Source organism: Triticum urartu, chromosome 2A (assembly GCF_056163025.1).
Source record: "Triticum urartu cultivar PI428250 chromosome 2A, HENAU_Tu73, whole genome shotgun sequence".
NCBI classification, from domain to species: domain Eukaryota; kingdom Viridiplantae; phylum Streptophyta; class Magnoliopsida; order Poales; family Poaceae; genus Triticum; species Triticum urartu.
The window spans coordinates 31,271,491-31,343,579 of record NC_141874.1 but is presented as its reverse complement, the minus strand read 5'-3'; the positions used below and the strand labels follow the sequence as shown (position 1 = coordinate 31,343,579).

General features: G+C 47.8%; 2 protein-coding genes and 3 pseudogenes across 2 annotated transcripts; 3 read left to right on the top strand and 2 right to left on the bottom strand.

Moving 5' to 3' along the window:
- Positions 1 to 17,173: 17,173 nt before the first annotated feature.
- On the top strand, positions 17,174 to 18,114 carry LOC125527564 (dirigent protein 5 pseudogene; annotated as a pseudogene).
- Positions 18,115 to 19,649: 1,535 nt separating this feature from the next.
- Positions 19,650 to 21,889, top strand: LOC147983228 (protein FAR1-RELATED SEQUENCE 5-like). The gene is made up of 2 exons (XM_087540673.1): positions 19,650 to 20,247; positions 21,270 to 21,889. Exons 1-2 carry the CDS (start codon positions 19,650 to 19,652, stop codon positions 21,887 to 21,889), a joined length of 1,218 nt encoding a protein of 405 aa, XP_087396799.1.
- A 3,815-nt stretch (positions 21,890 to 25,704) lies between these two features.
- Positions 25,705 to 31,230, bottom strand: LOC125540754 (uncharacterized; annotated as a pseudogene).
- Positions 31,231 to 38,902: 7,672 nt separating this feature from the next.
- On the top strand, positions 38,903 to 40,129 carry LOC147983227 (F-box protein At5g49610-like). The gene has a single exon (XM_087540671.1). The coding sequence runs from the start codon at positions 38,915 to 38,917 to the stop codon at positions 40,127 to 40,129; it is 1,215 nt and encodes a 404-aa protein (XP_087396797.1). The 5' UTR covers positions 38,903 to 38,914.
- Positions 40,130 to 45,196: 5,067 nt separating this feature from the next.
- LOC125534799 (receptor-like serine/threonine-protein kinase SD1-8) lies at positions 45,197 to 48,628 on the bottom strand (annotated as a pseudogene).
- Positions 48,629 to 72,089: the final 23,461 nt, after the last annotated feature.

Here is a 72,089-nt window from a genome sequence, read left to right as displayed (position 1 = left end):
TGCAACAAAACCTTAGTTGCAAAAAAAATGCAACAAGACTTTGTTGCAGATAATTTCTGCAACAATACTTATGTTGCAATGATGGAGGGCGCTGATGCACCAGATCAGATGGCCCACGAGTCGGTCGATCTTTTGATCAGCTGGCAGACACGTAGCAATCCCAATGATTGGGATCATCCGACAGTAGCGATTCGTTCGTCTGTCGCCTCCGTGGATGTTGGATCTGATTTTAATCAACGCATTATTACCTAGACCAGGTTTCAAAACTGAGCCGTTGTTGCAATTTCCCCCACCTGAACAACTGGTGTGTTCCGGGATCTGGATCCCCACAACAGCAGTGGCCACTCGTGCACCTCCCGAGCTCCCCGTCAAGGTGGGAGCGGAGTCCTTCCCCGACAGGTGGACGTTGGTCAGATCGGTCGATGGTTTTCCTTGGCAGTTTGGGTAGCGGGGTCCGGTGGACGACGATCGTGGCATGAGATGGTTCCCCGTGGATCTCTTGTCAGATCTGAAAGCGGACCATCCTAGTGTGTTGTTCTCCCCATCGGCTGTCTAGATCTCCGGCATCCGTGCTCAAAGGTATTGATGGCTGGCCTGGTGGGTGCTGGGGTGATACCTTGTCCAAGGGAGACCTTTGGCCGACGGCGGTAGCCACATAGTCGATGGTGCTTCAGGCGTCATTCCTCTCCTTGGGGTGATGGCGAGGTCAACTCCCCTACTCCCTCCGTCCTCTATGCCCGGGTGAAATCCCTAGTACCTCATGAATGGGCAGCGGTGCCGCCATGGCGTCGTCACCTCCTTGCAGGCCCCGTCTTGGGCATTGAGATGGAGGGTCTGCACAGCGGGCGTGGATGGTTCTTTGTGCCGGAGGTGGTGCGGTGTGGAATTGAAAGTGCAACTATTCCGGGGTGGTTTGGTAATTCCTAACAACATATAGCTCATTGAGTTAATACTATTTCAAGATAAATATTTCAGGAAAGCTCAATGATTGGCATGACATGGATTAGAAATTTGGACCCCTCAAAATGTTAAGGACAAAAGATTGGCTCAAACTCTAAAGATCAAGACTCTATATTTTACCTTTTAGTGATCAAAGATCACATTGAGTCCATAGGAAAAGTCAATACTATTAAAAGGGGATGAGGTGTTGCTTAATGGGTTACTTGCTCAAAATGCTTAGTGATATGCTCCAAAACCCTCAACCACTTTCTCATATCCATATTTGTCCCAAACCAAAAGTCAAACTCGGCCCAACCGAAACTTTCCATCCGGCGCCACCGAGTTCAGTTGACATAGCCACTGCCACAAAACCCTAGTCACATCGGTCTCACCGACCGGGATTTCCGTCTCACCGAGATGGGATTGCAAACTCTCTGTTTCCCTTCGTAACGTTTCGGTCTAGCCGAGATGAGCGATCGTTCCCACCGAGTTCGCAATGCAAACTCTCTGTTTCCCCTTTGTAACTTTTCGGTCCAACCGAGATGGGCGAATCGGTCCCACCAAGTTTGCCTGACCAACTCTCTGGTTAGCTTATTACCAAAATCGGCCCCACCGAGTTTGTGTAATCGGCCTCACCGAGATTACGTTATGCCCTAACCCTAATGAAATCGGTCCCACCGAGTTGACGTGTCGGTCCCACCGAAAATTCTAACGTTCACATTTTGAACTGAATCGGTCCGATCGAGTTTCAGGATTCGGTCTCACCGAGTTTGGTAATTTGTGTGTAACGGTTAGATTTTGTGTGGAGTCTATATATACCCCTCCATCCACTCTTCATTCATGGAGAGAGCCATCAGAACATGCGTACACTTCCAACATACATTTTCTAAGAGAGAACCACCTACACTTGTGTTGAGATTAAGATATTCCAGTCCAACCACATAAATCTTGATCTCTAACCATCTCCAAGTTGCTTTCCACTCAAATCATCTTTCCACCAAATCCAAATCAATGAGAGAGAGTTGAGTGTTGGGAGACTATCATTTGAAGCACCAGAGCAAGGAGTTCATCATCAAGACACCATCTATTACCTTTTGGAGAGTGGTGTCTCCTAGATTGGTTAGGTGTCACTTGGGAGCCTCCGTCAAGATTGTGGAGTTGAACCAAGGAGTTTGTACGGGCAAGGAGATCGCCTACTTCGTGAAGATCTACCCTAGTGAGGCAAGTTCTTCATGGGAGATGGCCATGGTGGGATAGACAAGGTTACTTCTTCGTGGACCCTTCGTGGGTGGAACCCTCCGTGGACTCCCGCAAACGTGGATGTACGATAGCACCACCTATCGGAACCACGCCAAAAATCTCCGTGTCTACATTGCGTTTGCTCTCTCCAAACTCCTCCCTTTACCTTCATGTGCAATGCTTTACATTCCGCTGCTATACTCTTAGACTTGCATGTGTAGGTTGTTTAATTGACTAGTGCTAAGTTGCTAAAATCTGCCAAGACTTAAAATTGGAAAAGGCTAGATTTTTATTTGGTCAAGTAGTCTAATCACCCCCCCTCTGGACATACTTCTGATCCTACAAGTGGTATCAGAGCTTTGGTCTCCATTTGCCTTGATTTCCATAGCTTTTGGTGATCATAGCCTTGGTTTGACAACCTTGCAGAGTATGGCGTCTAGCGAGGGAAATTATCACCGTAGAGGTCCTTACTTTGATGGTACAAATTTTGCTAGTTGGAAGCATAAGATGAAAATGCATATTCTTAACCCTGCCATTTGGGCTATTGTGTGTATTGGCTTGCAAGGTGAATTCTTTGATGGAAGAGAACCGAACCGTGAATACATGCTCCATTGGAACGGGATCGAACGTGGGAGACATTATTCCTACCGACGGGCATCACCACCGCCACACAACTTCCCACCAAGACACTGAACCTAACAAAAACGAGATCGGGGTCCCTCCATGGAGGTGCTGCGGTGAGACATTGTTCAGGGGAGACCTTTGGCCGACGGCAGCGGCCACATCGTCGATGGTGCTTCGGGCGCCATTCCCCACCTTGGGGTGATGGCAAGGTCAACTCCCCCTACTCCCTCCGTCCTCTGTACCCGGGTGAAAACCCTAGTTCCTCGTGAATGGGCGGCGGTGCTGCCATGGCGTCATCACCTCCTTGGAGGCCCCGTCTTGGGCATTGAGATGGAGGGTGTGCGCGGCGAGTGCGGATGGTTCTTGGTGCCGGACGTCGTGCGTTGTGGCATCTACCACGGCAGGGACATCGAGTCTCAGCGGCGTGACGCAATGAGGTCTCGGCAATGGACGTGTTTTGATGGGCGTGCAAGGTGGTGGCACTATCTGGCATCATGGTGGCATCGACAACTGTTGGGCTTGGCAAGTTCAATGTGTGGATCTCTCATGAAGTTGGGATGACGGAAGATGACGGTGGCGGATCTGGAGCGTACATCATCATGCGTGTTGGTGTGTGTCAAGTGCACATCATCATGCTAGTAGGTGTAGCGACTTAGAGCGCCTGAAAGGTAGCTTTGGGCGGGTCCATCTATTTGTTTTTGTTGTGTCATATAATAAATATGCCTATGTGCATCGCTCGATGCAGAGATCATGGGTTACCCGCCTTTCCAGAAGAAAACAAGAGCTAGCTCCAGGCTGGAATTGGGCTGGGGCCAGGCTGAGTAATGCTACACATACATAGATTTACGGGTGTTTTACAGGCAGGTGGATTCTAATTAGAGATTAAGGGGGAGGAGGGGCCCACCCCATGAAAATCAGGGGGTAGAGGTTAGTTAGAAAGAAAACAAATCCTAGTCAGCGTGTAATTGCGTGTAACTCTTTGTATGTTTAGCATTATTATACCGGATCTATGACCAGGATGCTTGGCGCTCCGATAATCTCACCGCAAAGCAACCCCTCGTGGCCCTGCTGCACCCTAAAGATCTGCTTGGTTGCTTCCTATTCTGCTTCCAGCCTCACTCTACCAAACGATTGGATAGGTAATTTCTAATCAGTATCATCTATCTTTTCCCCTATGTGAACTCAATTATTTTGGCGACTTTGACATATATAACTTGAGTCAATTTCATTCTGTTAGCAACATGAAATTTGAAATCCAATATGGAAAGGACTTGGATTTTTTTATTAAACTTTGTCCAAACAATTGGCTTAATCTATGTCCAGTGTCATAATTTTAGTTTTCAATTTTATGTTTACAAATATAGGTCCTTCTACTATTGTTGCTGAAAAAATGAAGGCATCAAATGAAGCTAGTCTTCATTTAATTTGGTGCATTTTGGTAAACTCTTTTTATCGATTATACCCATGATAATAATGAATTCCTATTTCGTTTTTATGTGAATTTGTGATGTATTACTGGCATGGATTGGTATGTGTGGTATTTGACGTTATCTATAGCAGCTTAGTTTTAGCCCTAGGCTTTGAGAAATCCTAGCTCCATTTCTCGCTAGCTCTACCGGCCATAGCCCATAGGGCTTTGATGTTTCTCCAACGTATCTATAATTTGTTATTGTTTCATGCTACTGTTTTACCAATATTTTATGCTTTATATGTCATTTATATCATTTTTATGGAATAACCTATTAACTTAGTGCCTAGTGTCGGTTTCTGTTTTTTTTCTATTTCTCCGTTTCACATAAAATCCATAGCAAATGAAGTCCAAACACGATGAAATTCTACAGTGATTTTTTTCTATACCAGAAGAGACCCTAGAAGCTTCGAGGATGCTCCAGACGATGATCGAGGTAGTCACAAGCTCAGGTGGCACGTCGTGTGAGCTTGTGGGTCCCATGTGGCTCCGTTTGCCCTAATTCTTGGCATATAGATTCCCTAAAATTCAGAAACCACCAGAGCGAGACCCGAAAATTTTTTATCGCCATCGCAAGCCTATGTTCTTCTGCAGTCCCATCTGGAGACCTTATCCGGTACTCTGCCAGAGGGAAAAAACCATTGGGGAGGCAATCCTCATCAACCTTGCCGCCTCCATGATGATGTGTGAGTACTTCCCACAGGACCTACAAGTACATAGCAGTAGCTAGATGACTTTCTCTCTCTTTCTTTTTGGTCTTCAATACAATGATCTCTTCGGACATCTATTCAATTTAATTCTCGCGGTGCGTTTGTTGGGATCAGATGAATTATGGGTTTATGATTAGATTATTCATCGAATGTATTTGATTCTTTTATGAGATTTATATATGTCTGATTTTATAGCCTTATATTTCTCTCCAATCTATTTGTCTTCTTTGGCAAGCTAGATTGATTTACCTTCGATGGGAGTAGTGCTTGGTAGTAGGATCAATCTTGCGGTGTCCTTACTCTGTGATAGGAGGAGTCAAAAGGCACGCATTGTATTGTTGCTACTAAGGATAAAACAACCGGGTTCGAACATATTGATTGGTATTACATTGTCTATATTATGTCATCATGCTCCAAGAATAACTCTGTTTGTTATTAACTTAATAACTTAAGATGCATGTTTGATAGTGGTCGAGGCATGGAGTAATAGTAGTGGATGCAGATGGGTTTCAGTCTACTTATCTCGGACTGTATTGATCATGCCATGAAGAATCATCATAACTATGTCATATCCTATCAATTGCTGAACATTAATTTGTTTACCCACCGTTACCATGCTCATGAGAAAGATGCCTCTAGTGAACCTATGCCCCCAGGGTCCATTCACTTTATATTTACAAAAACCCTCAAAATTCTTTGTTGTTTAATTTTATTTTATTTTATATATCTACCACTGCCGGTGTCAAAACCGACGGATCTCGGGTAGGGGGTCCCGAACTGTGCGTCTAGGCCGGATGGTAACAGGAGGCAAGGGACACGAAGTTTTACCCAGGTTCGGGCCCTCTTGATGGAGGTAAAACTCTACGTCCTTCTTGATTAATATTGATGATATGGGTAGTACAAGAGTAGATCTACCACGAGATCAGAGAGGCTAAACCCTAGAAGCTTGCCTATGTTATGATTGTTTTTCTGTATGTTGTCCTACGGACTAAAACCCTCCGGTTTATATAGACACCGGAGAGGGTTAGGGTTATGCAAAGTCGGTTACAATGGTAGGAGATCTACATATCCGTATCGCCAAGCTTGCCTTCCACGTCAAGAAAAGTCCCTTCCGGACACGGGACGAAGTCTTCAATCTCGTATTTTCATAGTCTAGGAGTCCGGCTGAAGGTATAGTCCGGCCATCCGGACACCCCCTAATCCAGGACTCCCTCAGTAGCCCCTGAACCAGTCTTCAATGACGACGAGTCCGGCGCGCAGATTGTCTTCGGCATTGCAAGGCGGGTTCCTCCTCCAAGTTTTTCATAGAAGATTTTGAACACAAAAATAGTGTCCAGCTCTGCAAAATAAGTTTCCACATATTGCCATAGAGAGAATATTATTTACACAAATCTAGTCTGCTGACGTATTCCGTAGTGTGACATCGCACCATGGCCAAGCCTTTATTCGAATCGTTTTATTGTCCCACCTCAGCGTGTCATGAGAGGCGGTTTCCTTGGCACGTCTTGTTAAAGCAGAGATCGTGTCCCCTTATTCCGGGATTCTCATCAATACGGGCGTGGGTAACCCAACCGCTTTTAGGACTCCTAGACTATAGGCAAGTCCAAACGGCCACGGAGAGGACGCCTGATATGCACCCTCTTTATAAAGGGACAAGGCTTTTATTTTTCCCTCCCGTGCTCAATCGAATCCTTCCCCCACCTCAAGCTCAAACGCCCAAAGTCCAGGTCAGGTGCTCCAAACCTTCAATCATGTCCGGATCTAGTCTTCAAGGCCGATGGATGTGACGGAGGAAGACATCAAAAAGTTGAGGGAGGCCAGATATCTGACCGCCGAGGTTTTGCATCGGCTGCCTCCCCGAGGGCAGGCCGTCCCCTCCCCCGAACCCAACGAGAACGTCGTGTTCGTCTCGCACTTCCTCCGAGGTCTAGGCCTTGCTCTGGATCCTTTCGTCAGGGGTTTGATGTTTTATTACGGGCTTGATTTGCATGATCTAGCTCCGGACTCCTTTCTTCATATCACGACATTTATTGTCGTGTGTGAGGCCTTCCTCCAGGTTACCCCTCACTTTGGCATGTGGCTCAAGACCTTTGAAGTAAAGCCCAAGAAGATCGAGGGGCAACATGCAGCGTGCGGAGGTGCCTCAATACGCAAGATGACGGGAGCTCCATGGCCCAAAGGTTCCATTCCAGAGGTGTCTGAATCGTGGCAACAGGAGTGGTTCTACATCACGGCTCCTCGAAGTGCGAAGTGGGCGGCCGCCCCTATTTTCCGCTCGGGCCCTCCACCACAACTGATGTCATGGATCAGCAGAGGTCTGAGCTGGGGTCCAGCCAAGGACGTGCCTATACTACAAAGCCGCATTCGAGATCTCTTCAATGGAGATTTTAGTTTGGTTGCGGTAATACAAGTTATGCTGGTTCGTCAAGTCCGGCCTTGCAAACGCCGGCCCCTTCGCTTGTGGGAGTTCAATCCCGAGGGACCGCGTGTCATTGAAATTTCCTCGGCCTGACGCATGAGGAGATGTACAAGTCATTCTTCGGACCTCAAGTAGAGTGTCCGGAAATCACTGAGGACGTGCGCCTGAGCAGTAACCGCGCCGCCGAACAGGTAAGGAATCTTCCGGCCGAACATACTTTCCATCATTTGTTACGAAGTTATTTCTGAGAGTTCTCTTTTTGAACAGGACTGGATAACAAAGGCGAAGTTGATTCGGTGTTCGGCCCCCCTCCATGAGGGTTTGGAAAATCCGGTATTGGAAAAGATGCTCCAGGTCGCACCTTGCCCGGAGCCCTTGAAGGAAGATATTGGGGAGGATAATACGGGCGGACGCGGGCCCCCAACGCTGCCCACTCTAACCGAGGGAGCGAGTGTCTCCATGAAGGAAGACGACCGAAGGATGAAAAGGACTACGCCCGGGGATTCGAAAGCCGAAGCTTCCAAACGGGAGAAGAAGTCTCCCACAGAGGGTCCTACCTTGGGGGGTGCTTTTGCCGCACAAAGTCCGCGGGGGGGGATCAATTCTCCAGCGAGTCGTGAGTGACCCGAAATACTTTAATAGTACAGGTATGCCCTCTTTTTCTTCTGAGAAAATAACCACCGCATTTATTTTTGCAGTTCGGGCCTTAGCCCCTCTCAAATGAGCTCGTCTTCGGGGGATCTTCTTCCAGAGATGATGGAGAGCGAAACGCCTCCTCCGGACTCCTCCGCTCCGGAAGCGGGTGTCGCCGAAGTGTCGTCACGGAGGGCCTCTCCGAGTCCGGTGAGGCCAGAAGACAATCCCATTGACCCCCGAAGCTCCCAGTGTCCGGCTCCCAAAGAGAGCAGACAAAAGGGTCCGACACCGTCTGGTGTGCGATCGGATGTTCTGAGGGGGTTGGTGGGGCGAGCGGCCATCTCAGATGAACACCGTATGCTGATGAATACTGTGATGGAGAGAATCTCGTCCGCCGAAAGCGGATTGCATGAAGCTTTTATGAGTCTACTGACAGACTTTGAGGTACGTAAAATAATGTATGATAGTCCTGCACATGCTAGGTGTGCCCTGTGTAGATAGTAGCCCCTGAGACTCTGGTTGTCATCGGAAACGACGACAAACAGAGGATCATATTCCCAGGTAATAACCATACTGCCTCTATGTGCAGGTGATGGAAGCTCCGGTGGCTAGCCGGACTAGTGAGTTTGCCCATTTAAAACGGCAGTTGGATGCGGCAGACGCCGACATCGAGCTTGTTAACAAAAGGCTTGACGAGGCACAGGGTAAGTGTCATTATCTGGTAAACGCCACATAGTAAGAGCATCATGATGCCAGTATCTTTAATATGTTGTGACTGCAGATGGTAGCACACAAAGTGTTCCTCCGGTAAACGGGAGTTGCATAATCTCATAGTCATAGGAACATGTATAAGTTATGAAGAAAGCAATAGCAACAAACGAAACGATCAAGTGCTAAGCTAACGAAATTGGTCAAGTCAATCACATCATTCTCCTAATGATGTCATCCCGTTAATCAAATGACAACTCATGTCTATGGCTAGGAAACATAACCATCTTTGATCAACGAGCTAGTCAAGTAGAGGCATACTAGTGACACTCTATTTGTCTATGTATTCACACATGTATTATGTTTCCGGTTAATACAATTCTAGCATGAATAATAAACATTTATCATGATATAAGGAAATAAATAATTACTTTATTATTGCCTCTAGGGCATATTTCCTTCACATTTGGGTAAGGCTACGATGATTTTTCATGTGAGAGACTCTGAGGGAGATAGAGGTCTATTTTCCTCCATGAGATCTAGGGCAGCGATGGCAGCGTGGCAGCATGCCTCGCGTAGGGGAAATGGGATGCGCGAGCGCGCCCATTTCTTGAGGCGGGAGCGTGTTTTTTTGAGCGCGGAAACAACGGAAGTGGTAGTGTTGGGGGTGGCGAGGGCAGAGAGGCCCAAATTTGGTTGATGATTTCGCCACAGGGCCGTGAGGAGGCCTAGCCTGGTTCAAATTTGAAAAAAAATGGAGCGCGGGATGGTGGTGGTGACATGGATGAGTAATGGGACGTGATCGGACGTGAAGCGTGTGCGAGAAGACAGGGAGGTATTGGGGAAGGCATATGCCCATGCGAGATTGAAGAAGACCCGATCTAGGCGTTCTAAAGAGGGAGTAGACCGATTATTCGACCAGGTGAACCTGCGGTCGAGTAGGGGCAGTTCAACGAGGGCAAGATCATCCAAGGTCTGATTAAAAGCAGTGGCTTCAACGTGGTGAAACACCAGGTTGTTTTTCTTAGACGGGAAGCGGATGAGATTAAAGTCCCCAGCGATAATCCAGGGTGTGTCGTCTGGTTCGAGATGGACGAGAGCTCGTTTAAGAATGCTTGTTTGAGTGATCGTGCTGATGGAGCGTAGATGTTTGTGATAGCAATGGGTTGTGCGCACGCAGCTGTGCGCAGGAGTAGGGTAGAAAAGTAGGTTAGGTGTGAGAATGAGATGACTTGGAAGAGGGTGGAATTGAGGGCAGAGATGGTGCCACCAGCGAATTCGACGGCTGGCAGTGAGAAGGCTTGATCGAGCGTGCTAGGCAGAAAAGATTTTAGTTTAGGTGCAGGGAGGTTATCAAGTTTTGATTCTTGCAAGAAGGTTACGTGTGGTTTTGTCGTCATAAGTTCGGAAAGGACGTCAGTGCATTTGCTAGCATCGCCAAGGCCACGTACGTTCCAGGAGCAAATTAGAAAGGTGTCATTACTCATAGGATTTGCTAAAGCACCAGATAGCAAGGGTGGGGTACATCAAGCGTACAGTTACAAAAGCCACGTGCAGGGTCCGAAGTGGCAGTGGTACATGCAACAGGGAAATCATAATCCTAAAGTACAAGCAAACGGCAGCGGCGATCGATGAAGCTAGCGGTGGTGGAGACAGGCAGGACCGCGCCACCGGTCTAGAGATGCAGGAGGTGCAGTTCATGGATCCTCATCGTCATCAGAGGCAGAGGCCTCGGATCCAAGGACGGCGTCCACCTGGGCGTCGTCGGCACCGCAGAGCAGTGCAATGGCAGCAAGATCTTCGGCGAATGCAGGAGGGGCGTCAGACTGGTGGAGCCGGGCTTCCTGGATAGCACAGTCGATGGCCATGCCAACATCTGAGGTGGAGAGGCGCGCCGCCTTGGCCATGACGGCATTGGCAAGCATGGGTGAGTACTTGGCCTCCTTGTCGGCCAGCCGCACGCTCCGCCGCAGCTTATCCTTGGAGGTGGACTGGTCGCGAGCAGATTTGCGGCGCTCCTTGCGAATGATACACTCGTGAGTGTCCAGATCCTGCAGGGGGAGAGCTGCAGCCATGGCGGTCTCAGTCAGTGGCAGAGAAGCAGGGGGCAAAGGGTTGTGTTGATTGAGCGGGGGAGGGGGTAGGGGGATTACCAGCATTACGTGAAGATTCGCCTGCCGAGAATGTGAAGGCGGTGGGGCCCGCGTTGGCACCTACAGGTGGTATGACTGCGGCAAATGCGGACGAGCTGGACATCATCAGTGGGCCCACAAGGACCGCAGCGGCAGCCGACCCAACACAAGGGCTGGGAGGTGCGACAGAACCCACCTGAGTTGCTGGGCGGGTGACAAGTGGGGCAGGGTCAGCAAGGGAGGGTGCATGCACCAGGTCCAACGAATCGGAGGAAACGGCATGCAAGAGCGGGGCGTGCATGTCCTCCGAGGCAGTAGAGCCGTCATCGAAAATGATGAGAGGCTGCCGCATGTTGCCAGGGGGAGGGAAAGGTGAGGCCAGAGCTGACCCCCCCCCCCCCCCCGAAGTAGAGGCAGGTGAAACGATGGCTGCGCGGGGGGCGACCGGCCTAGTGCCGCCGTAGGTAAGATCGGCCCGCCAACCCCCGCGAACCGCAGAGACGACGGGGGCGAGGGGAGCAGGAGAGGGAGAACATGGTGAGGAGCGCTGGGAGAGTGGTGCAGAATCTCCGTCAGAGGAGCCACATCCAAAGGGAGTGGCTCCATCTCCGTGGTGCCAGCGAGAAACCTCGACAACTTTGGCGATTTTGATTTCATTGATGGGTGGGAGTTGGATGATGATGCCAGGGGGAGCAGGTTTGCCAGATTGGAGGAGCACAAGGGCGCGGACTGAGGTGTAGTCTATGCCGTGGGGATAAAAGTCATCGATGGCACATACTGTTGGAAATATGCCCTAGAGGCAATAATAAAATGGTTATTATTATATTTCTTTGTTCATGATAATTGTCTATTGTTCATGCTATAATTGTGTTATCCGGAAATCATAATACATGTGTGAATACATAGACCACAACACGTCCCTAGTGAGCCTCTAGTTGACTAGCTCGTTGATCAAAATATAGTCATGGTTTCCTGACTATGGACATTGGATGTCATTGATAACAGGATCACATCATTAGGAGAATGATGTGATGGACAAGACCCAATCCGAAGCTTAGCTCAAAGATTGTGTAGTTCATTTGCTGTAGCTTTTCTGAATGTCAAGTATCATTTCCTTAGACCATGAGATTGTGCAACTCCCGGATACCGTAGGAGTGCCTTGGGTGTGCCAAACGTCACAACGTAACTGGGTGACTATAAAGGTACATTACAGGTATCTCCGAAAGTGTCTGTTGGGTTGGCACGAATCGAGACTGGGATTTGTCACTCCGTATGACGGAGAGGTATCTCTGGGCCCACTCGGTAATGCATCATCATAATGAGCTCAATGTGATCAAGTGGTTGATCACGGGATCATGCATTACGGTACGAGTAAAGTGACTTGCCGGTAACGAGACTGAACAAGGTATTAGGATACCGACGATCGAGTCTCGGGAAAGTAACGTACCGATTGACAAAGGGAATTGTATACGGATTGATTGAATCCTCCACATCGTGGTTCATCCGATGAGATCATCATGGAGCTTGTGGGAGGCAACATGGGCATCCAGATCCCGCTGTTGGTTATTGACCGGAGAGGCTTCTCGGTCATGTCTGCATGTCTCCCGAACCCGTAGGGTCTACACACTTAAGGTTCGGTGACGCTAGGGTTGTAGAGATATTAGCACACGGTAACCCGAAAGTTGTTCGGAGTCCCAGATGAGATCCCGGACGTCACGAGGAGTTCCGGAATGGTCCGGAGGTAAAGATTCATATATAGGAAGTCCATTTTCGGCCATCGGGAAGGTTTCGGGGGTCACCAGTATTGTACCGGGACCACCGGAAGGGTCCCGGGGGTCCACTGGGTGGGGCCACCTATCCCGGAGGGCCCCATGGGCTGAAGTGGGAGGGGAACCAGCCCCTAGTGGGCTGGTGCGCCCCCCTTGGGCCTCCCCCTGCGCCTAGGGCTGGAAACCCTAGGGGTGGGGGCGCCACCCTTGCCTTGGGGGGCAAGGCACCCCTTTTGGCCGCCGCCCCCCCTAGGAGATTGGATCTCCTAGGGCCGGCGCCCCCCCCTAGGCACCCTATATATAGTGGGGGGAAGGGAGGGCTGCGCACCCAAGCCCCTGGCCTCTCCCTCTCCCTCCCGTGACACTCCTCCGTCTCCCTGCGCTTGGCGAAGCCCTGCCGAGATCACCGTTGCTTCCACCACCACACCGTCGTGCTGCTGGATCTTCATCAACCTATCCCTCCCCCTTGCTGGATCAAGAAGGGGTAGACGTCTCCCAACCGTACGTGTGTTGAACGCGGAGGTGCTGTCCGTTCGGCACTTGGTCATCGGTGATTTGGATCACGTCGAGTAAGACTCCATCAACCCCGTTCTCTTGAACGCTTCCGCACGCGCGATCTACAAGGGTATGTAGATGCACTCCTTTCTCCCTCGTTGCTAGATGACTCCATAGATTGATCTTGGTGATGTGTAGAAAATTTTAAAATTCTGCTACGTTCCCCAACACATACATCTTCCATAAAGGCAAGGGCGAAGCGTATGCCGTCCTCGTGCTAGAGTTCATGAGGGAATTCAGAAACCTCGACCTCAGCGAGGTCAGTGAAGATGGCGATAGAACGGTCGACGTGCTCGACCGGCTCAATGGTGACTACATTGTCCTCGAACTCAATAGGACTATGGCTGACCACGTCATTTCGTGCGGCGGGAGTGTGGAAGGTAAGGCAGGCAATCCCCCGCCATGAGCCGCCCATGATAAAGGAGGGTTTGCCGCAGGTGTGTTGAATGGATCTGCGGATGAGAGGGGTGGGATTGGGGTCAGGGTTTTGGAGGTGTGGGAAGACGAAGTGGCGAGGGCAGTGGACTAGGCAGGGAGGGGCAGCGACTAGAGGCATGTCCCCGAAGGGCGGCAGCATGCCAGCCTCATGGAACGGCCGTGGCGGCTCATCCTCGGTGTCGGTGTCGGAAACATGAGAGGGAGACCTAGTGTATTGGGAGGCGAGGAAGACGTCGGAGAGACGCGCTTGTAGTTCATGGGTGTCAAATGGCGACGTGTGCGTGTGAAAGTTGGTTGATGAGGGTGATGTGGGAGTGGGCGGAGGTGCAGAGGCGCGAGGCGGCGAGGGAGGAAGGGGGGCCCGTTGGCATCGACCGGAGTGCCGTTGAGGATGAAGGGCGAGGGGACGCAGAGCGCGGTGAATGGCTCTGAGAGGATGATGGGGACGTCTCCGATCATGAGCGTGTGCGAGGCGCGGGTCGCCGTCGAGGAAGAGCCGGCGGAGTCCATGCTGCGAGTGCAGAACGCGGGATTAGGATGAGATGTGAAGGAATCGGGAAGAGGTGGGAAGAAGGGCCAGGTTTGTCTATACCTGAAGTCTTGACTGCGATGGCCGCACCACCAGCAGCGAGCAAAGCGGATGGGGTCGCGGCAGGTCTCTACGCAATGGTCTAGGGCGAGGCACCGGAAGCAGCGACACTTATTGTGTTTGGGAGAAGGAGAGTGAGAGTCTGGATGAGTGGGGAAGAGGCGGTGAGGGGTTAAATAGGTGAGGTGCGAGGGAGGATGACTCGGGTCGAGAGGGGAGGAGAGGAGAGCATCTTTGTAGGATGGCGTCGTGTTGCTGTTGGAGCGCATGGGTGACAAGGCCGACGTCAGGGCGGCAGGGGCCATTGCGTGTGTCAGAGGGAGAGGGGGCCACGTGCTGGGGCGTGGTGACCGATCAGCTAGAGTAGGCTGGAGAGAGGGATTATGCGTGATGATGAGGCCTAGATGCTGATCAGAGGTGTCGTGGACGAGCTGTGTTGACGAGCAGGCGCGTGCTCTCTCCAGATCGACGGTTCCCAATGCAAGATTCTCCGTTGCCATAGATGATGGGGCTGCGCGTGGCGGGACAGAGGGCGGCGCAGCGGGGTCCGGATTAGACGCGGGGCGGGCAAGCGGTTCGTCCAGAAATGGCACAGACAGATAGAGCGAGTGAGGTTCCTGGGGGCGCGCAAGAACTACGGTCGCGTGCAGCGACTCCGGCACCGCGTACGGATCTTTTGCAAGATTTGGTGTGTCAGAGAGCGCCGCACAGTCATCATTATGCATGAGGTGGGACCCAGGCGCGTGCAGGGCAGGACGGACATGCGGCGAGCGTGCGACCGCAGGGGCTGCTGTGGCGCGTGAGCCTGCGCAAGCTGGTGAGCAAAAGGGCCAAGAATGGACTCCGTTCGAGGGGCGGAGTAGAGTAAACGAATTTTGTGTAAACATGCAGGAAGCGATTGCAGTCGGCAACGGCCGTTTCGAGTTGGTCAAATAAGAAGAGACGAAACCCTTCAAAATCAAGGGACCATGCATGAGAATTTGAATTTTGGTTGAGCAAGAGAAGATGCCAGTTTTGTAGATATGCTCATGAACTTTGACTGCTAGGAAATCTTGTTTGACCGAAAAACAGTGGTTTAGGGCTGACTCAACTAACAGTTCATTAGGTCTAACGGAGATCGGCAGGAAAGTAACCCAGAACGGGTGTGTATGTTGGGTGTAATGCATGTGTGGCGTAAGCTGGAAGAAGTGATTAACATTAAGCATACGATAAAATAAGCTAATACCAGGCCATTGTCGACACTCCTTGGGTAGATCAAGAGTTGTGGACACAGCTGGCCGCAGTGCAGAAACGGCCGCCGGCGGTGAGGAGGATGCGGTTCCAACAGACGATGGCAGTGGCAAGCCGGGAGGCAAGCAGCAGGTGGCACCTCGAGGCAGAGGCCATGGGAAACGGATCAACATGCCCAGCTTCCTGAAGTTGCCCATGGAAGCGATGAGCGAGGCAACGTCAGGCAACGCCACAGTGAAGGAGAAGCAAGAGTCTCCATCATCCGTGACGTTGAAGAGATGGTGGATGCCGCCAAAGAGGCAGGCAAGGATGAGGCTCATCAAGAAGGCATCAAGGTCGAAAGGGAATTGGATGACACGCGCGTACATGCGGCATCCATGCAGCTGTGAGTGTGAGAGGATGGAGACCGATGAGCGGCATTGTGCCCAGGCGACCCGTTCGAAGTGATCACTTAGGTCATCTGGGATTTGGAGAAGCCGAGCAAGCGTTATGCATGTTGCCGTAGAGCAAGGAGGGGGTGGGAGCGGTGGCAAGGTCCTAGCGAAGGAGAAGGAGTATTTATGACAGCGGAGCGGTGCTTGGGCAAGGATGAGCTCCGCTACGCGTGCAGAAGCAACATGGAAGCGGAAGATCAGGGGGGAGCATTGCGCAACGTAGAAAACAAACTTTGTATCTGCACCATCATCGGTTTTCTCACACAATGACGGCATGTTCTATTATAAGTTTAGAAGAGTTACCATATGTGGCTCTATGGTCTAGTAGCACTGTTAGCATACTTAGTAGCTTTCGGGAGTTGTATGCGAATAGGCATAGGCTAATAGCGATGTAGCCAGTGATTAGGAAAGGTTGTTTGGCAACTTGTCATCAGGAGTTAGTGTCCGTGTTATGGTAGGATTATTTTGAGTCGGTTTGATAGCTTGTTTCGGTCGCGCCGTGTGTCTGTGTGTGTATGAGCACGAGTGCGTCAATACTAACCGAGGGCGTTGAAAAGAAAACAGAAGTAACGATACGGATACGGGTCCTTGGCTATAAGATTTTTGTGTGTGTGTTTGTTGTTTTTGATGTTATCGAAACCGAGAGCGAAATCCCAACAGTATAATAGTAGAATGGAAACGGTCTAGCGTCTGCCATGCATGTTACATGTTAAGGTGACATGTCTACTAAAATAACATATTTATCATGTCGAGCGAAATAGTTTATGCCAGGTATACAGATGATCTGTCGTCTGAAGTGTTCTTTGCCACCTTGTCAAAGGCACGAGCTCCGGCCATGGCTGGCATGTGGACGTGCTAGCGAAAAAGGCAAAAGCGATCTCATGCATTGCCTTAACTGGTTGGAGAGGAACGAAAACAATCTATATCAGTATGCCTTCTAATCTTTGAGGGAATATTCTGCTCCAAATTAAGAAACATCAGTGCATGTGTGTGGCTTTTGGAAGCCCACCTAACATGAGTAGCTGGTGTACGATTACATACTCAAGACTGCCCAATAGCACAAAACCAATAATTGCTTTTGCTTTTTTTGGTATGCTACGTTGGAGGAGCTACCCAACCGGCGAATCAATTTGTAAACAAGACTGGTCACTTGGAGTACAAGGGAGATTATCATGTAAGCTAAATTAAGTTACTAAACTCATACTTTCTACCTGCATGCCCCACAGTTCAATGCATGCACATCTATAAATAGCATGCACAAGTCAAGCTCTTAACAAGCAACAACAAGAGCTGCATCCTCACTTAGCAGTGCTCTACTACATCACAGCTAGTCGATAGATCCTTCGCAGCTTAGGCTCAGTAATCAGTAGCGTTGTCAACAATGCAAGGCCTCGCAGCAACTTCCAAGCTGTCACTGGCCGTTGTGGTCGCCGTGTTTCTGCTGGGCTCGTCGGCGGCCGCCGCCCACGGCCTGAGGAGGGTCGTCTCCAGCAGCTCCGACGAGCCGTGCAACGAGATGACGCTCTACTACCACGACATCCTCTACAACGGCGTCAACAATACGAAGAACGCGACGTCAGCAGCAGCCACCAAGCCCACGGCGCTCAGCACGACCCACTGGAAGAACGGCACCTACTTCGGCACTCTCGTGGTGTTCGACGACCCGATGACGGTGGGGAAGGCGCTACCCATGGCGGGGGAGGAGCCCGCGGCGCGCGCCCAGGGCTTCTACTTCTACGACAAGCAGGAGTCTTACACCTCGTGGTTTGGCTTCTCCATCGTGTTCAACTCCACGGCACACAAGGGCACCATTAACCTCGTCGGCGCGGACCTCATGGACGACAAGACCCGGGACCTCTCTGTCGTCGGCGGCACTGGCGACTTCTTCATGGCGCGCGGCATCGCCACGCTCCGACTCGATGCCTCCGAGGGAACCGTCTATTTCCATTTGCAGATGGACATCAAGCTCTACGAGTGCTACGTCTGACGATTTATATTAAGGTGACACATCCATTATGGTGTCTGTCAATAAGGATGCTGCTGTTTTCTATGCTCTTCGATTTGTCTTGGTGTGTGAGGGCAGGTTTGTGTGTTATTGTCGCATACGTTGACAAGTATGCGAAATGCACTGCATTTTTATTCGTCTTTACTGTTTTTTTGTAAGTGCTAGTTCAGGGGAGGTAGCTCTTCTATATATATTATCTAAAAGAAGATTTCTCAGTGCCGTTGGTATTTCCTATTTTTTTAACACAGTATGAATGCAAACGCTCATACAAACACGCATAAACTCACCCCTATGAGCACCTTCGAGAGACTGTGCCAGCATATCATCCTGAGATTTACAAAATCATCGTAGGAGCCTCGTCGTCGACTGAAATGTCTCCTCCCACTGAAAGATCGCCGCCGAAAATCCTGAAATAAATCCAAAAATACTGCGAGTACCAGAACTTGAAACATGGTGGGCTGGGGATACCACTGTCTCTCTAACCATCCAACCACAAGTTAGTTTGCTCCTATTTTGTTTCTAGAATGCGAGGAAAAGCCCTCCAAAGGCCATCTAACTGTTGAGGAAATACAATAAACGAAAGTACTGCAAACACGACAGGTGTGATGAACGACGTCAGGACGATTGTTTTGCCTTGGACTTGGATGGTGGGATATGTCATATCATGTGCATTTCATCTGGACAGTGTTGTGCATGTTGCACTCATCTACAATAAAATTGATGATCTTGTTAGTAAATAAATTAGCACAGCCACCGGCCCAATTGCGCGGGCAATGTATTTAATGATGGACGATGCTACACAGCGTCCGCGCGCTAGGCGGGCGGATCTGGCGGCCGGTAATTAAGGAAAGTGCCTCCCTGTCGGGTCCCCACCATGTGGCAAAAAAGGAAAGTTTCATCCCGCTCCCGTGCCGAGAAGAAAAACGATAAAAGAAACACCCCCCCCCCCCCTCCACCACGTGATCTCCACACCTACCCACCACAGGGGAAACCCTAAGCCCCAGATTTCAGTAGCGGCAATCTCCATTCCCCCAGCCGCCGCCCACCATGTCGTAGCAGTGGCGAGCTTCTCCCTCCCGCAGCAAAAAAACAGAGTAAAAAAAGGTTGCGGAAGATCAAAATCACCGTGAAAGAACACAAGCTTGCCTGCAACTCTTCTTGTGTGATCAGGCAACAACCTGAACAAAACATGGGCAAAAGAATTGCCAAGATTGGGCAAGTTTCCCCAAGTGAACTACAGCAAAGGTAACAAGGCTGTTCCAATTTTTTTGACCATGAGATCCTTTTTAGTTCTACTAGAACTAGTAGTACTCCCAAATGTTCCTCCTGTACTCCAGTGTCGCAGCTTTGCCTTCTATACATCAGTGTTTGAATTATGGCCCCAATCTATCCCTTCTTCTTGAATATTTTCTTGCCTGTAGTTATGCACCTTGCTTCTGCAAAAAAAAAGACAGACTAAGTAATTGCAGAATCTTGCCTGTTTATATTGTAGAAAAAGTTGTTAACAATCAGGGTATGACAAACTATTGTAGTTGCTTACAAAAGGTCCAGTATCTTACGAAACAGGGGTAAAAACTGGGCAAAAAATAATCAGTAAGGGGAGAAGTATAGTTGCTTACAAAAAAGAAAAAAGAAAAAGGCAAAATAAAAAGCCTGATATGTGAACCTAGCAATGATTCAGTAAAAAAAATGCTCCATGCTCATTTAGTATATGTATTAATTCCTTCCCCTATTTTGTCTTCTGAAATGTGCAGATGGCCGGCCTTGATCTCAATGAGCTTCCTGACGACTTTGTTGACTGTGATGGTGGTCCCCTGTTCTGTACACAAGCCCCACCTGAAAAAATCCCCATTTCAATCGAGGGGGTGGGCGAGTCGCCAGATTTGTGTTCTGCTCCTGTCCAAGATGTCGTAGGTCTGGGATTTCGTGTTGTGGCTACTACTGGTGTGTCTGATGCAACGGCAACTGCCGAAACTATCGCGCCCGCACCTGCCATGTTCAGCCCGGCTGCAACTGTGCCTAGCAATGGTGGGCAAGGTCGTGCAAGTAGCGCTGGCTTGTTAGGTTTTGATGAGAATGAGGTGCGATCTAGCCCACAGGAACCTTATGTTGGCATGGAGTTTGACACAGTTGAAGGTGCTAAGGAGCACTACAAAGCTTACTCTCGCAGAATTGGGTTCTCGATGAAAGCCAACACTTCCAGGAGGTCTTCGTACACTAATGTGCTTGAGAAGCAGACTTTTTGTTGCAACAAGTCGGGGAAGCCTAAAATCAATGATGATGCCCACACACCCGTGTTTGAGAAACTAACCTCAGATTCTGATGACCGTGGCGATGGACAAGATGTTGGGAGCGACCTAGGGACGCCTAAATAGAGCAGCCTGGGGGCGTGCCGGCGCTAGTTCGGCCCCTGGGGGCGACCTAGCGCCCAGTCACGCCCCCCACGCGCCGGCCCCAGGATGCAGGAAATTTAAACTTGGTCGTTCCCGCTCACAAAAGACGCCGCAAATCCGGCGATCGGACGTAGTCTGGCGTTACAAAAAACAGAGTTCGTGTGCGCAATGATTCACTCGGCGGGGTCGGCTCCAGGCATTGGCGGAGTCGGCGTGCGCGGGCTCGGCGGTGTCGGAGCTGCTTCGATGCTGGGCTGTGTCGGCGCGGCTTCGGCACTGCTGGGCGGCGACGTAGAGGCGTCGTTTGGGATTGGCGTCCGGGTGGGCGTGGGCGTCGTCGGCGTTGCCGTCGGCAGCTCGTTTAGGATGAGGCCGCGCTGGTGAGATGCGAGGGAAAAGCGTCAACCGATGAGGAAGACCCCGCCAAGCGCGCCGCGTTGTTGCGGGCCTTCTTGGCGATGGCCCTGTTCCGCCTGTCGGCGGTGACTGCTTCGCGCCGCTGAACTTCCACCCTCCACTCGGCGTTCGACAGGCCAGGCGGCTTCGATGGCGGCGCCCTCGGCTTCCTCTGCTTCGGCTGGACCACGGCGCCAGTCGCGTATGCCGCCGCGCGCGGCATGGTGTACTTCTTCGGCGGCATGGCGGCAACTGGAAGGCGAGCGGGAGGGGGTTTGGCGGGAGAAAGGGGGAGAATGGTGGGAGGAAGGCAAGCGAGCGGGAGAGATGCGAGGGAAAAGCGTCAACAAACGGCGGGAAAAGGCTCTCGGGTCGCCTCCAGGGCGGGCCCACGCGCCTTTTTTGCTTGCGCCGGCTCCCCAAGCGCCTCCCAGGGCGCCGGGTTCGGCCTGGGTCCGCCGGCACCAGTTTTGCCCCGAGCCGGCGAAAAAGGGCCTTCTGGGGGCGCGACTGGGGCCTTTTTTTTGGCGCCGGCACGGCAAAATCGCCTGGGGAGGCCCTGTTGGGGGCGCGGCTGGAGATGCCCTAAGCAAGCAGGGTGTAGCTCTTATAAATCTCCAGGGGGGCTTGTTAAGAAGAGGAGAAGAGAATTTATCAAACGGACGGGCTGTCGAGCAAAAAGAACAGTCAAGCTGACTAATAACAAGTGGGTGGTCACAGGTGTTGTTGCAGAGCACAATCATAGACTAATTGACAAGCCATCTCTCACTAAATACCTCCGCTCTCACCAAGGCATCCCGCCGGAAGAGGTTGAGTTCCTGGAAATATTGCATAGGTGCAACATGGAAACAGGTCGCATGATGGCTGTTATGTCTGAATTCTATGGCCAAGCTGCAATTGTGCCGTACACAATGAAAACGATAAGCAACATGAGAACTAACCTTCGCAGTGCTGAGGCAAATGAAGGCGATTTGGCTGAGACAGTTGCCTACTTCGAGCAAAAGCAGGAAGAAGACCCAGGCTTCTTCTTCAAAATCAAAAAGGATGGAATAGGAAGAGCTGAGAATTTGTTTTGGGTTGATGGGAGGGCTCAAGAGGCCTATGTAAAAGCTTACAATGGTTGCATCTCTTTTGACACGACCTACTTGACGAATACGTATAACATGCCCTTTGCTCCATTTATTGGGATGAGCAGGCATGGGTAGTCTTTCATGTTGGGGTGTGGCTTCTTGCGACAAGAGCTTGAGACTAGCTTTGATTGGTTGTTTGGGGCCTTTCTTGAAGCGATGCATGGCATTGCACCGCTCAACATCATAACTGACCAAGATCAGGCAATGAAAAACTCTATAGCAAACATTTTCCCATTCGCAGTTCACCGTAGTTGCCGCTGGCATATCATTAAGAAAGCCCAAGAGAAGTTGGGTGCTTACTTGGCTACGCATCCTGAGCTAGCTAAAGAATTAAATGAGGTGATAGACTTGAGCATGACTCCTGAGGAGTTTGAGGCAAGGTGGGCTGCTATGGTTGAGAAGCATGGTATTGCTGGCGATAAACGCTTTGATGATCTCTATGCGATCAAGCATCTTTGGGTCCCTTGCTACTTTAGGAATTGTTTCTTCTCATTCCTCCAGTCGACTCAACGGAGTGAAGGCTTCAATGCTGTCCTAAAAAGGTACGTGAACCCACAAAATTCTGTGCTCAACTTTGTGAAGCAATATGAGAAGATAAATGACAAGATCTTGGTGAAAGAAGGGGGTAATGATTACCGAACAGATGAGCTTGAGCCAAGGCTTTGGGCCCTGTTCCCAATTGAGAAGCAAGCCTTGTGAGTTTACACAAGGGATATATACTACAGGTTTCAACATGAGTTTTCTTTGATTGGCATGTATAATGTTAGGCCTCAAGGCGGCAACATGTACCTGCTTGAGCCTAACAAAATTTATGCAAGGATTTATGGGCGTAGACTGTACATGGTAACAGCACAGGTTGATCAGCAAGAGTACGGTTGTGAGTGTTGCAAGTTTTACAGGGATGGGCTACTTTGTGTCCACATCTTGAAAGTGTTCACCCACCTTGGTGTTGATGAGATCCCTGACCGTTACATACCGCCTAGATGGACCCAGAACGCATTTCTTACTGATTTGCCCCCTGACACACAAGTCCCTGATGCCATGCCTCAAGAGTCTCTGCAGCAAATAAGGCACGTTTCCCTGAATACTATGTTTGGCAAAATCTCTAAATTGGGCAGTATGTCAGATGCAGGAGCAGCTTTGTGCAAGTCCTATGAGCGTGCGTTGTAGACTGAACTGAACCAACTTATAAATCAAGGAGGAAGAAGAAGCAAACGGCGCCAGCTAAGTCACCAGCCCAATCTGCCCCCATGGAAGCTTCTATTGGAGAGCCTAAAGCAAATCCTTTACGTAACCCCCCAAAATCTTCTACTAAGGGACGCAAGAGAGGCAAGAGGTACTATTCGGGCATTGAGTTGCATCCAAAGAAGAAGACAAAATGTGCGTACTGCAAAGAGTTAGGGCACAATTGTGCCACTTGCACGCCTGGTCTAAACCGAAGTGCTTGTTGGATCCAGCAGCGAAAAAAAAGAAAAGGGGGGAATTTGTGTCTGAATATGAAAAAGTTGTTCTGGAATATGTTTCATTTGTGTGGAAAAAGACCATGTAATTTATGTTCTGTGCTACTGAAACAAAAAGTGGTTGGTGGTATGCCATTGAAACTGATAACTAAGATTTTTGTACCTTCTTGATGTTGAGCATCTTTGCCCAATTGACATCATTGTGGTCACTCTCCACCATTTTTGCTGTTAGTATCATCATCATGTTGGCTATGTCTTTTGGCCCATACTCCAGGACATGGGTGCCATCCCAGTTGTCGGTGTTGTATAGCATATATATGCTGCAATCATACCTGTTTTTTAGGGGAGAAAGGAAAACATGGTGGATTTCGTTAGTGTGTTCCGGAAAAATACGAAATGATATTGCTATTTACTAAGGAAAAAATGCAGTACATACACAAATGTTGCAGCAATTTCACCTAGTTAAAATGATCACATGAAGCATGATCACAGATAAAAAAATCCAAAAAAAAGAAATCCCTATCACAAATGATGATGCGAACCAAAAATTCAATAAAACAAAAATATGGAGGTAGGTGACTTTGTTTTGCTCAATGGTTTTTAGGCGACTTGGTTCGACCGGTCAGGCGATTCTAGCCACCTAGGTAGGCGATGTGCAGCCCCACCTCCCGTGTTAGGCGACTTTGTTTTGGTTGCTCAAGGATTTTTAGGCGACTTGGTTCGACCGGTGAGGCGATGCTAGCCACCTAGGTAGGCGATGTGCGGCCCCACCTCCCGTGTTAGGCAACTTTGTTTTGGGTGGTCGAGGGTTTTTAGGCGACTTGGTTCGGCCGGTGAGGCGATGCTAGCCACCTAGGTAGGCGATGAGCGGCCCCACCTCCCGCGTTAGGCGACTTTGTTTTGGTGGTCGAGGGTTTTTAGGCGACTTGGTTCGACCGGTGAGGTGATCCTAGCCACCTAGGTAGGCGATGTGCAGCCCCACCTCCCGTGTTAGGCGACTTTGTTTTGGGTGGTCGAGGGTTTTTAGGCGACTTGGTTCGACCGGTGAGGCGATTCTAGCCACCTAGGTAGGCGATGTGCGGCCCCACCTCCCGTGTTAGGCGACTTTGTTTTGGGTGCTCAATGGTTTTTAGGCGTCTTGGTTCGACCGGTGAGGCGATGCTAGCCACCTAGGTAGGCGATGTGTAGCCCCACCTCCCGTGTTAGGCGACTTTGTTTTGGGTGGTCGTGGGTTTTTAGGCGACTTGGTTCGACCGGTGAGGCGATCCTAGCCACCTATGTAGGCGATGTGCGGCCCCACCTCCCGTGTTAGGCGACTTGTTTGGATGGTCGAGGGTTTTTAGGCGACATGGTTTGACCGGTCAGGCGATTCTAGCCACCTAGGTAGGCGATGTGCGGCCCCACCTCCCGTGTTAGGCGACTTTGTTTTGGATGCTCAATGGTTTTTAGGCGACTTGGTTCGACCGGTGAGGTGATTCTAGCCACCTAGGTAGGCGATGTGCGGCCCCACCTCCCGTGTTAGGCGACTTTGTTTTGGGTGCTTAAGGATTTTTAGGCGACTTGGTTCGACCGGTGAGGCGAAGCTAGCCACCTAGGTAGGCGATGTGCGGCCCCACCTCCCGTGTTAGGCGACTTTGTTTTGGATGGTCGAGGGTTTTTAGGCGACTTGGTTCCACCGGTGAGGCGATGCTAGCCATCTAGGTAGGTGATGTGCGGCCCCACTGTTTGACGAGATTTTGTCGCGCGGAAGTATCTATGAGCATGGAAAATGTGATAGTGTTTTGCATGTGCACGTATGAGAGAAACCTTCTCCATGCCTACGTGTATCTAGCGAGGCTTACAAGACGGCCATTCCTGATGCACTATCTATCTAGTGTGGACTAAAGAGCCAGAACCGGATGCATGCATTGCATGCTCGTTAGCATGCTTAATCATGGATATATTAATTAAATATTCTGGCCAACTCTAACCTGACACGATGTTTAAGAGCATTGGCACGTTAAAACCCCTGAGGCCGCATGCACGCACGCATCTGCTTGGGTCCGGGAGCAGCCACGACAAGTTATGAACTAACCGAGTACGGGTTGATGGTAGTTGGATAAGCATACATCTTAAGCTCACGGTTTGGTTGGATTAGCATCAGGTCCGCGTATGTCGCGAGCGACACATTCGTCCCTATATAAAGCCATTGATCTCCTTCACGCCGGGGAGGCACACGAGGCCGTCAGGCCGCTCACACACGCCCAGAGGGCTGGCCGCAAGGCCGCTCTGCAGTACACACACATGCCGCGACCGCCGCAGGGCTGCGCACATAGGGGGACGCACGTGGTTGCCGCCGCAAGGCTGCGCACGCACACGGCCACGAGGCTGCTGGGCTGTGAACACAAGCGCACACAGGGTTGGCTGTTCGGCCGCTCTCACGCTCAAGTTTTACGGCCGCAAGGCTGCTGTCAAGCTGCATGCACACATCACGCATAGATCAATCAGAGTTTCTGCCGGTGGCCGCAACGACATGGCCACGCATCCCCATGGTGATGGTAAGTAATGGTGAGATCAAGAGAAGTCTTCTGTCTCTTCCCCCTTTTCTTGTTGCCTCGGATGAATGATTGGCCGTCCAATCTAATTGTTACCTCGGATTATATGTGATCGATTTATCGGTCTCGATATTGTTACCTCGGATAAAGATTGGGTCATCCAATCATGTTGCCTCGGAAAATAAATTGGTTCATCCAATTATGTTGCCCCAGATATTAGATTGGTTCATCCAATCATGTTGCCTAAAAAAATAGATTGGTTCATCCAATCATGTTGCCTTGGATTATAGGTTGATTTATTCAATCACATGTTGCCTCAGATCAATTTTTTGCCTTCGAAAAAATATAGATTGGTTTGTCAATCTAAAAGCAGGTACAGGTGGCGAACAGATTCCATTAAAAAAAGGTGAACAGGTCCCCTGAAAATTGCATAAGGCAAACATGGCTCACATAAAAAAAAAGGGCACACAGGCAATGAGAAATGTTGCCACGGGAAGCTTGCAATGAGTTTCAGGCTAAAACATTTTACAGGTACAGGTTATCAGAAAATAGGTCTTGCTGATCTAGTGTACGGCAAAAAAACATGGGTGTTCCGCCAACCCAAATATGGGCACGTGGTCGAGGCGCTTCATAAAATTTGATCGGTTTACACCGATCTAAATACAGGTGCATATGGTCTTTGATCCAAAGAGGGGTTAGTACCGTGATAAATTTTTGCTCCTTTGATTCATGGGAAGTACATGGTTCAGAGGGAGCCGGCCGTGAGGATGCTTGCCTCCATATACAATTTTCACCCACAAGCCACACGCAAAGAGATACACGCAGTCGTTCCACCGCCAGGCTTCACACAGAGAGGGTATACAAACAGGCTGCTAGGATCCCCGAGGCCAACTCGAGCATGGCCGCAAGGCCGTCAACAAGATGTTGTACATGGCCGACTGCCAGGGTGCTCATGCTCACAGTATCAATCAGGGGCAAGACGTTCGTCAGCAGCAACCACACCATACGGCCGCTCGTCCGATGGAACAGAATATAGATAACATGCATGCAGATGCTATACACTAGGTGATGTAGTCTGAGTAGGACGGAGCTTGCCCTAGAAAAGATGATAGCGGCACACAGTTGACATGCATGGCAGACCTGGTGCAAAGCTTGATGTAAATGTCAGAGATTAACAAGACAGTGAAATAGTAGGTTATAGTACTAGGCGGAGATTACATCCTAAACAACACTTTGTGATTTCTCATGGCCAAACCATTGATAGTTTCGGCCTGAAAAATTAAACTATACAAATGGCAGCCCGTCTGGTGTAACAGAAGTCCTCTAATTGCTTGCACACATGGCAGTCAGCATGACGGGCTAATTAGTATAGCCCGCCCTGGAGATTAAATATTCAGATATGGATATCTTTTCATGATTTGTGAACAACGGGGTTACTTCATATCTCATTCGAGACCCTCACGGCTAGGTGTCCATCACAAAGTCTCATGACACGGTCCCTTCCATCGAAGACCGGCAAGGATAGACATACTTCTCCTTGGCTGACGAGGCTAAGAGAACATTTTCCTTTTCCGTGACCGACGAGGCCGGAAATCATTTGTCCTGACCGACGAGGCTGGACGCACTTTCTCCTTGGCCGACGAGGCCAAGAGATCATTTCCCTTTTCCGTGACAGACGAGGCCGGAAATCATTTGTCCTGACCGACGAGGCTGGACGCACTTTCTCCTTGGCCGACGAGGCCAAGAGATCATTTCCCTTTTCCGTGACCGACGAGGCCGGAAATCATTTGTCCTGACCGATGAGGCTGGACGCAGTATCTCCTTGACTGGCGAGGCTTGGAGGCATTACTCCTTCCCGTGACCGACAGGCCAGAAATATTCATAAGTCCTGACCAACGAGGTTGGACGCACTATCTCCTTGACCGACGAGGCTTGGAGGCATTACCCCTTTCCGCGACCGACGAGGCCGGAAATATTCATAAGTCCTGACCGACGAGGCTGGACGCACTATCTCCTTAACCGACGAGGCTTGGAGGCATTACCCCTTTCCGCGACCGACGAGGCCGGAAATATTCATAAGTCCTGACCGACGAGGCTGGACGCACTATCTCCTTGACCGACGAGGCTGGACGCACTATCTCCTTGACCGACGAGGCCGGACTCACTTTGTTCATGACCGACGAGGCCGAACACTTTTTTGGGACTTCACTATGAACCCGGTGCCGACAAGGCCGGATGTCTCATACCAAATCCCGACGAGGCTTTGGGATATCATTACATGCCACTTTTACTTCTCAACATATCATGAGAATATTTCAGGTTACAAGACGACGAGCATCATCACAGCTTAATCGGAGGTGTTTCGCGGATTGCCCCGCGGATGTAATTAACCGGATCGTCTTACGAGGCTCCGGGAACAGAAGCTCCACAATCGCTGGATATTAATCAGATGTACTTATCTATGGCGCAATATATGTAATCATCTGGGAAACCGCACTTTGTAATTCTCAAGAGAATAATAAAGCAGTATTTCCCTATGTGTTTCTCTTTATTTTGTATACGAAAGTATACTGGCACGTCCGCATTTTATTTTATCACTGTTACGCATTAGGAAATACCCCTGCCCGGGGGACGTTTCTTTTTCGCGAAACACCCACCTCCCGCGTTAGGCGACTTTGTTTGGGTGGCCGAGGGTTTTTAGGCGACTTGGTTCGACCGGTGAGGTGATCCTAGCCACCTAGATAGGCGATGTGCGGCCCCACCTGCCGTGTTAGGCGACTTTGTTTTGGGTGGTCGAGGGTTTTTATGCGACTTGGTTCGACCGGTGAGGCGATTCTAGCCACCTAGGTAGGCGATGTGCGGCCCCACCTCCCGTGTTAGGCGACTTTGTTTTGGGTGCTCAATGGTTTTTTGGCGACTTGGTTCGACCGGTGAGGCGATGCTAGCCACCTAGGTAGGCGATGTGCGACCCCACCTCCCGTTTTAGGCGACTTTGTTTTGGGTGGTCGAGGGTTTTTAGGCGACTTGGTTCAACCGGTGAGGCGATCCTAGCCACCTAGGTAGGCGATGTGCGGCCCCACCTCCCGTGTTAGGCGACTTTGTTTTGGGTGCTCAATCGTTTTTAGGCGACTTGGTTCGACCGGTGAGGCGATGTTAGCCACCTAGGTAGGCGATGTGCGGCCCCACCTCCCATGTTAGGCGACTTTGTTTTGGGTGCTCAATGGTTTTTAGGCGACTTGGTTCGACCGGTGAGGTGATCCTAGCCACCTACGTAGGCGATGTGCGGCCCCACCTCCCGTTTTAGGCGACTTTGTTTTGGGTGATCGAGGGTTTTTAGGCGACTTGGTTCGACCGGTGAGGCGATCCTAGCCACCTAGGTAGGCGATGTGCGGCCCCACCTCCTGTGTTAGGCGACTTTGTTTGGGTGGTCGAGGGTTTTTAGGCGACTTGGTTCGACCGGTGAGGCGACGCTAGGCCGCCGAGGTAGGCAATGTGCGCCCTACCTCTCATGTTAGGCGACTTGTGTGGGTGGTCGAGGGTGTTTAGGCAACTTGGTTTAACCGGTGAGGCGACGCTAGGCCTCCTAGGTAGGCGATGTGCGCCCAGCTCCCGTGTTGGGCAACTTTGTGTGGGTGGCTCAAGGGTTTTTAGGCGACTTGGTTCGACCCTTTAGGCGACGCTAGCCACCTAGGTAGGCGATGCGCGCCCCACCTCCCATGTTAGGCGACTTTGTGTGGGTGGTCGAGGGTGTTTAGGCAACTTGGTCTGACCGGTGAGGCGACGTTAGGCCTCCGAGGTAGGCGATGTGCGCCCCAGCTCCCGTGTTAGGCGACTTTGTGTGGGTGGTCGAGGGTTTTTAGGCGACTTGGTTCGACCCGTGAGGCGACGCTAGCCACCTAGGTAGGCGATGTGCGCCCCACCTCCCGTGTTTGGCGACTTTGGGAGGGTGGTTGAGGGTTTTTTAGACTACTTGGTTTGACCGGTGAGGCGGCACTAGGCCGTCTAGGTAGGCGATTTTTGGTTGGGTGGTCGATTTGTATTAGGCTCGGATAAGAAAAAAATGATAAAACGAAAAAGAAAAAATGCGGAAAAAACAAAATAAAAATACGGGATAGGGGAGCCCTTGCCTGTTATCCTGCTTTGGGCACTTGATTTCATGGAGTTTCCAATCTGCAATCTGCACACTTGACTTGCTGTAGTGCCTCTCCCAGTATATTTTGATGCCCTTCATGATTTTGTTCGCAGTTTCTACTAATGCCTTGTCCTTGAACGTCCTTGCCGAGTCCAGTACCTCAAATCACTTGTCCCTGATGTTCAGCACCATTAGCCAATAATGCCCTGTCTCCTTTGGATTCTCCTTGTCCAGAATCTCGAGTGTAGGAAATGATACCTGCTTGATGAGAGAGTGGGTTGAGTTGGACAAAAAAAGGATAGAGGGAAGCATGAAGAAAACTGCATTGTCATTTTTTTTCTTACTGATTCACATCTGCTTAGCCTCCTGGTTTTGTTGTCAAAATGTTTGTCTATGTCGTTCCTTGTGAAACTATTGTTCGGGAAGAATGTCTAGCAACGGATGGTGATGTAAAAAAAGAGAAGTGGTAACATATTAGTTGTTGTGCTTCTATGATAAAAAACTAAAAGAGGATAAAAAAGGGATAAAGGGGGGAATTCTTACAGCTACTCGTAGTGGCATTAATCTCTTCTTTGGCCTCAACCCTGCTTCCCTCAATGCAATGATTGCCATCTCGGCCAGCATGCTGTCCATCTTCTGTCCAGGTGCCATTGATTGTGCAAGTTCATTGCAGCTGATGTAGAGCGCGTCATAGTTTATGATAGGCTTGCTATTTTGAAATTTGGCACATAGAAATAGAAACAGAAAAAAGATGTTAGTCTCATGTATTGAAACGAAGCAATTAAAAAATAAACCCCAAAAACCAGACCTAAGAAATATTTGATTTCCTTACCTATTGTCGGCTTGCCTTGTGTGGGTCACACTATACTGGCACACAGCATTGTAGATGTCGCGAACTTGCTTTGAGCAGTAAAATGGATCCGTGTTCTCCAGGCATATGTATGGCGACCTGAGTTGTGCTGGTGCCCTTACAACTCTCCGCTCGTGCCCAACCGCTGCTGGAGTCCTTGATGAGCTAGCGACATTTTCTACGGTTGTGGTTGCTGTGACTGGTGTTTTTGAATTTTGATCGTTGATTTGCCTTCCATTTCTTAGCCTCTCCTCCATCTCTAGCCTCTCATTTTCTTTCTTCAATGCAAATGCCTTTTCAGCCTCATAGCACACTTTTTGTAGCTCCTCCAAGTCCAATCCCCATTCATCTCCGCTTTCTGACATACATGCATCTATGTTGCGTGGCTTCAGTTCTATGGATTGGCCTCTGTTGGTGCCCTCATCTTCATGAAAACTCATGTTAAGGTCGAAAGATGGACAACCTTGTGTTGCTCCGACTGGGTGGTTGGTCTAGCTTGATGGTGTGAAGACAGGGTTTGATGAGCCAACTTGTGCCTGTTGCATTGCTTGCTGTTGCGCAAGTGGCCCCAATCGTAGCTTCTCCCTGATCGTAGCCGTTGCCAACTGTATTGCATGGGCTTCCCTGAATTGCGCTGATGTGGGTGTTCCCCCTTTCTTTTGGCTGCTAGGGGCTTGGCACGACTTCCTTGTTGTAGGAGTGCTGGAGCTGACCATGTATGGAACACCAGTGGATGGACTTGGTGTGTGTACAGATGCTTTATGATGCACAAAACGGTTGAGAGGTGGGGCTAATGATATTGGGGTGACATCAAGTATTGTGATTTTTTCACTGCCCAGAGGTGTGTTGCCCTTGTGCCCATTTTCTACTGGTCCATCTGTATTTGCTGTTGTGTGAGTTTGCATTCCAAACCCATTGGTTGCTGTGTGACCCCGCTGGTTTACATTGCTTGCAAGATTTGCATGGCCGCACTCTAGGGACTTGCCTGCTTTTGCACCCTCCCTAGCCGGCTCCATCTCGGGTTCTGACTTCTGTTTCATAGTCACATTTCCACTGTTCCTTGATGGCAAAATTTTGGATCTGAGTTCGTTTTGCTTTGAAGCTGCGGTCCTTCGGGAGATAAAATCATCAGAGCTGTTTCCACTACACCTTGCTTGTCCATCTTCCCCTGACTCCGAGCTTGGCATAAACTTCGTGTTCTCCTCCGGGATGCCCCCATGATGCTCGGACTCTTTGATTCTTATGCCTGGAATGCGTGCTGCCCTACGACGCTTTGTCCTGTGTGAATTGCTCCTAGAGTCCCTGTCATCCTCCCTATCCAGATTGCTGATCTCTTCAATGAAAATACCCATTCTATCCGACCATTCTGAGCACAATGAGCTAACCGTTGCAACGATCTTCCTCTTCTTCTGCATTAAGATGCATTTTCATAGGAAAAAACACATGAAAAAAATTGTTAGGGAAAAAATGAATCAAAAAAAATAAAAGCCGGGTGGTTTTAAAATTGAAGAAGTATTATATAGGAAAAAGTACTGAAAGAAAATCTGAAACTTCACTGTAAAAAACAACTGAAAAGAAAAAATGGAAAGCTAGTGAAATTGTAAAATAAGAAGCTGGAGAACATACACTTATTTTGAATGTGGGTGGCAACTTTGAGAAAACAAACTTCTCGGTCTCCTCATACCCAACAAAAAGACTATTCATACGCCCGTTGCTTGTGTATCTTGGCTTCATCTGGTGGGGTGAGTGAAAAAAAAGCACATTAGGCTAGTGTTGTTAAGCAGGAAAAAAAACTGCAGCAATTAGGCTAGTGTGTTGCACCTGCCTGAACTAGTTGGGTAACATTGTAAACAGGACAAAAGAAACACAAAAAACCTACTTTTAAAAAGGATGGATGAAAAACAAACTCACCCTAAGCTTGCCGTATCCTCCTTGGGGTTTTTGTCTGCCTTTGCGACTAGCCATATATGTTTGTTGTCCCATGCCTCTACACGGACTGGGAAATCTGGTACTGTGATGTCTACTACCAGAGAATTTACATATAACACCTGTTTTGCAGACACAAAACAAAAGAAAATGCCGGTAAAAAATAAGTTGGGAATCAGTATGGGACAGCCTTTCTCTTTTCTGGTATACTATACAACCAAGCATAAGTAGGAAAAAAATAAAAAGAAAGAAAAAATAACGAAAAAGAGCCTAGCAGGTGGTACTTACGACCATATGGTGCACGCAACAGTTTACAGCCTTCTTCCTGTTGCTACCCCCTAATGAAGCTTTTATCTGATTCACTATAAATGCACAGAAGTTGAGCCTCTTTACTTTCTCTAGGTCGGCGACTATTGGGTAGCATCGAGCGCTGACATGTAAGCTTGTTGTAGGGCACATGAAGGTACAAACTACCACAATCAGCCAGGCCCTCATGAAGCCATCGTCTGCTCTCCCATTCATCTCTTTAATCATGGTGCAGACGGTTGTTATCTCGGGGGCGCACCCATTCTGAAAACCAAACCTGCTGTTTATGAAAGATATTGCCTCTGCATCCCACCCGTAGAACACTTCCTCCCCTGAATTGCGAAGACCCAAGGTGTGGTGGACACTTTCGGCTGTTATGGGGATCTCGCCCCTGCCTGGGACAACGATGCACTCGCTATCTGGGTCGTAGATCTGCATTACCCACCTGCTGAGGTCTGCGGGCATTGTTGTTGCTTCGATCTTCAATATGCCTCCCAGATGGTAAGTTTCTATCAGATCCTTCTGCCGTTGGTCCAAGCTCTTGTTTAACTTTACTAGCCTTGATGGCGATGCTCTGTTTCTACCTTCCTGAACTTGCTTCTTCCTAGGACGCCTATGGCCTTGTATTACTCTTGCTGCACCCTGTTAGAAGCGGACATGAAAACACTAAAGAAAAAGGGTGATTCTCTCTGATCCTATGTTGAAAGTCATTTTGAAAAAAATGTTCGGTGGGAAGTGGGCAAGTACCTCGCCAGTCTGTTCATCTGTGGAGCCCTCCATTTTTTTGCTTGCATTTGAAAAACATTGAGTTAGAAGAAACTGTTGTTGAAAAACCCTTGCAGACTACTGGAGGCAAAAACTTGCCTACACAAAAAACACTAAAAAATAATAAATATTTGGGATGCATATGGGATCCGCTTCAGTTTTGGAAATCGCGCCCTACGACCGCACAGAATTTTTGTGCAAAACACAAAGTAGTGATTGGTTACTTACAAAAAAAATATGTACCTGAGATTTATAAATATTAAAGAAGGGCTACCTGCAACTTCATCAGTTCATGTTTTCTCTCCTGGAGTACAACATATTAGTTTCCCTTGGAGAAGTTCACTGTATAATCATATTGTTGCTTCTAGATGTACAGTCACACTGATGTGTACAATCAAATTACTGATATACTTCCATGATTTCGTTTCAGTATGAACGGCGAAGTGCTTGCTTGAGAAAAATGTAGGCATCATTTTGCCTTACAGAAAAAAAAAAGATGTGTTGCAGCTATCTGGTAAACCTAACAGTTCATTCTTGCTAATTGCCGTAATAAGTATTAGTATAAAAAGATAACCAGATAACAGACCAAAATGTCATCATAATGCACTGAGAACACTCCTATTCAACACTCATATGTACAAGTTTCTTCAGTTTCAAAAACGTAATGCAGTTGCCAACGAAAATCATGCAAGGCAATGAGCAAAAAATCAAAAAAAAGTGAACGTTTGCTGGCTGCAACGGAGATGGACATTACTGGCGAAACAAGCACATTAATACACTTCCATGTTCCTGAAAAGTGTGTTTCAGGCGATCAAACGAGACCTACAGCGAGCCCGGCGTGAATGGCGGAAAAAAACCTGGGCGCATCTGAGCCTTTCCTCGCCTGATTCTCCGCCTCGCTCGAGTGGGCAGGAGGCGGCACGAAACCCAAATATTGTCTCACCTAGCCTAATTCTGGAGGAAACAAAATGCTAAAAATGCCCTCTCTTCATGTGAAAGCAAACTTGCCTACTCAAAAATGCTTTCCTATATACAAAATTTCCTACTGCTTGTACCCCAGGACTAAAGCAAATACTACAGTGTTGCCTACTGAAACACAAATGTATTGCCTACTGAACCACGCACCGGCTGCCAAAAATTGCCTACTGAAAAAATTGTTCAGGTTGAGCGCCTCTCCTTCCTCATCTCACCCGTGTCGCCCCCTCCCCCTCGTCGCTTGTGCCTCGTCGCCCGGCCCTCGCGCGCTCTCCGGCGAGCCCCCCACCCCACACCCCCGGCTGCTCCCACCTCCAGCAGGATCCCCTCGCCCAAGCCCTCGCCTCCTCAAAATCCCTCCCCTCTCTCCCTCCTCTCCGGGAGCCTCTTCTTTTTGATTTACCCTTGATTCCTCTTGCAGTCGTTGATAACAACAAGGCCGTCAGCGACGAACCCCCAAACAGCCATGAGATGTGTGAGCCAGGGGGGAAACATGGGATGAACTCACCTAGGTCACTTGAAGCAAGCGAATCTCACTCTCCGGGTGCTCGTCGCCGCCTCGCGCTGGACCACCAGCTCCACCCCCTCCCCGTCGCCGCTGCCTTCTCCTCCTTGTACGGCACGCGCGCGCTGCCCTCGCCTCGTCGAACTGCTACGGGATCCTTCGCCAGGGGGCCGTCGCCGCGCTCGTTGAATTAGACTCCCCGCCGGCTCTCTCGTCGCCCGCGCTCGCGGCGAAGCTAGGGATTTCAAGCCGGATTTCGTTTGTCGCCGGGAAAAGGGTGTGAGGTGGGGAACGGGGAAACGGCAGGATAGATGAAGCAGCGCATCTCCCAAAATTTTGAAGCGACCCGACAAAAAACAACGACCCACCTGGTCGGTCCACCAGCCACGTGTCCGTGCGGGGGTAGCACGAGATGGACGGTCGTGGTGCGGCCGCTGCATCGCGTCTGATAGCGCGTGCGCACCGGACAGCGATTGGGTTTAATGATTATAATATTTTTTCTAAATAATTTTGAGAAATTGCATCGATATTGGATACAATGTCTGGTTGTTTATTCTTCTAAAAATGATACATATATTGATCATCAACATGACAGGCAGGCCGCACGCGTGATCAGGTGCTGCACCCGCAACGCAGGATCCGGCTGGCGGAGCGAACCAGACACGACGCAAGCCCCCACGTGCAAGCTGACATATGGGCACTAGGTACGCCCTGCCTGTCGCAACTAGACCAGCCTGGCATGAGGCGAGGACGCCGACAGGCGCGTTCGGGCATGCTTTCGCATGTGGGGAAACGTGCTACAAGGTGCTCACGGGCGTGCCCACCGCCGGCCAATGACAGTGACAATGGATGTGCCCCCATACCACCCAATCAGGTCACACGGACACGTGCCATCCATTCAGATCAGATGGCATGCAGAGCCCTCGAGAAACCACCATGTCACGCTAGCTGGAAACAAACGACGCGGAGGCTTTGTTTGCCCTCGAAGCGCCCATAGGGAGGCGGGTACGCCAGGATCCTTTAAAGGAGTAATATGTGAAACAGTGTTCTTGAAAGTTTAATGGAAAATGTTTTTTAACACAAATTCGTTCAATCTAAGTGATTATTGCTTTGGGTCGGGGTGCATGGATACTTTTTTACTCTCTCCAAGTAGGCACTTTTGACCGATTTGATGTCACTCATCCTCAGTTGGCCTATATGTTGATTCGTAAATTATTCAAGAGAAATGATTCCCTTCAACCCGCTGATTTCTTGGATCTCATCCGTCGCCTTGCTCACACAACATGTGTCCCACGTGACATGGAGCTGACTCCTGGTGATTTTTTGGCCACTTCTGCAACATCATCAATGTTGAAGAAGTTTCTTCCGTAATATTAGCTATATTGCAAAAAGATGAAGAAGAAAAGAGAAATTATGCAACAAAGCCTGCTACTACAAAAAAATCCGCAATAAAAACTGACTTGCAAAAAAAATTGCAAAAAGATGAAGACAATTTTTTTTCTGCAACGAAGTCTCTGTTGCAAAAAAGAAACTGCAACAAAACCTTAGTTGCAAAAAAAATGCAACAAGACTTTGTTGCAGAAATTTTCTGCAACAATACTTATGTTGCAATGATGGAGGGCGCTGATGCACCAGATCAGATGACCCACGAGTCGGCCGATCTTTTGATCAGCTGGGGGACACGTAGCAATCCCAATGATTGGGATCATCCGACAGTAGCGATGCGTTCGTCCATCGCCTCCGTGGATGTTGGATCTGATTTTAATCAACGCATTATTACCTAGACCAGGTTTCAAAACCGAGCCGTTCTTGCAATTTCCCCCACCTGAACAACTGGTGTGTTCCGGGATCTGGATCTAGATCCCACAAGAGCAGTGGCCACTCATGCACCTCCCGAGCTCCCCGTTAAGGCGACGCCTCCTCGTGCTGCTTCGACCGCTGCCCCCAATGCCTCCTTGTGTCGCTTCGACCGCTGCCACTGACAGTCAGTGCTAGCATAGGCGCCGCCGCTGCCTCCCTCATCCACCATGAACGTCGGCCATTGCGGTGCGCACGAACTCAAGCTGCATCCGCCGTCCTGGGGAAGAATTGGCGTCCGCGTCTACCGCGAGGGGCTGCGTCCATTGTTTCCCTGCCATCCTGAGGGAGTTGGCCTTTCTTTTGGCTGGCGTGGTCGTTGTGTGCTGCTCGCTACAGCGAAGTTCTCCAACAAGGTCTCTGTTGCAAAACAACAAAGTAACAAGACATTTGTTGCGAAAAAAGGCAGCTCGGTGCATGTAGCTCCCACTTGTGCATGGTCCGGGGGGGTCCGACCACTTTGGGTCTATAGCACACAGCCTTTCCTACATTTCTGTAAGTGGTTGTTTTCAGGACTTGAACCCGTGACCTATGGTAACAAGACCTCTGTTGCAAAACAAATTCAATTGCAACAAGACCTCTGTTGCAAAAAACACTAGAACAAGACATCTATCGCAAAAATAATCTGCAACTTGACCTATATTGCAAAAATTTCCAGAACATAACACATGTTGCGGAAATTTTCTGCAACACATGTGTGGTAGATGGCCCTGTTAGATGGTGACCCTCGACCGCTCAATCCGTCAGATGCAACAGCTCACGATCCACCGGCCGACGCGTAGCAGTGCGCATCTAGTATTGGTTTAACGTGAAACAAAATCACGTTGTAGGAACTTACATCTCTTCTTCTCTTCCACTTCTTTGTTCTAAATTCCAGTACAACTCTCAATACTTTGTTGGAAAGGAACGCTTGTTTACCTGCCACGCTATCAAAAAAAGAAAAAAAAAGTGTCTTGACGTTTTCTAAAAGTAAATAACATAGGATAAGTTACAGCGATGAAAAGAAAAGAAACCTAATTAATACTTCCCATAACGTTTTCGCTCCTAAAACTAGGACTCGCCTCCATCCATTGAATCTTGTTCATATAAAGCTACTTGTGCTGTTCCTCTCGGCCTCACTAAACCGAGGAACCACACCAAAACCCAATGCTCGTCGGAGTGCCTCCTTCACTGAGGTGAGAAGCTTCATGCATGACCGCGACGTCTGGTATGTTTTCTCTATCTCGTCGATCCAACTATTCATTTCGCTAATATCACCCTCTCTCCCTTTCCTTACCCCAGTTTCTTTCCAGATACAATGGAAAATAGTCATGGCACTAGCGGGATGCTACCATAGTTATCTATCTATGCCATCTTCCTCCTCCATATATGTACCATGGTAAATTATCTCGCCTATAAGTGTCCTTTTCCCACCTTTTTACTTGTTTCCTAACAAGTTCATTAACAACGCTGGTGCAGCATAGGTTTTTCAATCCGCCGCTTTGGGAAACACTTCTCAAGTTTTCATATCTTGGTTGGGCCAAATGGGCTAAATTTTACTTATTGTTCATTCATATCTGACCAAAGTTTGAAGAGATTTCAAACTTTTTCAGCTTTACTGAATTAGTTCAGAATACATGTGCCCCTGTAATATTTTCATCAAAGTATAAATATTTTGGTATGTAGTGTAATTTACACAAAAAACATTCTATTCAAAAGAAGAACCCCATTTAGCTACCAAATATTTACTAACCTTTATCGCTTTTTAGTCACAACACTAACAATCAAACACCTTGCAGAACATCTGTAGCATGACCGTCCTCGACGACTTGGCCGAGTCGATCATCATCCAAGAGATACTCGTTAGGTTGCCGGTAGAGGACATCCTCCGGTGTCGTGTTGTGTGCAAGTCATGGCGTCATGCCACCACCACCAAGGACTTCCTCCTGGCGCACCACCACCACCAGCCGTCACTCCCAGTCATTCACCTTATCAAGAGTAATGGCCATGTCTTTGACCACCATCTCTTTGTATTTTGTCACACTAGTCCTGGTGCCGCAAGTCGCAAGCTCAATCATCGGACCGTACTCCGGTATCCCAACACCCGGCCCCACGAAGACAACCTGGTGATCCATGCAGCATGTGATGGCCTCCTTATAATCTCCTTCCATGACCGGGAGGGACATTTTGAAGTTTGCAATCCAAGTACTCGCCAACGTGCTCCTCTACCGCTGCTACATGAACAAGACCTACTAGGTAGAAGGGTTCGCATTGCCGGATTATACCAACATCGTCCATCTGGAGGATACCAGGTGCTTTACTCAATCTGGACAAGGAACGAGGATCTTTTCACTTTCACGGTTGAGTTCTACATCATTGCAGTGGGAGCCAATGAACCGAGGCCTATCAAACAACCGCCATTGCAACAAGTAGTAATGGGTGGACTCACATGTTCTCACAATACAACAGTCATCTACCGCGACAACCTTCATTGGTTATTACGACGGCAATATATTAGCAATGGACCTAGCAACATAATGATATTCAACACCGAGGATGACACATTTCGGTGGTTGTCCCATCCTCCCCGACAGTACCCCTGGATGTCACTGTTGGAGTTGGACGGAGTACTTTCTATTTGCAGTAGTCATGATGGCATCATTATAGATATCTATGTTATGCATGACTACGAAGATGAGGTATGGGCCCTCATTTACAGTATTAACATGATGGCATTGGAGGGATTGCCGCCGCTCAATTTAAGGGCGAGAACTGTATTGAAGATTGTTACACTTAATAAGTGTGAGATGGTGATCGAGTTTCCAGGATGTGTTCTGCATTGTGATATTGGTGGTAAGTTTCTTGGAAAGATGGAGTGGAATGAAGACGAAGACAACCATATGCATATTACTCCATTTCGCTTTCAGGAGAACATTTGTCAACTTCCTTTCTTTGCAATGCGAGATTATGGTGCCTGGGCGATGCTACAAGGAGATGATGAGAGGAATTATTCCATATGGCCATAGACACTGCTTCTTTTCTTTATCATGAGCTGAAGTTCTACTTTGATGTGCCTCGAAGTGTTTGGTGTCTAGTCGTTCTTATTTAGAGTAATGCCGCTGGGGACCGGGTGTGCCTAGTTTGTCTGAGCTTTTTATATGAACTCGATATTTTGGTTCGAGAATTCAATGCATCAGTCATATATGCTATAGTATGTTGCAAACTATGAATAACTTCTACAGAATTATTGCACATTTCATCATTGGCTTTCATCCTAGTATATTTTGCCTTTGCAACAAGTACATAGTACTTGCATGCAACCTAAAATTTCCATTACGCTCTGGAGTACATGTTCATTTCCATGGTTGAACTAGCACCGGCGATGAGCTAATGCAAATACTTATGTATCTGGTTATTTTAGTTTGCATCACCCAAAAATATAAGGACCGAATTCAACCGGCATGCAAAGAAATGTATTACCTCCGTTGTGAATTATAAGATGTTTTGGATATCTCAATATGGACTACATACAGACTAAAATGAGTGAACAAACACAATAAAACGTGTCTATATATCCGATTTAGAAAAAAGTTAGAACATCTTATAATTAGAAACGGAGGGAGTAGATCCGTTATGAGATTCACATGAGCTGATTTCGAAACGCAACATAATATACGAACTGAAATGCAAGAGATATGAACTACAATAGAGTAATGGATCCATCCAAACTGTCATTCGGACAGTAAATTTGTTGATACACTTCCTTGCGGGGGTGGTAGAACTTAAGGATAGAACAACGAAAATTGTAGCAACAAACCTAAAGAGTTGTAGAGACAAACAGAAATTGCCCCCAAAAACAGAACACAAATTTTATCTGCTACTCAGCACAGCTAAAGTTATCTTCACACATCAGGAATGACATAGGCAAATTAGTAACAGGTTTGAATATTTTAATGAAAAGATGATATAGTTGTGTTTGGAACAAATTAGCCGACGTTCTCCCAGAAAAAAGAAACGTGCGTACTCCATGTGAAAAAAATCGGAATGTATCCACAACAAACTGTAATGGTGGGTTTGAAGTTCCAATGAACACAAATGAGTGTCGTGTTGGAATTATGTGTCCTGCAACTATGTTCAAATTTCTTGGAATTGTTAATATTCGGAATACCTCATTATGGAATTGTACATGTATTTATACACGGAATTGATTTACATGTTTAGCATGAAATTGTTACTTGCTGGAATGTACTTAAGTAATATATGCTTAAGGAAGCTGGTCGATTATCAGTGGAATACAATATACTATTTATATTGGAAAGACTACCCGGGTACACTGATGATTGGAAGGAGCTAGATCATATAGTTAGATTACTGCCCTAATGTTGGTCTACATAATTAGAGGAATTTACACTCTATTATGGCCCGTTACTCACAAGCGCGTGCTCCGTTAACAGACAAATATGATTGTGGTTGGTAATTTGATCTGGACTCTATCCTGAAAACTAGTGGAGAAGACTAGAAATCTTATATCTGTATAAGAGGTGGACTCTTTGGAAAGACAGTATAAAAAGGCCCTACCCACTAGTCTCATATATGCGAATTGTAAGCGGCATCACGGATAAGCGCAGAGGAATGGGGAGTAGACCACAAACCCTAAATTTCTAACAGGTCACACTGGGGATATGACTCAACAAGTATGATACAGGCCAGAGGAAAAAAATGAACAAAAAAGAAACATCGTAGAACTCCACGTGCAACATCTTGGGACTAACTCCCTCATATGTTCGATGATATTACAAGGTACTTGTATATGTTTCGTCTAACAAAGTGTCCAACTAAATTATTTTTGTTAGCCACCAGAGAAATAAAATCAGAGCACACCCACCACTGTTTATGACATTCGAATCAAGACGAATCAGGGTAACACTAGGGATATGACTCGGTGAGTACGATGTATAAAGATCAAAGGAAACAATTAAACAAAAGAACTGAATCCAGCTTGTGCTCTGAAAGAAAATTATCACTATTACATAACATCATGAGGAACTACAATACCAGATGTACCCAGTTTAAGAGCATGCCATACTATTTTAGCATCATAAAAAATAAATTTATGTTTGTCATGTCCTGTCACTTGTATGAATCAATTGATAAGGTGCACCTGAAAACTTCAAACCACTAGTTAATGTCTATGTGCAATGCACGTTAATTTGGAAGTATATTAAGTGCATGCGGATATTATGTATGATATTATTTGCGTGTTATTATGTGATTAGCACTATATTTGCTATGAAATTAACTGCACGCTAAATGTGTTGAGCGCTCGACATTGAAGCAGACTAGGTCGTTCAATTGACATGATTTGATGGCCGAGATTAATTGGATCTGCTCCTTTGGGAATTTTTTTTATTGATATAGATTATAGGAATACATCCAATGCTAAAAATTTCAAGTACTCAGCCAAGCTTAGGAGCAAACTTATTGTCCTATGGAGCTCACCATACTCAGCGAACAGCAACAATCCATTAAGCAGTACACATTGGAGCTGGACGAGCTCCTGTTGAGAGAGGAACTAATGTTGAAAATATGAGCAAATTACTACAAGATTTAACCTGAATAAAGAGAAAATAAATCATGACAGCAATAGTAGAGATTAAACTAATCATGCGAACTAGCATAGTAGATGAACAGATCACATCTAGGGCACATACTAGAAGCATGAATTCTACCAGGATCTCGAACAAGAAGGATAGAATCACATACGGTGCAGCGGGAGCAGCATCGCCGGCGTTGACGTTGTCGCCCATGTCGTCAAGGATGAGGTTGCCGAGGTCGGGGAAGAAGTCGTCGTTGGCGAAGTCGTCGCTGTCAGCAGTCGCGCGAGTGCGCTCCCCAAAAACCTGATCTCCCCTCACCCATACAGGATCACGAGAGGCGGGGTTTCGGAGGCCTACTGTGCCTTCTCGCGGTGCACGCTGAAAGGAGGGATGGAGAAGACTTGCTTGGCGGCGCAATTATCTGAAACAGTGGTGCGAAACCATACGATACAGCGGCAGCTAGGGTAGACGTCTGCCTGACTATATAGTGCGGGCCGGTTAGGTTGTGAGAGTAAACCCCACGTCCGAGTCACGATCCAAAAGAATCGGAAACGGTTCAGAATGCGTCCGACTCATTAATTTTTCCCGAGTAGCAAAAATATAGACAACTTGCATAGCTCTGTCCTCGGCTCGACTCAATCCCGCAACCCGGCGCGGCGCGACGAGGAGGAGCGCACGTGTAGGTCTCCTCTTCTCATGCTCACAAGTGGTAGAAGAGCTCACCTTATAAAGAGGTGCAACTCTCACTCAACTTACATGGTGGGACTAAACTTTAGTCTCACTCACTCCATTCACATGTGTACATGAATGGGCCAAGAGAATTTCAGAATTTTAGTTGGGATTTGGGTCAAAGGCCTACTAGCAAAATTCCAACAACTAGTGTGGAGACAGAGGTTGAGAGCCACTTATTTGAGAGAGGGAGACTGGAATACAATCCATTAAACTTGATCAAACTGGTATTGCAGTTCCTGGTGTAGTGGAGAAAGAGATAATTTTCTTCCTAAAACACGATCTGTCATTTGTTTCCTCTCCTGATCCTTATTGTACTGGCTGAGTCATATCTCCAATATTGCCTGATCCATGTTGATAGGAACACATACACATTGGGTGCAGTCTGTTGTGGCCTTGTGGATGCATATCAATTTTTTAGGAACTACCTTCCCAAGACCCAGGTTACGACGGGCCATGACTCAAACCTTTACTCACCATGTATCAAATATTGCCTAACATTTGTACACATGCAAATGCAGTTCATTTGAAATTTTGTCAAATCTTGAATTTGTTCTCAGTCTCCATGAATTACATAGGTGTTTTTTTACAGAGGTGTGTTAATTAAGAGGTCACACTTTTGTAGATGCATGAGATAGCTTGCATGCACCTTTCCTACCTAATTACATACAGAATGTGGTAGTAATGTCTTCAATCTTCATTTCCAGCTTGCCCTGCATCCGTCCATCCATGCATTTTTTATAGTTGCTACCGGCCTTCGAGGTTCGTGATGGTCATTTCATTGCTGGATGTGTCCTCCACGTTGAGAAGGTCCGCCCGAGTTCTCGCCGGCATACAAACCACTGGCCGAAGTGGCTGCCCTGGCATTTGTTGGCGTGACAACATGGGGATTACGGCGGTGGGAGCAGCCGCCGCGCACGGCTGGGTCAAGGAACTCAAGGCTCCTGTTTCCTTCAAACAGATTCCATGCCTGCAAAAATTTATTCTGTTTTGTCAAGGTCATCATGGAATTCGATGTGGCTCCATCAGAATGTGTTTCTTGGTTCAAGCGAACGGGGTTGATATTTGGGCCATGTAGGCACGGAATTTCAAAAAATTATGAATTTTATGAAACCACGCAAATCTCATTTTGATTATTTTGCTTTCTGTTGCAGGAAAGGTAATTGATTGCTTACATGAGCTATGAGATTGAAACTTCGTTGGTTCCTCCTGCCACTGACGATCTCCAGCAACAGCACACCGAAGCTGTACACGTCCTGCATGAATGATACCATGCCGTCCATGGCGTACTCCGGTGACATGTAACCACCGCCATGATGACACAATACAAAAAAACATCAAAAGATCTGGCTATCGAAATAAAAAGTCGAGGCAAATTATAGTACTTGACCATTGGTGTGTTATGCAAAGTTGCAAATCTTACTATGTCCCAACAATCCTTTCCGTGACGATGGAGTCCTGACTGTTGTCGCCGCTGCTGCTGAACAGCTTCGCGACTCCGAAATCTGATATCTTGGCGACCATATCCTTATTAAGGAGAACGTTGGCTGCCTTGAGATCTCGATGGATCATCGTGTGCCTCGAGTCCTGGTGAAGGTAGAGAAGCCCTCTGGCAACCCCGGGGATAATGTCCATCCTGGTCTTCCAGGTCAAAGTGGCGCGCCTCCTTGGATCTGTTGGTGAATTCGCAGAGTTGAGTGCGGCAATTTCTCGAGAAGAAATGGCAATAGTTTTTGCTACAGTGAGTGAGACGTCATGCTTACCGAAAATAAAGGTGTCCAAGCTCTTGTTGCTCATGTACTCGTACATGAGTATCCTGTCAGAGCAGTGGATGCAGCAGCCGAGCAAGCGTACGAGGTTGCGGTGTTGCAGCTTGGCGATCAGGTCCACCTCATTCTTGAACTCTTTCAGGCATTGCACTCTGTTCTCCGCCGACAGCTTCTTCATTGCAACTTCCTGGCCGTCTGGCATTTGACCCTGAGAAATTCAGTTCAGTTAGTCAGACCCTAATTTTCCATACAAGTACTACAAGACCAGTCGACCACAGTTCTGATTGACATGGTACACGGGTTGTACTATTGCGATGTGCAAAGCATTACTGTATCACCTTGTACACAATGCCGAGGCCACCGCGCCCGATCTCGTTCTCGGGACGGAACCCGTCAGTGGCAGCTCTAATGGTTTCGAGGTGGTACGTTGGACATTCGCCCCTCATGATGTCATCAAACATGGCGACTGGAAATATGGACATGGAAGCCACATGACATGAGCAATAGGTAGTCTCAGATTATCTTCCTGAAAGACATACACGAAGGACCCTCTCTCTGACCTTCCTTGCTCCGCCGCCGGATCTTTCTCTAGATCAGGAAGCCAAGTGACAGCAGAAGCAATGCGAACCCTGTTATCGCTGCTGCGATGACGGTGAGAAACTTCTTGCTCTTGGCTGTCTCTGAATTAAGATGCAGGTGCAGTGTCAGCATCGTCCAAAAATTGTGGGATTTACATATGTAGCTAGTAACCCACTATTACTAGGTGCGTCATAATGTGTGATCTTGACATGTTTGTCTTGGTAGGCGATTGACAAGGACACACTGATTGAAAATACTCCGTCCGTCCCAAAATAAGTGATCCAACTTTGTACTAATTTTCCCTCCGTTCCCAAATAAGTGACCAACTTTGTACTAACTGTCACTTATTTTGTCTCTCAAAAAAAAACTGTCACTTATTTTGATACTGGGGGAGTAAAATTCTGTGCATGGACAGAAAGTCTGACTTCGGACGGGGTGTCAAGCTTGGTGAATGAACTATTATGTCTAGTGGGTGGTTGAAGTCAAGCTTGCTGAGGTGGAATAAGAGGACAGGTTTGTTTTATGCGTGCAAGTGGGTGATTTGAATAAGAGAGAAATGCATATGCATAAGAATTTTTTAGATGTGCATTCTTATGTTTATTTCTCCAATTCCAATATTGCAATTGATTGGCAGGGAGAAGAGGCAAAGTCAAACAATGAGCATCGAAGAGTAGGAGTATTTACATGAGCTTAGGACCATGGAGGCGGAGTGGATCTCGCCCCTTGCCGGTGGGAGGGCTCCGTTTTTAGATCTTTTTTCGATTTTTGTTAGGTTTTCGTCCTATTCAGGAAGGCGAGACGGCGGCGGCTCCCTGAAAATGGAATAAAAGTCTCCCCGCCTAGCCCCCGTTCCGGTGATGTGTTCAGCATCATCGGTGGGCGTGTGGAATTGTGTCTCCGGCTGATCTGTGCTTGGTGGATTTGCTTGGATCTGTTTGTCGTTCGTCTTCGTTCGTGTGTCTTCAGGTTGGATCCTTTTAATCTACACTCTTCATCTGCGGCGGTTGCTGTTCTAGTGCGTTGGTTCTATGGGGCCTTAGCACGACGACTTCCCGACTGTCTACTACAACAAGGTTTGCCCGGCTCCGATGAGGGAGGGGCGATGGCAGCGGCGCGCCTTCGACTCGCTTCAGTGCTTGTAGTCGTCGCTAGGTGTTCTACGGATCTGGATGTAATTTTTATTATTTCTAGTATTCGTTGTACTACCATAATTGAAGATGAATAGATTGAAAGTTTTCCCAGCAAAAAAAAGAAGAGTAGGAGTATTTTAGAACGTGCGTTGATTTGACACTGTAATCTAGACAGAGAAAATCACGGGTAGTTTGAGTTTGTGACACTAACTCAATTGGAGGCGACTATTGCAAAAGACAAAAAATGTTTTGAATTCAGTTAAATCAGTCACAACCGTTTGATCAACATCAGACGGCTGAGAGCCTTTCTTCTTTCCGAACCCCCTCGGTCGTTGGCCAAACCGCCGGCCACCGCCATCTATGGCCGGGAGTGGCGGAGCTAAGACAAGAATTTCTCGAAGGGCCAAAGCAAAAATCTAATAACGGCATAATTATTTATTTTCAGAATTTTGCCTAAGGCCGCGGGGAGGGGAGGGGAGCATGACCCTTACAGACTTGTACTAAGCTCCGCCATTGATGGCCGGTGGCGCTACTGCCCGGACCTCGCTGCCCGTGAACCATACCGCCAACCATACCCAAATTTGTAAAATGTCCAAAATATTTAGGCGCCCGGCAAATACGCAAACATGGATTTACTTGGGACAAATCTTACTTTGGTCAAGCTGTTAGGTTCTATGGCGCGAGGAAATTCAATTCCTATCGAGCATGATTCGAACTTAACTCTCGAACTGAAAAAGCATTGACCCATGCAAAGTAGTACTACCTCCATTCCAAAATAAATGTCTTAATTTTGTATTAATTTTAGTATAAAGTTATACTAAACTTGAGACACTTATTTTAGAATCGAGGGAGTAGCTTTTTCTAAAGTATTTACCTAGGTCAGACATTGCCAGCCTGATGAAGAGATCCTGCCCGCCGTCGACGAACCGCGTGTCCACCAGCTCATCGAACCACTGTATGCACCCGCTCCCGCCACCGCCACCACGGATGTCTGATGCGGCGTACGCAGTGCAGGAGCAATTGGCCAGGCACCTCCGGCCGCACCCCTCAAGCGAGGCGCCGGCGTCCACTGTACTGCCGTGCGTCTCCGGCAGCTTCACACCGCGCAGGACATATAACCCGGCCTCCCCGCCGCCCTCGCACTGCAGCGGCGTGCCGCGTGCGCACCCGCCGGACGCGTCCCGCATGCGCCACTCCGCCGGCGAGCTGGGCCGGAACCCCCGGACGCAGCCGCACACCACGGCGTCCACCACGTTGCAGACGCCGAAGGCGCCGCACAGGCCGTAGCGGTCGCACTGGTCGCGCGGCCCGGACGAGAAAACGTTCCACGTACCCGCCCCTTGGTCCCAGACCATGCGCTGCACCACGCCGGTCTCGTTCAGGACGACGCGGGACACCGGCGAGCCGGCGCGGTCGCGGTACACGTAGGAGACCTCGGCGGCGGTGTGGGTGAACCGGAACTCGAACATGTCCTCGAAGGTCGTCATCTCCGGGATGCCGCTGAACCGTGCCCCGTTCCAGGGTCCCGTCCGGTATGTCTTGCGCCCCTTGCTCCAGACGTGCAGCTCCGGCGAGCCGCTGCTGGTGTCCATCACGTACGGGTCGTCGGCGCCGCGCCACGACGAGAGGGCCCACAGCGCGCCGGTCCTCAGGTCCTTCCCGCTCAGGGTGGAGGGTGGACACGGTCCGGGCCGGTCCGGTCCCTGACCGAGCCACCGTTTGGACCGGCCGGCGGCGGTCCGGACCGGACCGGACCGACCAGCCTCGCGGTCCTGGTTTCAAGGACCGGACCGGCGGCACCGAAGCCCGGGCCGGACCGAGCGGACCGGCCAACCACTACCAGCGACGACGTGCACGGGTGCGCTGGCAAGGTGGGCGACGTGCGCACGACTGTGGCGAGGTGGGCGACATGCGGTAGCGTGGGCGTCGAAGGGCGACTTGCTATGGAAAGTGCTCTAGGTGGCGCGGCTGTTAGGCATTATTTTCTCTGTACCGTGATGTTTCTTCCTTTAGCAGTTTTTCTACTGCATGCAAGCAATATAGCGCCTGCATGAGCCCGTGATTTTCTCTGTGAAAGCCTCACCGTGATTAGAGGATCAAATTGAACGTGGAGTATATAGACGTGTTGGTCGGGTGCATTATTGTCAGATGTTCTTGCATTTTTTTTTCCCCCAATAGGATGTATATAGACGTGTTTATGTATTTATACTTTAGAGAAATATATAGACATGTTTTACTTTTTTTGGGAGAAATTTCTAATATACTCATAACCAATCATGGCAGTATGTACCAAGAATAGTAGAGTAGTAAAATTTACAACTAGGTCCATCGACCGCCTAGTGACGAGTAGAAGCACTGGTCCGAGTCGAAGACGCGCCGCCTTCATCGCCCCTCCCTCACCCTAGCCGAACAAACCTTGCCGTAGTAGAGAGTGGGTGTTAAGACCCGAAGGACCAGCGCATCAAAGCATGAACTATCACCGATGAAGTGAGTCGTAGATTGGAAAGATGAAACCTATAACCACATAAACGAAGACAAACAAAAACTAGATCCACATAGATCCAACAAAGACCAACACTGACCGAATCCCACGAGATCCAACAAAGACACACCTCCACATGCCCTCCAACCATGATACACGCGCCATCGAAACGGAATCGAACGTGGGAGACACTATTCCTACCGAGCGGCATCACCACCGCAACACAACTCCCCAACCAAGACACTGAACCAAACAAAAAACGAGATCTGGGTCCCTCCCACTGGCGGAGGGCCGAGATTTTCCACACCTCCATGGCCCAAAGGCCATCGAAAGCGGGGTGGACTGGCCTCATTTAAATCCGTATGTAGTCGTTCTTAAAGTATCAAAGAAATCTTATAATAGTGAAAGGAGAGAGTGATTGTCAATTTGTCAGTTTCAGCGTGTGGCTTGATTTGAACTGATCGTTGTATTGACTTTTAGACTTTCATGCTTATGATTATTTTTTTAGAAGCAGGGCATTTCTCATGGCTTACAAATTAAAACCATACTAATACATAGTAGGTTTCCAAAATTATCGTGTTCCGATATCTACACGGATGGATCAAACATATATATATATATATATATATGTTGTTTTCACCAACTCTCTTGACAATTTCAAATATGTTGATAACAACTATACAGTACCATGATGCTTTTGCCTCCAAAAGGTTGCAGGGAGAGCTCACGGTTATTACAGCACCCGCGCGGTGACCCATGGCCAGGCGTGATCTAAGGCGGAGGCCTTGATTGGTGGGGGCGGCATCCTTCCCCCGATAGGTGGACGTTCGTCAGATCGGTCGACGGTTTTCCTTGGCAGTTTGGGTAGCGGCGTCCGGTGGACGACGATCGTGGCATGAGATGGTTCCCCGTGGATCTCCTGTCAGATCTGAAAGCGGACCATCCTAGTGCGTTGTTCTCCCCATCGGCTGTCCAGATCTCCGGCATCCGTGCTCAAAGGTATTGATGGCTGCCCTGGTGGGTGCTGGGGTGATACCTTGTCCAAGGGAGACCTTTGGCCGACGGCGGTAGCCACATAGTCGATGGTGCTTCAGGCGTCATTCCTCTCCTTGGGGTGATGGCGAGGTCAACTCCCCTACTCCCTCCGTCCTCTATGCCCGGGTGAAATCCCTAGTACCTCATGAATGGGCAGCGGTGCCGCCATGTCGTCGTCACCTCCTTGGAGGCCCCGTCTTGGGCATTGAGATGGAGGGTCTGCACAGCGGGCGTGGATGGTTCTTTGTGCCGGAGGTGGTGCGGTGTGGAATTAAAAGTGCAACTATTCCGGGGTGGTTTTGGTAATTCCTAACAACATATAACTCATTGAGCTAATACTATTTCAAGATAAATATTTTAGGAAAGCTCAATGATTGGCATGACATGGATTAGAAATGTGGACCCCTCAAAATGTTAAGGACAAAAGATTGACTCAAACTCTAAAGATCAAGACTCTATATTTTACCTTTTAGTGATCCAAGATCACATTGAGCCCATAGGAAAAGTCAATACTATTAAAAGGGGATGAGGTGTTGCTTAATGGGTTACTTGCTCAAAATTCTTAGTGATATGCTTCAAAACCCTCAACCACTTTCTCATATCCACATTTGTCCCAAAGCAAAAGTCAAACTCAGCCCAACCGAAACTTTCCATCCGGCGCCACCGAGTTAAGTTGACATAGCCACTGCCACAAAACCCTAGTCACTTCGGTCTCACCGACAGGGATTTCCGTCTCACCGAGATGGGATTGCAAACTCTCTGTTTCCCTTCGTAACGTTTCGGTCTAACCGAGATGAGCGATCGTTCCCACCGAGTTCGCAATGCAAACTCTCTGTTTCCCCTTCGTAACATTTTGGTCCAACCGAGATGGGTGAATCGGTCCCACCAAGTTTGCCTGACCAACTCTCTGGTTAGCTTATTACCAAAATCGGCCCCACCGAGTTTGTGTAATCGGCCTCACCGAGATTACGTTATGCCCTAACCCTAATGAATCGGTCCCACCGAGTTGACGTGTCGGTCCCACCGAAAATTCTAACGTTCACATTTTGAACTGAATCGGTCCGATCGAGTTTCAGGATTCGGTCTCACCGAGTTTGGTAATTTGTGTGTAACGGTGAGATTTTGTGTGGAGTCTATATATACCCCTCCATCCACTCTTCATTCATGGAGAGAGCCATCAGAACATGCGTACACTTCCAACATACATTTTCTAAGAGAGAACCACCTACACTTGTGTTGAGATCAAGATATTCCAGTACAACCACATAAATCTTGATCTCTAGCCATCTCCAAGTTGCTTTCCACTCAAATCATCTTTTCACCAAATCCAAATCAGTGAGAGAGAGTTGAGTGTTGGGAGACTATCATTTGAAGGACCGGAGCAAGGAGTTCATCATCAAGACACCATCTATTACCTTTTGGAGAGTGGTGTCTCCTAGATTGGTTAGGTGTCACTTGGGAGCCTCCGTCAAGATTGTGGAGTTGAACCAAGGAGTTTGTACCGGCAAGGAGATCGCCTACTTCGTGAAGATCTACCCCAGTGAGGCAAGTTCTTCATGGGAGATGGCCATGGTGGGATAGACAAGGTTACTTTTTCATGGACCCTTCGTGGGTGGAGCCCTTCGTGGACTCGCGCAAACGTGGATGTACGATAGCACCACCTATCGGAACCATGCCAAAAATCTCCGTGTCTACATTGCGTTTGCTCTCTCCAAACTCCTCCCTTTACCTTCATGTGCAATGCTTTACATTCCGCTGCTATACTCTTAGACTTGCATGTGTAGGTTGTTTAATTGACTAGTGCTAAGTTGCTAAAATCTGCCAAGACTTAAAATTGGAAAAGGCTAGATTTTTATTTGGTCAAGTAGTCTAATCACCCCCCTCTGGACATACTTTTGATCCTACAAGTGGTATCAGAGCTTTGGTCTCCATTTGCCTTGATTTCCATAGCTTTTGGTGATCATAGCCTTGGTTTGACAACCTTGGAGAGTATGGCATCTAGCAAGGGAAATTATCATCGTAGAGGTCCTTACTTTGATGGTACAATTTTTGCTAGTTGGAAGCATAAGATGAAAATGCATATTCTTAACCCTGCCGTTTGGGCTATTGTGTGTATTGGCTTGCAAGGTGAATTCTTTGATGGAAGAGAACCAAACCGTGAATACATGCGCCATCGAAACGGGATCGAACGTGGGAGACATTATTCCTACCGACGGGCATCACCACCGCCACATAACTTCCCACCAAGACACTGAACCTAACAAACACGAGATCGGGGTCCCTCCATGGAGGTGCTGCGGTGATACATTGTCCGGGGGAGACCTTTGGCCGACGGCAGTGGCCACATCGTCGATGGTACTTCGGGCGCCATTCCCCACCTTGGGGTGACGGCAAGGTCAACTCCCCCTACTCCCTCCGTCCTCTGTACCCGGGTGAAAACCCTAGTTCCTCGTGAATGGGCGGCGGTGCTGCCATGGCGTCATCATCTCCTTGGAGGCCCCGTCTTGGGCATTGAGATGGAGGGTGTGCGCGGCATTGAGATGGTTCTTGGTGCCGGACCTCGTGCGATATGGCATCTACCACGGCAGGGACTTCGAGGCTCAGCGGCATGACGCAATGAGGTCTCGGCAATGGACGTGTTTTGATGGGCGTGCAAGGTGGTGGCACTATCTGGCATCATGGTAGCATCGACGACTGTTGGGCTTGGCAAGTTCAATGTGTGGGTCTCTCATGAAGTTGGGATGACAGAAGATGACGGTGGCGGATCTGGAGCGTACATCATCATGCGTGTTGGTGTGTGTCAAGTGCACATCATCATGCTAGTAGGCGTAGCGACTTAGAGCGCCTGAAAGGTAGCTTTGGGCGGGTCCATCTATTTGTTTTTGTTGTGTCATATAATAAATATGCCTATGTGCATCGCTCGATGCAGAGATCAGGGGTTACCCGCCTTTCCAGAAAAAAAAACAAGAGCTAGCTCCAGGGCTGGAATTGGGCTGGGGCCAGGCTGAGTAATGCTACACATACAAGATTTACGGGTGTTTTACAGGCAGGTGGATTCTGATTAGAGATTAAGGGGGAGGAGGGGCCCACGCCATGAAAATCAGGGGGTAGAGGTTAGTTAGAAAGAAAACAAATCCTAGTCAGCGTGTAATTGCGTGTAACTCTTTGTACGTTTAGCATTATTATACCGGATCTATGACCAGGATGCTTGGCGCTCCAATAATCTCACCGCAAAGCAACCCCTCGTGGCCCTGCTGCACCCTAAAGATCTGCTTGGTTGCTTCCTATTCTGCTTCCAGCCTCACTCTACCAAACGATTGGATAGGTAATTTCTAATCAGTATCATCTATCTTTTCCCCTATGTGAACTCAATTATTTTGGCGACTTTGACATATATAACTTGAGTCAATTTCATTCTGTTAGCAACATGAAATTTGAAATCCAATATGGAAAGGACTTGGAATTTTTTTATTAAACTTTGTCCAAACAATTGGCTTAATCTATGTCGAGTGTCATAATTTTAATTTTCAATTTTATGTTTACAAATATAGGTCCTTCTACTATTGTTTCTGAAGAAGTGAAGGCATCAAATGAAGCTAGTCTTCATTTAATTTGGTGCATTTTGGTAAACTCTTTTTATCGATTATACCCATGATAATAATGAATTCCTATTTCATTTTTATGTGAATTTGTGATGTATTACTGGCATGGATTGGTATGTGTGGTATTTGACGTTATCTATAGCAGCTTAGTTTTAGCCCTAGGCTTTGAGAAATCCTAGATCCATTTCTCGCTAGCTCTACCAGCCATAGCCCATAGGGCTTTGATGTTTCTCCAACATATCTATAATTTGTTATTGTTTCATGCTACTGTATTACAAATATTTTATGCTGTATATGTCATTTATATCATTTTATGAAATAACCTATTAACTTAGTGCCTAGTGTCGGTTTTTGTTTTTTTCAATTTCTCCGTTTCACAGAAAATCCATACCAAATGAAGTCCAAACACGATGAAATTTTACAGTGATTTTTTTCTAGACCAGAAGAGACCCTAGAAGCTTCGGGGATGCTCCAGACGGTGATCGAGGTAGTCACAAGCTCAGGTGGCACGTCGTGTGAGCTTGTGGGTCCCATGTGGCTCCGTTTGCCCTAATTCTTGGCATATAGATTCCCTAAAATTCAGAAACCACCAGAGCGAGACCCGAAACAATTTTATCGCCATCGCAAGCCTATGTTCTTCTGCAGTCCCATCTGGAGACCTTATCCGGTACTCTGCCACAAGGAAAAACCATTGGGGAGGCAATCCTCATCAACCTTGCCGCCTCCATGATGATGTGTGAGTACTTCCCACAGGACCTACGAGTCCATAGAAGTAGCTAGATGACTTTCTCTCTTTCTTTTTGGTCTTCAATACAATGATCTCTTCGGAGATCTATTCAATTTAATTCTCGCGGTGTGTTTGTTGGGATCAGATGAATTATGGGTTTATGATCAGATTATTCATTGAATGTATTTGATTCTTTTATGAGATTTATATATGTATGATTTTATAGCCTTATATTTCTCTCCGATCTATTTGTCTTCTTTGGCAAGCTAGATTGATTTACCTTTGATGGGAGTAGTGCTTGGTAGTAGGATCAATCTTGCGGTGTCCTTACTCTGTGATAGGAGGAGTCAAAAGGCAAGCATTGTATTGTTGCTACTAAGGATAAAACAACCGGGTTCGAACATATTAATTGGTATTACATTGTCTATATTATGTCATCATGCTCCAAGAATAACTCTGTTTGTTATTAACTTAATAACTTAAGATGCATGTTTGATAGTGGTCGAGGCATGGAGTAATAGTAGTGGATGCAGATGGGTTTCAGTCTACTTATCACGGACTGTATTGATCATGCCATGAAGAATCATCATAACTATGTCATATCCTATCAATTGCTGAACACTAATTTGTTTACCCACCGTTACCATGCTCATGAGAAAGATGCCTCTAGTGAACCTATGCCCCCTGGGTCCATTCACTTTATATTTACAAAAACCCTCAAAATTCTTTGTTGTTTCATTTTATTTTATTTTATATATCTACCACTGCCGGTGTCAAAACCGACGGATCTCGGGTAGGGGGTCCCAAACTGTGCGTCTAGGCCGGATGGTAACAGGAGGCAAGGGACACGAAGTTTTACCCAGGTTCGGGCCCTCTTGATGGAGGTAAAACCCTACGTCCTGCTTGATTAATATTGATGATATGGGTAGTACAATAGTAGATCTACCACGAGATCGGAGAGGCTAAACCCTAGAAGCTTGCCTATGTTATGATTGTTGTTCTGTATGTTGTCCTACGGACTAAAACCCTCCGGTTTATATAGACACCGGAGAGGGTTAGGGTTACACAAAGTCGGTTACAATGGTAGGAGATCTACATATCCCTATCGCCAAGCTTGCCTTCCACGCCAAGGAAAGTCCCTTCCGGACACGGGACGAAGTCTTCAATCTTGTATCTTCATAGTCCAGGAGTCCGGCTGAAGGTATAGTCCGGCCATCCGGACACCCCCTAATCCAGGACTCCCTCAGTAGCCCCTGAACCAAGCTTCAATGACGATGAGTCCGGCGCGCAGATTGTCTTCGGCATTGCAAGGCGGCTTCCTCCTCCAAGTACTTCATAGAAGATTTTGAACACAAAGATAGTGTCCGGCTCTGCAAAATAAGTTTCCACATATTGCCATAGAGAGAATAATATTTACACAAATCTAATCTGCTGACATATTCCGTAGTGTGACATCGCACCACGGCCAAGCCTTTATTCGAATCGTTTTATTGTCCCACCTCAACGTGTCATGCGAGGCGGTTTCCTTGGCATGTCTTATTAAAGCAGAGATCATGTCCCCTTATTCCGGGATTCTTATCAATACGGGCGTGGGTAACCCAACCGCTTCTAGGACTCCTAGACTATAGGCAAGTCCAAACGGCCACGGAGAGGACGCCTGATATGCACCCTCTTTATAAAGGGACAAGGCTTTTATTTTTTCCCTCCCATGCTCAATCGAATCCTTCCCCCACCTCAAGCTCAAACGCCCAAAGTTCAGGTCAGGTGCTCCAAACCTTAAATCATGTCCGGATCTAGCCTTCAAGGCCGATGGATGCCTTCCTCCGTCACGGAGGAAGACATCAAAAAGTTGAGGGAGGCCAGATATCTGACCGCCGAGGTTTTGCATCGGCTGCCTGCCCGAGGGCAGGCCGTCCCCTCCCCCGAACCCAACGAGAACGTCGTGTTCGTCTCCCACTTCCTCCGAGGTCTAGGCCTTGCTCTGGATCCTTTCGTCAGGGGTTTGATGTTTTATTACGGGCTAGATTTCCATGATCTAGCTCCGGACTCCTTTCTTCGTATCACGACATTTATTGTCGTGTGTGAGGCCTTCCTCCGGGTTACCCCTCACTTTGGCCTGTGGCTCAAGACCTTTGAAGTAAAGCCGAAGATGATCGAGGGGCAACATGTAGCGTGCAGAGGTGCCTCAATACACAAGATGACGGGAGCTCCATGGCCCAAAGGTTCCATTCCAGAGGTGTCTGAATCGTGGCAACAGGAGTGGTTCTACATCACGGCTCCTAGAAATGCCAAGTGGGCGGCCGCCCCTGTTTTCCGCTCGGGCCCTCCACCACAACTGATGTCATGGATTAGCAAAGGTCTGAGCTGGGGTCCAGCCAAGGACATGCCTATACTGCAAAGCCGCATTCGAGATCTCTTCAATGGAGATTTTAGTTTGGTTGCGGTAATACAAGTTATGCTGGTTCGTCAAGTCCAGCCTTGCAAACGCCGGCCCCTTCGCTTGTGGGAGTTCAATCCCGAGGGACCGCGTGTCATTCAAAATTTCCTCGGCCTGACGCACGAGGAGATGTACAAGTAATTCTTCGGACCTCAGGTAGAGTGTCCGGAAATCACTGAGGACGTGGGCCTGAGCAGTAACCGCGCCGCCGAACAGGTAAGGAATTTTCCGGCCGAACATACTATCTCACATTTGTTACGAAGTTATTTCTGAGAGTTCGCTTTTTGACCAGGACTCGATAACAAAGGCGAAGTTGAATCGGTGTTCGGCCCCCCTCCTTGAGGGTTTGGACAATCCGGTATTGGAAAAGATGCTCCAGGTCGCACCTTGCCCGGAGCCCTTGAAGGAAGATACCGGGGAGGATAATACAGGCGGACGCGGGCCCCCAACGCTGCCCACTCTAACCGAGGGAGTGAGCGTCTCCATGAAGGAAGACGAACGGAGGAGGAAAAGGACTGCGCCCGGGGATTCGGTAGCCGAAGCTTCCAAACGGGAGAAGAAGTCTCCCATAGAGGGTCCTACCTTGGGGGTGCTTTTGCCGCACAAAGTCCGCGGGGGGGATCAATTCTCCAGCGAGTCATAAGTGACCCGAAATACTTTAATAGTACAGGTATGCCCTCTTTTTCTTCTGAGAAAATAACCACCACATTTATTTTTGCAGTTCGGGCCTTAGCCCCTCTCAAATGAGCTCATCTTCGGGGGATCTTCTTCCAGAGATGATGGAGAGCGAAACGCCTCCTCCGGACTCCTCCGCTCCGGAAGCGGGTGACGCCGAAGTGTCGTCGCGGAGGGCCTCTCCGAGTCCGGTGAGGCCAGAAGATAATCCCATTGACCCCCGAAGCTCCCAGTGTCCGGCTCCCGAAGAGAGTAGACAAAAGGGTCCGGCACCGTCTGGTGTGCGATCGGATGTTCTGAGGGGGTTGGTGGGGCGAGCGGCCATCTCAGATGAACACCGTATGCTGATGAATACGGTGATGGGGAGAATCTCGTCCGCCGAAAGCGGATTGCATGAAGCTTTTATGAGTCTACTAACATGCTTTGAGGTACGTAAAATAATGTATGATAGTCCTGCACATGCTAGGTGTGCCCTGTGTAGATAGTAGCCCCTGAGACTCTAGTTGTCGTCGGAAACGACGATGAACAGAGGATCATATTCCCAGGTAATAACCATACTGCCTCTATGTGCAGGTGATGGAAGCACCGGTGGCTAGCTGGACTAGCGAGTTTGCCCATTTAAAACGGCAGTTGGATGCGGCAGACGCCGACATCGAGCTTGTTAACAAAAGGCTTGACGAGCCACAGGGTAAGTGTCATTATCTGGTAAACGCCACATAGTAAGAGCAGCATGATGCCAGTATCTTTAATATGTTGTGACTGCAGATGGAGCTGCCGCTGTTGAAGCCTTGCGGGCAGAACTTGCCCGAGCCAAGGAACAAGCGAGGTTTAGTAATGCGGCTGCTTTGAAGGCGGCCGAAGAGTTGAAAGCCGAGAAGGCCACGCATGGCGAGAGCCGAGATAAGATGGCCAAGATGGCCATAGAATTAAAAGCCGCCGCCGACCGTTGCCGGGTTCTTGAAAAGGAAAAGCTAGCGAAGGCATCGGACCTTGAGAAGGCTGCTGCGACGAGAAAAGACATCCGCTCTGCTATGAGGGCGAAGAAGGAGGAGCTGCGGGAAGCCGGGGATATTGTAGCTGGGAAATCCTTTATGTTGCGGAGGAAGTTCGGAGATCCACGGTATGCCTCTCTGGATCGGCTGTGGAGTTCGGAGGATGTGTATATGGATTTGGCGGCGAGCGCTGCCGATGCGGCCAAGTACTTCCAGGGTCAGACGGACCGTGAAGTGGACCAGCTGTTTTGGACACAATTCCATTCTCCCGAGCGTCCGCTTTCATTGACTGAGCAACTGGCCGAATGGGCTGAACTGAATAGGTTGTCCGGACTCGCCATGAGGTCTGTTGTGGATCAGCTATGGCCGGAAAGGCCAAAACCAAACAGCTATTTCAGCTTGGTGCAGCAGTTCCTTGACGTGGTGCCACGCATTAATGCGATGAAGAGGTCGGCGTGCATAGAGGGCTCACGGATGGCCTTTGCCCATGTTAAAGCATACTAGGCGGAGATGGATGCTACCACTGTTGCAGCGCGGGATTCGGCCATAGGCCGAATGGCTGCTGAGCACTACTTTGAAGAAGTTCTTGAGGGTGCTCGTTTGATAGAGACCCAGTGCTCAAAAAATATTATGTTTGAGTGATATGTAATCTCATTGTAAGCGAAATGCTTTTATAGATTTTTATAAGGCTATTTTTATACTTTTGCCTAAAAGTAATATGATGCCTCCAGGGCGGCCGTTTATGTATACATGTGTATAACCTGAAAGATTGCAGCCGTCGGCTTCAACCCCCACGCATATAATGCGGAGGTGCTCGCAAAAAACATGCGTTCACAATTAACCCAACGTCTTGGTCCTATTAAGGAGGTGATAGCGGAGCGAGCGAGGCAACCGGACTATAATGCTTTAGCACTTTCACTTAGCCATAGGAGTTTGACAGTGGGGCTACTAGATAGCCCCTGGTGGCTCTGCACTCTCCCGATTCCGGGGTGCATACATGCCTGGCCGAAAAACGGCCCTTCGTTAAGGCGGAGGAATTATAACATTCCAACAGGTCATCGAGTGGTTGACCAGTCTGACGCTATATCATGACAGTCAGTTTTCGGCTTTCTCTACTGAGGTGCTCGTCCGGATGAACCAGGGCACAATCGCAGTAGTTCTCCTGGTGCTACCTTAGCCGATAAAGCGGAACGTAAGGCAGCAAAACACAGGAGCCGGGCAAACCCAACATTTGACCAAAGACAATGATTCGGAGCTGATGCATATAGGGCCAAACTCGCGACGCCGAACACTCCCTAAGGTATTCGGTCTTTGTGGTATAAACCGGGCCTAAATAATGGCCTTTGTAAGAAGCCCCTTGTGTCCAGGTACGTGCATTGTTCTGGCGTGGCCACATGCCAAGACGTCAGCATCCTACTCAATGGTGGATATGTATCAACAAGAGACAGTAAAAAAGGTTTACGCATGGTCTTAATCTAAACAGAATCCTTGGAGCGGGTCCCGGCTGCACGTCTGCGCCTGTATCTCCGTTGTGCCGTATCCTGGACGGGTGTAGCACGATGATCGTCTGTAAAAGAGAGGAATTTAGGTGAAAAAGTTGTCGTGCAAAAAGATAGCTTTTAAAGAAACCATGTATAATTCAAGATGAGCAAAAATTGCCACTTGTCTGCGCGCGTTGAGCCCCTTGTATTAACAAATAGCGGTGTGACCATTTATTCGGTATAGATAGCGGCGCCGGACTTGATTAGTTGTGTCTGAGGTCTTGATGACCTATTGGATGCTTTTGCTGGTCCGGGCGCCTTTAGTGTGCGGCTGCCAAGGTAGCCGCACTCTCTTCGGCGCGCAGAGATCGCTTGATGTTTCCGTTCACTGAAATGATGCCACGTGTGTTAGAGAACGTAGTAATTTCAAAAAATTTCCTACGCGCACGCAAGATCATGGTGATGCATAGCAACGAGAGGGGAGAGTGTTGTCTACGTACCCTGGTAGACCGGAAGCGGAAGCGTTATGACAACGCGGTTGATGTAGTCGTACGTCTTCACGGCCCGACTGATCAAGCACCGAAACTACGGCACCTCCGAGTTTTAGCACACGTTTAGCTCGATGACGATCCCCGGACTGCGATCCAGCAAAGTGTCGAGGAAGAGTTCCGTCAGCACGACGGCGTGGTGACGATCTTGATGTTCAACTGTCGCAGGGCTTCGCCTAAGCACCACTAAAATATTATCGAGGTATATGGTGGAAGGGGGCACCACACGCGGCTAAGAAAACGATCACGAGGATCAACTTGTGTGTCTAGGGGTGCCCCCTGCCCCCGTATATAAAGGAGCAAGGGGAGGAGGCCGGCCGGCCCTATTGGCACGCCAAGGAGGAGTCCTCCTCCTAGTAGGAGTAGGACTCCTACTAGGAGGGGGAAAGGAAGTGGGGAGGGAGAAGGAAAGCGGGGCGCCGGCCCCCCTCTCCTAGTCCAATTCAGACCAGGGGGGAGGAGGCACGCGGCCCACCCTGGCTGCCCTTCTCTCTCTCCACTAAGGCCCATATGGCCCATTACTTCTCCCGGGGGCGTTCCGGTAACCCTCCGGCACTCCGGTTTTCTCCAAAATCACCCGGAACACTACCGGTGTCCGAATATAGCTGTCCAATATATCAATTTTTATGTCTCAACCATTTCGAGACTCCTCGTTATGTCCGTGATCACATCCGGGACTCCGAACTAACTTCGGTACATCAAAAACTCATAAACTCATATAACTGTCATCAAAACTTTAAGCGTGCGGACCCTACGGGTTCGAGAACAATGTAGACATGACCGAGACATGTCTCCGGTCAATAACCAATAGCGGAACCTGGATGCTCATATTGGCTCCCACATATTCTATGAAGATCTTTATCGGTCAGACCGCATAACAACATACGTTGTTCCCTTTGTCATTGGTATGTTACTTGCCCGAGATTCGATCGTCGGTATCTCAATACCTAGTTCAATCTCGTTATCGGCAAGTCTCTTTACTTGTTGTGTAATACATCATCTCGCAACTAACTCATTAGTTACAATGCTTGCAAGGCTTGTGTGATGTGCATTACCGAGAGGGCCCAGAGATACCTCTCCGACAATCGGAGTGACAAATCCTAATCTCGAAATACGCCAACTCAACATTTACCTTTGGAGACACCTGTAGAGCTCCTTTATAATCACCCAGTTACGTTGTGACGTTTGGTAGCACACGATGTGTTCCTCCGGCAAACGGGAGTTGCATAATCTCATAGTCATAGGAACATGTATAAGTCATGAAGAAAGCAATAGCAACATACTAAACGATCGGGTGCTAAGCTAATGGAATGGGTCATGTCAATCACATCATTCTCCTAATAATGTGATCCCGTTAATCAAATGACAACACATCTCTATGGTTAGGAAACATAACCATCTTTGATTAACGAGCTAGTCAAGTAGAGGCATACTAGTGACGTTTAGTTTGTCTATGTATTCACACAAGTATTATGTTTCTGTATAATACAATTCTAGCATTAATAATAAACATTTATCATGATATAAGGAAATAAAATAATAACATTATTATTGCGTCTAGGGCATATTTCCTTCAGTCTCCCACTTGCACTAGAGTCAAGAATTTAGATTACACGGTAATGATTCTAACACCCATGGAGCTTTGGTGCTGATCATGTTTTGCTCGTGGAAGAGGCTTAGTCAACGGGTCTGCAACATTCAGATCCGTATGTATCTTGCAAATCTCTATGTCTCCCACCTGGACTAGGTCCCGGATGGAATTGAAGCGTCTCTCGATGTGCTTGGTTCTCTTGTGAAATCTGGATTCCTTTGCCAAGGCAATTGCACCAGTATTGTCACAAAAGATTTTCATTGGACCCGATGCACTAGGTATGACACCTAGATCGGATATGAACTCCTTCATCCAGACTCCTTCGTTTGCTGCTTCTGAAGCAGCTATGTACTCCGCTTCGCATGTAGATCCCACGACAATGCTTTGTTTAGAACTGCACCAACTGACAGCTCCACCGTTTAATGCAAACATGTATCCGGTTTGCGATTTAGAATCGTCCGGATCAGTGTCAAAGCTTGCATCAACGTAACCATTTACGATGAGCTCTTTGTCACCTCCATATATGAGAAACATATCCTTAGTCCTTTTCAGGTATTTCAGGATGTTCTTGACCGCTGTCCAGGGATCCACTCCTGGATTACTTTGGTACCTCCCTGCTAGACTTATAGCAAGACACACATCAGGTCTGGTACACAGCATTGCATACATGATAGAGCCTATGGCTGAAGCATAGGGAACATCTTTCATTTTTTTCTCTATCTTCTGCATTGGTCGGGCATTGAGTCTTACTCAATTTCACAGCTTGTAACACAGGCAAGAATCCTTTCTTTGCTTGATCCATTTTGAACTTTTTCAAAACTTTGTCAAGGTATGTGCTTTGTGAAAGTCCAATTAAGCATCTTGATCTGTCTCTATAGATCTTAATGCCCAATATGTAAGCAGCTTCACCGAGGTCTTTCATTGAAAAACTCTTATTCAAGTATCCCTTTATGCTATCCAGAAATTCTATATCATTTCCGATTAGTAATATGTCATCTACATATAATATCAAAAATGCTACAGAGCTCCCACTCACTTTCTTGTAAATACAGGCTTCTCCAAAAGTCTGTACAAAACCAAATGCTTTGATCACACTATCAAAGCGTTTATTCCAACTCCAAGAGGCTTGCACCAGTCCATAAATGGATCGCTGGAGCTTGCACACTTTGTTCGCTCCCTTTGGATCGACAAAACCTTCCGGCTGCATCATATACAACTCTTCTTCCAGAAATCCATTCAGGAATGCAGTTTTGACATCCATTTGCCAAATTTCATAATCATAAAATGTGGCAATTGCTAACATGATTCGGACAGACTTAAGCATCGCTACGGGTGAGAAGGTCTCATCGTAGTCAATTCCTTGAACTTGTCGAAAACCTTTTGCGACAAGTCGAGCTTTGTAGACAGTAACAGTACCGTCAGCGTCAGTCTTCTTCTTGAAGATCCATTTATCCTCAATTTCTTGCCGATCATTGGGCAAGTCAACCAAAGTCCACACTTTGTTCTCATACATGGATCCCATCTCAGATTTCATGGCTTCAAGCCATTTTGCGGAATCTGGGCTCACCATCGCTTCTCCATAGTTCGTAGGTTCATCATGACCTAGTATCATGACTTCCAGAATAGGATTACCATACCACTCTGGTGCGGATCTTACTCTGGTTGATCTACGAGGTTCAGTAGTATCTTGTTCTGAAGTTTCATGATCATCATCATTAGCTTCCCCACTAATTGGTGTAGGTGTCACAGAAATTGGTTTCTGTGATGTACTACTTTCCAATAAGGGAGCAGGTACAGTTACCTCATCAAGTTCTACTTTCCTCCCACTCACTTCTTTCGAGAGAAACTCCTTCTCTAGAAAGTTTCCGAATTTAGCAACAAAAGTCTTGCCTTTGGATCTGTGATAGAAGGTGTATCCAATAATTTCCTTTGGATATCCTATGAAGACACATTTCTCTGATTTGGGTTCGAGCTTATCAAGTTGAAGCTTTTTCACATCAGCATCGCAACCCCAAACTTTCAGAAACGACAACTTTGGTTTCTTGCCAAACCATAGTTCATAAGGCGTTGTCTCAACGGATTTTGATGGTGCCCTATTTAACGTGAATGCGGCCGTCTCTAGAGCATAACCCCAAAACGATAGCGGTAAATCAGTAAGAGACATCATAGATCGCACCATATCAAGTAAAGTATGATTACAACGTTCGGACACACCATTACGCTGTGGTGTTCCGGGTGGCGTGAGTTGCGAATCTATTCCGCATTGTTTCAAATGTACACCAAACTCGTAACTCAAATATTCTCCTCCACGATCAGATCGTAGGAATTTTATTTTCTTGTTACGATGATTTTCAACTTCACTCTGAAATTCTTTGAACTTTTCAAACGTTTCATATTTATGTTTCATTAAATAGATATACCCATATCTGCTTAAGTCATCTGTGAAGGTGAGAAAATAACGATATCCGCCACGAGCCTCAATTTTCATCGGACCACATACATCTGTATGTATGATTTCCAACAAATCTGTTGCTCTCTCCATAGTACAGGAGAATGGTGTTTTTGTCATCTTACCCATAAGGCACGGTTCGCAAGTACCAAGCGATTCATAATCAAGTGGTTCCAAAAGTCCATCAGTATGGAGTTTCTTCCTGCACTTTACACCGATATGATCCAAACGGCAGTGCCACAAATAAGTTGCACTATCATTATCAACTATGCATCTTTTGGCTTCAACATTATGAATATGTGTGTCACTACTATCGAGATTTAATAAGAATAGACCAGTCTTTAAGGGTGCATGACCATAAAAGATATTATTCATATAAATAGAACAACCATTATTCTCTGATTTAAATGAATAACCGTCTCGCATCAAACAAGATCCAGATATAATGTTCATGCTTAATGCTGGCACCAAATAACAATTATTTAGGTCTAATACTAATCCCGAAGGTAGATTTAGAGGTAGCGTGCCGACCGCGATCACATCGACTTTGGAACCATTTCCCACACGCATCGTCACCTTGTCTTTAGCCAATCTTTGCTTAATCCGTAGTCCCTGTTTTGAGTTGCAAATGTTAGCAACAGAACCAGTATCAAATACCCAGGTGCTACTGCGAGCTTTAGTAAGGTACACATCAATAACATGTATATCACATATACCTTTGTTCACCCTGACATCCTTCTTATCCACCAAATACTTGGGGCAGTTCCGCTTCCAGTGACCAGTCTGCTTGCAGTAGAAGCACTCAGTTTCAGGCTTAGGTCCAGGTTTGGGTTTCTTCTCTTGAGTAGCAACATGCTTGCTGTTCTTTTTGAAGTTCCCCTTCTTCTTCCCTTTGCCCTTTTTCTTGAAACTAGTGGTCTTGTTGACCATCAACACTTGATGCTCCTTCTTGATTTCTACCTCCGCAGCTTTCAGCATTGCGAAGAGCTCGGGAATAGTTTTATTCATCCCTTGCATATTATAGTTCATCACGAAGCTCTTGTAGCTAGGTGGCAGTGATTGGAGAATTCTGTCAATGACGCAATCATCTGGAAGATTAACTCCCAATTGAATCAAGTGATTATTATACCCAGACATTTTGAGTATAGCACACTGACAGAACTGTTCTCTTCCATCTTGCAGCTATAGAACTTATTGGAGACTTCATATCTCTCAATCTGGGCATTTGCTTGAAATATTAACTTCAACTCCTGGAACATCTCATATGCTCCATGACGTTCAAAACGTCGTTGAAGTCCCGATTCTAAGCTGTAAAGCATGGCACAGTGAACTATCGAGTAGTCATCAGCTTTGCTCTGCCAGACGTTCATAACATCTGGTGTTGCTCCAGCAGCAGGCCTGGCACCCAGCGGTGCTTCCAGGACATAATTCTTCTGTGCAGCAATGAGGATAATCCTCAAGTTACGGACCCAGTCTGTGTAATTGCTACCATCATCTTTCAACTTTGCTTTCTCAAGGAACGCATTAAAATTCAACGGAACAACAGCACGGGCCATCTATCTACAATCAAACATAAACAAGCAAGATACTATCAGGTACTAAGTTCATGATAAATTTAGGTTCAATTAATCATATTACTAAAGAACTCCCACTTAGACAGACATCCCTCTAATCATCTAAGTGATTACGTGATCCAAATCAACTAAACCATGTCCGATCATCACGTGAGATGGAGTAGTTTCATTGGTGAACATCACTATGTTGATCATATCTACTATATGATTCACGCTCGACCTTTCGGTCTCCGTGTTCCGAGGCCATATTTGTATATGCTTGGCTCGTCAAGTATAACCTGAGTATTCCGCGTGTGCAACTGTTTTTGCCCCCGTTGTATTTGAACGTAGAGCATATCACACCCGATCATCACGTGGTGTCTCAGCATGAAGAACTTTCGCAACGGTGCATACTCAGGGAGAACACTTCTTGATAATTAGTGAGAGATCATCTTAAAATGCTACCGTCAATCAAAGCAAGATAAGATGCATAAAAGATAAACATCACATGCAATCAATATAAGTGATATGATATGGCCATCATCATCTTGTGCTTGTGATCTCCATCTTCGAAGCACCGTCATGATCACCATCGTCACCGGCGCGACACCTTGATCACCATCATAGCATCATTGTCGTCTCGCCAATCTTATGCTTCCACGACTATCGCTACCGTTTAGTGATAAAGTAAAGTATTACAGCGCAATTGCATTGCATACAATAAAGCGACAACCATATGGCTCCTGCCAGTTGCTGATAACTTGGTTACAAAACATGATCATCTCATACAATAAAATTTAGCATCATGTCTTGACCATATCACATCACAACATGCCCTAAAAAAACAAGTTAGACGTCCTCTACTTTGTTGTTGCAAGTTTTACGTGGCTGCTACGGGCTTAAGCAAGAACCAATCTTACCTATGCATATAAACCACAACGATAGTTTGTCAAGTTGGTGATGTTTTAACCTTCGCAAGGACCGGGCGTAGCCACACTCGGTTCAACTAAAGTTGGAGAAACTGACACCCGCTAGCGACCTTTGTGCAAAGCACGTCGGGAGAACCGGTCTCGTGTAAGCGTACGCGTAATGTCGGTCTGGGCCGCTTCGTCCAACAATACCGCCCAACCAAAGTATGACATGCTGGTAAGCAGTATGACTTATATCGCCCACAACTTACTTGTGTTCTACTCGTGCATATAACATCAACACATAAAACCTAGGCTCGGATGCCACTGTTAGGGAACATAGTAATTTCAAAAAAATTCCTACGCACACACAAGATCATGGTGATGCATAGCAACAAGAGGGGAGAGTGTTGTCTACGTACCCTCGTAGACCGGAAGCGGAAGCATTATGACAACGCAGTTGATGTAGTCGTACGTCTTCACGGCCCGACCGATCAAGCACCGAAACTACGGCACCTCCGAGTTTTATCACACGTTCAGCTCGATGACGGTCTTCGGACTCCGATCCAGCAAAGTGTCGGGGAAGAGTTCCGTCAGCACGACGGCGTGGTGACGATCTTGATGTTCAACTGTCGCAGGGCTTCGCCTAAGCACCACTACAATATTATCGAGGTATATGGTGGAAGGGGGCACTGCACACGGCTAAGAAAACGATCACGAGGATCAACTTGTGTGTCTAGGGGTGCCCCCTGCCCCCGTATATAAAGGAGCAAGGGGAGGAGGCCGGCCGGCCCTATTGGCGCGCCAAGGAGGAGTCCTCCTCCTAGTAGGAGTAGGACTCCTACTAGGAGGGGAAAGGAAGTGCGGATGGAGAAGGAAAGCGGGGCGCCGGCCCCCCTCTCCTAGTCCAATTCGGACCAGGGGCGCGGCCCACCCTGGCTGCCCTTCTCTCTCTCCACTAAGGCCCATATGGCCCATTACTTCTCCCGGGGGGGTTCCGGTAACCCTCCGGCACTCCGGTTTTCTCCGAAATCACCCGGAACACTTCCGGTGTCCGAATTGAAGGAAATATGCCCTAGAGGCAATAATAAAGTTATTATTTATTTCCTTATTTCATGATAAATGTTTATTATTCATGCTAGAATTGTATTAACCGGAAACATAATACATGTGTGAATACATAGACAAACAGAGTGTCACTAGTATGCCTCTACTTGACTAGCTCGTTAATCAAAGATGGTTATGTTTCCTAACCATAGACAAAGGAGTTGTTATTTGATTAATGGGATCACATCATTAGTTGAATGATCTAATTGACATGACCCATTCCATTAGCTTAGCAACCGATCGTTTAGTATGTTGCTATTGCTTTCTTCATGACATATACATGTTCCTATGACTATGAGATTATGCAACTCTCGTTTGCCGGAGGAACACTTTGGGTGCTACCAAACGTCACAACGTAACTGGGTGATTATAAAGGAGCATTACAGGTGTCTCCAAAGGTAGATGTTGGGTTGTGGTATTTCGAGATTAGGATTTGTCACTCCGATTGTCGGAGAGGTATCTCTGGGCCCTCTCGGTAACGCACATCACATAAGCCTTGCAAGCATTGTAACTAATATGTTAGTTACGAGATGATGTATTACGGAACGAGTAAAGAGACTTGCCCGTAACGAGATTGAACTAGGTATTGGATACCGACGATCGAATCTCGGGCAAGTAACATACCGATGATAAAGGGAAAAACGTATGTTGTTATGCGGTCTGACTGATAAAGATCTTCATAGAATATGTAGGAGCCAATATGGGCATCCAGGTCCCGCTATTGGTTATTGACCAGAGACGTGTCTCGGTCATGTCTACATAGTTCTCGAACCCGTAGGGTCCGCACGCTTAACGTTCGTTGACGATATAGTACTCTGTGAGTTATGTATGTTGGTGACCGAATGTTGTTCGGAGTCCGGGATGAGATCACGGACATGACGAGGAACTCCAGAATGGTCCGGTGATAAAGTTTGATATATGTGATAATAGTGATTGGTCACCGGAAGGGTTTCGGAAATCACCGGAAGGGGTTCCGGATGTTTCCCGAAATGTTTGGGTACGAGAACACGTTATTTGGGCCAAAGGGGAAAGCCCACAAGGTTTTTGGAAAGTGCAAAAGGAAGTTTTGCGGAGTCCAGGGGCCAGACAGCAGGGTCCCTGGCGTCTGGGTCCAGACGCCGGGAACCCTGGCGTCTGGCCCTGGAGTCCGAGAAGGACTCTTGCCTTTCGGGTGAAACCGACTTTGTGGAGGCTTTTACTCCAAGTTTCGACCCCAGGGCTCAACATATAAATAGAGGGGCAGGGCTAGCACAAAGGACACATCAAGAAACACCAAGCCGTGTGCCGGCAACCCCGTCTCCTCTAGTTTATCCTCTGTCATAGTTTTCTTAGTGCTTAGGCGAAGCCCTACGGAAATTGTTCTTCACCAACACCGTCACCACGCCGTTGTGCTGCCGGAACTCATCTACTACTTCGCCCCTCTTGCTGGATCGAGAAGGCGTGGACGTCACCGAACCGAACGTGTGCAGAACTTGGAGGTGCCGTGCTTTCGGTACTTGGATCGGTCGGACGTGAAGACGTACGACTACATCAACCGCGTTGATATAACGCTTCCGCGTGCGATCTACAAGGGTACGTAGATCATACTCTCTCCTCTCGTTGCTATGCATCACCATGATCTTGCGTGTGCGTAGGAATTTTTTTGAAATTACTACGTTCCCCAATAGTGGTATCAGAGCCTAGGTTTTATGGTTTGATGTTATTTGCATGAGTAGAACACAAGTGAGTTGTGGGAGATATAAGTCATACTGCCTACCAGCATGTCATACTTTGGTTTGGCGGTATTGTTGGACGAGACGACCCGGACCAACATTATGCGTACGCTTACGCGAGACCGGTTTCCCCGAGGTGCTTTGCACATAGGTGGCTTGCGGGCGACTGTCTCTCCAACTTTAGTTGAACCGAGTGTGGCTACGCCCGGTCCTTGCGAAGGTTAAAACGGAGTCAAATTGACAAACTATCGTTGTGGTTTTGATGCGTAGGTGAGATTGGTTCTTGCTTAAGCCCGTAGCAGCCACGTAAAACTTGCAACAACAAAGTAGAGGTCGTCTAACTTGTTTTTGCAGGGCATGTTGTGATGTGATATGGTCAAGACATGATGCTAAATTTTATTGTATGAGATGATCATGTTTTGTAACCGAGTTATCGGCAACTGGCAGGAGCCATATGGTTGTCGCTTTATTGTATGCAATGCAATCGCGATGTAATGCTTTACTTTATCACTAAGCGGTAGCGATAGTCGTGGAAGCATAAGATTAGCGAGACGACAACGATGCTACGATGGAGATCAAGGTGTCGCGCCGGTGACGATGGTGATCATGACGGTGCTTCGGAGATGGAGATCACAGGCACAAGATGATGATGGCCATATCATATCACTTATATTGATTGCATGTGATGTTTATCTTTTATGCATCTTATCTTGCTTTGATTGACGGTAGCATTATAAGATGATCTCTCACTAAATTATCAAGAAGTGTTCTCCCTGAGTATGCACCGTTGCCAAAGTTCGTCGTGCCCAGACACCACGTGATGATCGGGTGTGATAAGCTCTACGTCCATCTACAACGGGTGCAAGCCAGTTTCTGCACACGCAGAATACTCGGGTTATACTTGACGAGCCTAGCATATGCAGATATGGCCTCGGAACACGGAGACCGAAAGGTCGAGTGTGAATCATATAGTAGATATGATCAACATAATGATGTTCACCATTGAAGACTAATCCATTTCACGTGATGATCGGTTATGGTTTTGTTGATTTGGATCACGTGATCACTTAGAAGATTAGAGGGATGTCTATCTAAGTGGGAGTTCTTAAGTAATATGATTAATTGAACTTAAATTTATCATGAACTTAGTCCCTGATAGTATCTTGCTTGTTTATGTTGATTGTAGATAGATGGCTCGTGTTGTTGTTCCGTTGAATTTTAATGTGTTCCTTGAGAAAGCAAAGTTGAAAGATGATGGTAGCAATTACACGGACTGGGTCCGTAACTTGAGGATTATCCTCATTGCTGCACAGAAGAATTACGTCCTGGAAGCACCGCTGGGTGCCAGGCCTGCTGCTGGAGCAACACCAGATGTTATGAACGTCTGGCAGAGCAAAGCTGATGACTACTCGATAGTTCAGTGTGCCATGCTTTACGGCTTAGAATCGGGACTTCAACGACGTTTTGAACGTCATGGAGCATATGAGATGTTCCAGGAGTTGAAGTTAATATTTCAAGCAAATGCCCGGATTGAGAGATATGAAGTCTCCAATAAGTTCTATAGCTGCAAGATGGAGGAGAACAGTTCTGTCAGTGAGCATATACTCAAAATGTCTGGGTATAATAATCACTTGATTCAATTGGGAGTTAATCTTCCAGATGATTGCGTCATTGACAGAATTCTCCAATCACTACCACCAAGCTACAAGAGCTTCGTGATGAACTATAATATGCAAGGGATGAATAAGACTATTCCCGAGCTCTTCGCAATGCTGAAAGCTACGGAGGTAGAAATCAAGAAGGAGCATCAAGTGTTGATAGTCAACAAGACCACTAGTTTCAAGAAGGGCAAAGGAAAGAAGAAGAAGAAGAAGAAGGGGAAC

What these genes read in the sequence shown, in the direction of transcription:
- LOC147983228 (XM_087540673.1), top strand. Translation starts at nt 19,650, where the DNA reads ATGGCCGGCCTTGATCTCAATGAGCTTCCTGACGACTTTGTTGACTGT. An exon ending in CGATGGACAAGATGTTGGGA is followed by an intron (nt 20,248 to 21,269) that starts GCGACCTAGGGA and finishes GCTGGAGATGCC; the next exon opens with CTAAGCAAGCAGGGTGTAGC.
- LOC147983227 (XM_087540671.1), top strand. Translation starts at nt 38,915, where the DNA reads ATGACCGTCCTCGACGACTTGGCCGAGTCGATCATCATCCAAGAGATA.